The following is a 72,089-nucleotide window of genomic DNA, read 5'->3' on the forward strand; positions in this document are numbered from 1 at the left end:
CTACTGTTCAGAACGCTCCGCCAAACACCCAGAACGCTATGCCAAATCTCCAAAACTTACAAGAGGACACGAATCTTCCAACAGGGCCAGCTCCGCCCCTGCTTCCACCATAACTGTCCAAGGTCCATGCACCCAATCACCCGGACCCTCCCTTCGAGTTCGAGGTTGATCATACAGCTCTGAAATTGAGCAAACTTGAGAAGCTCTTCAAGAAATCCCAAGGGGTCAAGGCTATGCCGGATATCGAAGATGGATATACCGAGGAGGCCGTGACACTCCCCGATAGGTTCAAAATGCCACAAATCGACCGCTTTGACGGGTCCGGCGACCCCATGGTCTATCTCCGACTGTTCGCAGACATCTTGCGGCCAATGGGCCTAACACGACCACAGAAGCTTTCACTATTCGGCCGAACCCTGTCGGGTGTGGCCGCCCACTGGTACGCAAAGTTACAAGATGAAGTGAAAAAGAATTGGGATGAAATGGCTGAGGCCTTTGTCGCGCAATATTCGTACAACACTCAGATCGAGATCACAACCCGTGATCTCGAAACGACAAGGCAAGAGCCCAAGGAAACTTTCTCGGACTTTGTAATCCGATGGAGGGCAAAGGCGTCAATGATGACTTTAAGGCCCACTGACAAAGATCAAATCCGGATGATTGTGCGCAATCTCCACCCAAAGTTGATGCAGAGAATGATTGTAGTCCCCTTTCCTACTTTCGCAGATTTACACGAGATGGGGGTGCAAATCGAAGATGCAATGAAACAAGGTCTGTTTGACCACGATAGGGAGCAACCGAGGAGGACTTTCAACCGTAACAACAATGCGGGCCCGAGTGGCACTGCAAATACAAGAGCCTCGGAAGTCAGTATGGTCACCACCACTCCCCCTCCCCCTCCAGGCCCATGGCTGCCACACCCTTCTCCGGCGCGTCCGAAAGCAACACACAAACCACCAGATTTCAACCTCGAGGCCAAAGAACCTTCACCCCATTATACATGCCCCTATCCAAAGCTCTAGGGGTATTGATCAGGAAAAAGCATTTGAAACCCCTGGAGCCGAAGCCACTACCGAATCCACTCCCTCCCTCTCATGACCCAGTAAAGTACTGCGCGTATCACCAACAACACGGTCATGACACCGACCGTTGTTTCAGATTGCGTCATGAGATCCAAGACCTTATCGACAAACAGGTGATCGCGCCTCCCGATAAACCCAATGTCACAACCAACCCTCTCCCACCACATAACCAAGCTCCCTCTCCCAACAGAATCAATTTTATCCAAACTGGGGTCGCATCTTACGATCCCAGTATCTATATCACCCCATCCCACTAACCCAAGCCAGAGGTGTTCCTCCCTGATTGCACTGACTTCTTGTGCATGGTGGACATCTCCAAAACCCAACTGGAGCCGATGGTGGTGACCGTCGAAGATGGGGCAGGGCAGATTTCGGGAGAGAATGAGATTGTTGAATCTGGGACTGGACAGAGTTTTGCTGGGGTAGCCTATGATCCAAGCGAGTACATCCTATCAACGAGCCGAATTGGGCTAGGTATAGAATTGCCAGAGACAGGAGAGCTGTGCATGATCCGGGGGGATGGATCTGGGCTAGGGGCAGATGATCTGACAGCCGTAGAGGAGGACTTTGCCAACTTGCAATTTTTCGATGACCAGGAACCGGGGGATGCGTCAATCAACTGGTTCGATTATGAGGAATCGGCGGAGGCCACTGGATGGCTCGAGGATCAACCAGATGAAATGGGGGAAGCCCAACCAGAACAGAGCTCGGCAAGGGCAGGGGTATCAGCTGTGGCCGGAATGGCCGAAAGTCAAGTTGTATCGCCGGAGAGCGTCGGTGCTAAGAATTCTGCTCGAGACTTGGGCATTATGGATACGGGAATTGTTGAACAACCAGCTGTATTGATGCAACTGGAACGAGAAAAGTTTGAGGATACCGAGAGAATTAGGAAAGCTAAGGGCCCTGAGGAGACTGAAGGTGCCGTGTGCACGAAGATAGAGAATGCTGCGAGCATGTGGACAGGAAGTACTGCGAGTGCAACTAAACCAGAGCCAGACAGGTGTCTGTTGGCTGCCGACGGAATGTGGTGGGAAGACGATGACTTATGTCTTGCCCACACGGATAAAGACTGGGGAAATAATCAACTGGATGACACTTGGTACCTCGATGAGGTTGACTATATGACGAGAAGTGGGCGGTACTTCAAACCCCCACACCTGGACCAACCCGAGGCATCCGGGAAGGATAGAGAAGCGGAGAAACAGAAGGAGAAGCAGATTGAAGAGGAAGCTGTGTTGAAACAGTTAAAAAAGATACAAGCAGACATCTCCATTTGGGGGACTGCTAATGGCATCACGAGTACATAGGGAAGTTGTCCTGTCTGCTATGGACAAGTCCAAACTCTCCATAGACACCATGCCTGAACAGCTGGTTTGGCTGGTTTTTCCGGGAGGAGGTTCCCCGGCATTAACCTTTTCGGACAAGGAACTACCGCCTGAGGGCACAAGTCATAACAAACCTCTCTATATTTCTGTGGAGTGTAGAGATAAGTGGATACAGGTGGTACTTGTTGATACTGGGTCTGCGATTAATGTCTGCCCGACCAGAACGGCATATGCAATTGGGTTAAAGCCCGTGGACTTCGTCATAACTACCCAAGTGATCAGAGCATATGACAATACCAGCAGAGAAGTGATGGGGACTGTTAAAATTCAAACCAAGGTTGGTCCAGGACAACACAGCATCGAATTTCATATCTTGGACGTTCCCGCAACCTTTAACCTACTTTTGGGGCGACCGTGGTTGCACCAGGTCAAAGCAGTCTCTTTCACTCTACATCAGATGCTAAAGTACCCTCACGGGAAAGGGGTAGCGATCGTTTTTGGGAATTCATCAATCCATCTGACGCCGGAAGTGTCCACACCTGTTTTGGAGATCGAACACGGCACAGAGGATGTGTTTTTATCGGGGTTCACTTTGGCCGAGGCTCAAGTGGTGCAGAATGTCATGGCTGTGAATGAGGGTATGTACGTCAGTGCTCAATCTGTCTACCTCATGAACAAGCTATAACATATCCCCGGAATGGGATTAGGAAGAAGCGGCCGGAAGGGCATCGCGGTATCGGCCGAAGTGCCACACAACCCTCACACCTTTGGACTGGGCTATCTGCCCACCAAAGAGCATTGGGTGAGGAAAGGGAAAGAAATGGCCGGAAGGGCCAGAGCAAAGAAGGCTGGGAAGCCATTTGAGTTAATGCATAGGCCCATCTGGGGCACCCTAAACGGACGCTTCGTCCGGGAGGGGGAAGACTTTCCATTCTGCGGCTTCCCAGAACCATGGCTGAACGCGGAGAAGAAGCGCGTGGCTGGTTTTGAAATCTTCTTCGATTTACAATTATCTGGGGATGACGCTGCCGAAGCACAGACAGACCCACCGACTGAGGTTGAGCAGTGTAAAGCAGTAGATTCTGGGAGCATCGAGCTTGAAATGGGGGTAGCACTGGCTTGTCTACTTTCAGATCCTCCGATCGACCAAGAGTGCTTGGGGGATAACTCTTCGGTTTCCATGATTGGAGATGAAATAGCTGCGGGCTTTCCAGCGCCGATCTTGGATGCATCTATCGCACCTTCTCTCATCTGGCAATATGAAGAAGGCTTTTTATCTAGCAGCTCCGGGTCAGGTAGTGAGCCGGAATCTGATTCCACCGAATCTTGTGCGTCGGAATCAGATTCCAGCTCGACTGAGTCTGAGTCCGGTATTCCTGGGGGTGATAACCCGGATGCCACAGTCCTGTCTAGGTTGTCATTTTCATTTTCTTTTGAGTCTGTTGTAACAGAGGAATCTGACGGCTTGGAAATATTTAATGAGAATGATGTGGATGTGGTTTCTGAGTATTTTTCTGTGCCTTTGATTTATTGCTTAAATCAGGATTTTCAAAACTTTGATGAAAACAACGAGGGAGAATTCCTCCAGTTTTGCAACGGTTAATTGATCAAGAGCAGGAAAGATTCGTTAAACCCTTAATGGATGAAATCACTACTGTGAATGTTGGTACTGAGAAGGACCCGCGGCTGGTCCAGATCGGGTCCACGTTGTCTTCGAAGGAGCGCGAGCGCTTAGTCACTTTATTAAAAGATTTAAAAAATGTTTTCGCGTGGTCCTACGAAGACATACCTGGAATCGATCCTGAGATTGTACAGCACCAGATCCCTCTTGATCCCGAGGCCCGCCCTGTCAAACAGAAACTCAAAAGGATCCGCCCGAACTGGGCCCTCAAGATTAAGGAAGAGGTCACCAAGCAAATTGACGCAGGGTTCCTGCTGGTGTCCGAATACCCAACTTGGTTGGCCAACATTGTTCCGGTGCCAAAGTAGGATGGCAGAATTCGGGTCTGTGTAGACTTCAGAGATTTGAACAGGGCCAGTCCGAAGGACAGCTTTCCCTTGCCACACATTGATGAATTGGTGGATTTCACGGCAGGACACGCCTTGCTTTCGTTTTTGGATGGCTTCTCAGGCTATAATCAGATAGTAATGGCACCCGAAGACCGGGAGAAGACTGCATTCACTACCCCATGGGGTACATATTGTTATAGAGTGATGCCATTCGGGTTGAAGAATGCTGGAGCTACTTATCAACGGGCAGCAACTACAATATTGCATGATATGATCCATAAAGAGGTCGAGGTGTATGTGGACGACATGATTGTCAAGTCCAAAGAAAGAGAAGGCCACTACACCGCCTTACAAAAATTCTTTCAAAGGATCAGAGAGTTTCGGCTGCGATTGAATCCCCAGAAGTGCACGTTTGGTGTTACAGCAGGGAAGATGCTAGGGTTTCTGATTACACAAAGGGGCATCGAGGTCGACCCTTCCATATTCAAGGCCATCTTAGAAATGCCACCAACAAGGACTGAAAAGGAGGTGCGAGGCTTTCTGGGTAAAGTGCAATTCATAGGACGGTTTATCTCTAAATTAACCTTGACTTGTGAACCACTTTTTGGTCTCCTGAAGAAAGGAAAGAAATTCCAATGGGACGGTCGATGTCAAGCAGCTTTTGAACAGATCAAAGAATATCTACAGAACCCGCCCGTGTTGTCACCACCAGAGCCGGGGAGACCGTTGATATTGTACCTTTCAGTAACTGAGACTACCATGGGCTGCATGCTCGCGCAGGAATCAGAAGACAAAGTGGAAAGGGCCATCTACTATCTGAGCAAAAAGATGCTGGATTACGAGACCCGCTATACACCGCTGGAGAAGGCTTGTTTGGCCTTGGTATGGGCTACCAGGAAGCTGCGGCACTACCTGTTAGCTCACTCTGTAATGTTGGTTTCACGATTGGATCCCATCATATATCTTTTCGAGAAACCAGCACTTACGGGTAGGCTAGCTCGTTGGCTGCTATTGCTCTCCGAATTAGATTTGAAGTATGTAACGCGCAAGTCAGTAAAAGGAAGAGTGGTAGCAGAGTTCCTTGCCGACCACCCGGTTGAGGGGGATGAAGCGGTTGAGTACCTATTCCCAGATGAAGCCATTCTGCACATCGAAGATGAAACTTGGACGATGTACTTTGACGGAGCGTCAAACCAGTATGGGTATGGGATAGGGGTGTTGCTGATAGCGCCTGACGATTCTCGTATCCCTTTAGCATTCAAGCTCCAGTTCAAAGTCTCGAACAATGAGGCAGAGTATGAGGCATGTATTGCTGGCCTGGAAGCAGCCCTAGAACTAGGGGCAAGACGGTTGGACGTCATTGGGGACTCGAACCTTGTTGTGTCTCAAGCAAAAGGAGACTGGAAAGTCAAGGAGGAAAGAATGATAATTTACCACCAAACCTTGGATCTGTTAATTCCTCGGTTTGAGAAGCTAAATTTCACCCACCTCGTAAGGGAGAACAACAGGTTCGCAGATTCACTAGCAACTCTATCTTCCATGATAGACATCCCGTCCGGAGTCCGGATGCGTCCAGTCATTATTGATCAAAAGTTTGCGCCAGCATACGAGTTGATTTCCGCCATAGATGAGGTTCAAGACGGCAACCCCTGGTATTACGACATCTGGAACTTCTTGGAAAAGGAGACATATCCACTAGGGGCAAATGCCAAGGATAAGAGGGCCATCAGAAGAATGGCTGCTCAGTTCATTATCTGCGGGGGTAAGCTGTACAAAAGGGGTCATCTGGGAATGCATAAGCTCTGTGTAGAAGCTGAAGAGTCGAAGCGCCTGATGGAGGCCATCCATGGGGGGGAGTGCGGTGCACACATGAATGGAGTAATGCTGGCCAGAAAGATCCTCAGACAGGACTACTACTGGTCAACCATGGAGGAGGATTGTATTAGTTTTGTTCGGCGATGCCACAAGTGTCAAATTCATGCAAACCGCATGAACATCCCGCCGTCAAAGCTGTACAACATGACTTCGCCATGGCCCTTTTCAATTTGGGGAATTGATGTGATCGGAGCTGTTACCCCGAAGGGGTCAAACGGGCATGAGTTTATCCTGGTAGCGATAGATTATTTCACAAAGTGGGTCGAGGCCCAATCATACGCGGTGTTGAAGGCGTCGCACGTCGCAAAGTTCATCAGAAACAACATCATCTATCGCTACGGGGTGCCAAACGAGATAATTTCAGATAATGGTTCCCACTTCAAGAAGGAAGTGATAGACTTGTTGGAAAAATACAATGTGGCTTTCCATAAGTCATCTACATACCGGCCGCAGACCAACGGAGCGGTTGAGGCCGCCAACAAGAATATCAAGCACATACTGCAGAAGATGGTGGGAACCTACCGGGATTGGCCAGACAAGCTGCCATTTGCTCTGTGGGGCTACAGGACTTCAATCAGAACTTCTACTGGAGCAACTCCATATTTATTGGTCTATGGAATGGAGGCTGTTCTACCCATCGGGGTTGAGCTTCCGTCATTACGAGTATTGGCTGAATGCCAAATAGCCGAAGCAGATTGGCAGCAAGGCAGATTCGAAGAACTCATGCTCTTTGATAAAAGAAGACTGAAAGCGCTGTACCACATCCAAGGCTATCAACGCAGAATTGCCCGGGCTTTCAACAAGAAGGTTAAGTCCAGGAATCTGAAAGAAGGAGATTTGGTGCTCAAAGACAACCGAGCTCCCATCCACGACCCAAGGGGCAAGTTCAAACCCAATTGGACTGGTCCTTACATCATCAAAGCTATCTGGTCAGGTGGAGCTGTGGTTCTGATGGATCTAGATGGCTTGGAGTTCTCACAACCGATCAATATGGACAAGTTGAAGAAATATTACCCTTGAGAGGCTCGCTAGGCCGAAAACCCGAAAGGGCGACCTAGGCAAAAGTCAGAGCACAAAAAATTAGAAAATATAAAAACTGAGCTCGCAAGGTTGAAAACCCGCAAAGGGCGGCCTTGGCAAAAGTTAGAGCGCAAAAGGAGAGTGAAAATACTCGAGTGAACCTCGGCTTGAACTACGTGAGGCTTGATTCCCATCTTTGGGATACGTAGGCAACTTCACCTTGAAGTTCAGCCATAAACTTTTCCCCGATCAACTCTGTCCATTTTGATCATCTCAGTCATCTTTATCCATCAGCATTCATCGCGATCTCCGGTACAGTGCTGTTCAGACTAGGGGCAACTTTCCGTTGCCGCGACGGTGCAAAGTTACTCAGACTAGGGGCAACTTTCCGTTGCCATGCAGTGCCGCATTGTTCTTCAAACTAGGGGCAACTTTCCAGTTGCGGGGATCTGGGGTTGTGCATCTCAGTGACAGATCTTCGGCATGTCCAGTTCTGATCTACATCGAAAATAGTTTTGAAAAGTTTTAATAAAAGTCGACTTTGTTCAAATTAATCTTTTTACGACTAAGACCATTTTTGGACCAAAGCGGAAAATTTTCAGTACCACAACCTTCAATTTCATTGATTTCAAAACAGAGTTCTCCTGCTTTTGCATTACAATCGAGGTTGCTTTTTATTACATTCATAAAGAAAACTTGAAAATGCTAAATAAGCAATAAATTTGGGGCATAGTTGAATCAAGTATCTCTGCGTCCCCTCCCGGAGCTGGACGAAGCATCTGATGCCAAACTAGGCCCAACCTGTGCCTCCTCATTGAGCCAATCCAAGCACTCATCGGACAAAGTGCAACTGAAAGTAGAAGCACGGGCCAGGAGCTCTCTAGTCCTCCATGCTGTGGCATATCAGGCAAGCTGTGCACCCCGGATCGGGAAAGCGGCTGGGTACTCAATCCCCTCCGGTGGGCAGGTCTGATCATGACCGAACTGACGCAGGAACCGGAACGGAAAATAGAATACGCAGTGGGTTAGACCAATCAATTGGATCCCAATCAGCCGGGACATACTATAGCTCATTGCCGGGAGGTTGAGCCAAGGACAACGCCAAGCAATGCCGTCTGCGGACAAATTGCACATCCAATCGAACCACCACCTTTCGTCAAGAGCATTGACTAGGCGCTGCCGAAAGAAGTAGCCTCGAGCTGAATAGGCCGGGCAAGAGTCCACAACTTGCAACTTGTCCATTAACCATACCTGGGGGAGGGATGGAAAATGAGAGAATAAAGAACAGAGAGATGTACGATGAGAGAAAAGTAAGACAAGGGTTTTGTGAGAAAGAAAAAAACGAGCCTGAGGGTCGAGTGATGTGAGCATATATATATGTAAGGTTGGGTGGGAAACATTACCTGCAGCAGCAGTGGACTCCCAGCAAACCTAGTCGCCTCCCGACGATAGACAGAATCTAAACCCATCAGCGTCTCGGCCAAGGTCATAGCGATGCAGCTCTTTCCCTCTCTCAAGCCTTGGGCAACTTCAATCAGGCGAATGCTAGCTCTGCCAAAGCCCGAGGAAAGCAGAAAGTGAGACAACAAACACAAGCAGAGGGCGTGCTGCCGGAAACCCTGCCAATAATGGTTGCTGCGGTCACCGGCGTTGGAAAAATGATGGATCAAGCTGAGGATGTCCAGTTCCCCACTGCAGATCAGAGATCGAGCATCATGCGCCGTGAGCCCACACATCCGCCCTAAAGCCTGAGCATGGCCAAAACGGAGCTGGGGCAAGATCACTTCAGAGCATTCAGACTCCATCAAAACCTGAAAATGTTCGAAAGTGGGACATATCTCTTGGCCGCCGAAGCTAAAAACGTGCGTCACTGGGTTCCAGAACCTTGCCGCGGCATGGAGAAAAGGGAGCTGTAGCGGAGTACGGCTCAGCGTGAATAGTGCATTCAAGCCGAAACCCCGGAAGTTCAGCTTTTCCGAGCCATCTAGAGAAGAGATCCAAGATGTGAAATTTTCCGCGAGAAACGCCTCCATCTTTGTGTAAAACTAAGATGAAATGAATGTTCCCGAAGTTGAGGCTTTTATAGAGGGAAAAACACTATTCACGGGGACACGTGTCAAAAACCAGGTGGCTGCAGGAATAAGTGGCCGGCCGGCCACCTTTTCTGGCTGGCCGGCCATTCTCTTTTTCAAAAACTGGCCGGCCGGCTCCCACTCTCCATAAAATTGGCCGGACGGCTCCCAAAGGTGGCCGGCAATGCTCCAGTGTACCTCCTTGGCCCTGTTTTACCCTTCGAGGGAAAGTTTCAAGCATTCCCGTGCAACGGGAGAGTCAAAGGCCTTCATTTCCCTCTGTTTCGGATGCGTTCCGGTGCCCAGAACGTCCGAAGTACACTATGTTGTTCTTGTTTTGATTATTGAGTTGTTGTTTTGATTATTGAGTTGTTGTTTTGCTTATCGAGTTGTTTGTCGAGCGGACGTGTTTCGTGTTTTTGAGTCATTGCTCTCTGATTAAACAATCCTTGTTTAAGTCTTGTTTATTTACGTTGTCAACACTGTTGTATTTTGCTTATTGAGTTGTAAACTTCCTAAGGTTCTGTTGTATCTTAGTAAGTTGAGTTGCTTAGTTTGTTACGTCGGTTCACTACCTGACTTGGTGATTACACAATGCGCATTCCCATTCAATTTCATTTTTTATGCGAAATAAAATGATGCGATACGATGCTAAAAGTTTAAAATACAAACACCTTGTCAAAAGCTGTTTCATTCCATCATACTTTACAATGAACAAAGGTACAAGTTTTACAAAAAATAAAACTACCTAACAATGTGCAAAGTGCTACAAACTACTAGCAAAAAGAAAAATAAAGCAGGAAACAGCAGCATCAATGTCCTCGGGAGCGGGAATGAGAAGCACTCCTCATCCACTTCTGCGGGACAACCTCTGCACCATCATCATCATCCGGGTCGGAGCTGTCATCCTCAGAATCCCCCTCAGCCTCGCCTCTGTTCCCTGAACCAAGACCGGAGCCCCCCTCCTTAGCAGATGTCTTTGACTGGCGGTCGGTAACCTCCTCCTCCTCCTCCTCGGGCTCCACCTCTACAACGTGTGCCCTACGTCTGTGGGAGGACCCTCCTCGAGCTCCTCGAAAAGGCTTGGATGGCCCAGCTCCTCGAAAAGGCCTGGATGGCCCAGCTCCCTGAGAAGGCCCAGATGGCCCAGCTCCATGAAAAGGCACAGATGGCCCAGCTCCCCAAGGAGGCCCAGGTGGCCCGGCCCGCGGCGGAGCATATACAGGAGGCATCTGAAAATGAAAAGTTCAATACATCAGTTCAAATATGAAAATCAGATACGAGTACAGTATGTGAGTGGGGTGTGTGTCGGATGTGCTCTACAATACAGAAGATTGCTCAAAACCAGTGTGTCATCAGGAGTGTGATAAATGCAAGAAAAATGAAAGGTACCTGCACACCCATAACGGATAAGTGCGTCTCTCTCCGGAGGACCATGCCCTCAAGTGTGGCCATCACCCCGAGAATCTCGTCCACATACTCAGCCGGAGGCTGCAGATACAAAGGCAAAACTATCAGTAAAGGAATGAATGTCTAAGTACTCGACTAATAAATCAAAGCTATAAATCATACCGGTGGTGAATCAGGATCCCTGACATATCTATGGTCAGGAAGTGGAGGCTCTAGCGGAATCTGGTAAGGAGTCCCAAAACGCCATCCCGTCAACTCGGACGGCATGTCCGGCCATCCAGGATGAGGATAAGTCGGAGGAGTCGGAGGAACTGATCTACCCCTACCTCTAGATATACCAGCCCCGCTGGTGGAAGGGGCGTCTGCAGCCCGAGCCCGGGCCTGGCCCGAGGATGACATACCAGCAGACCTCATCATCGGGGTGCGAGCTCCCGTCAATGGAGGCATCAAATATGTGTGACGGTAAGTGGCGTAGTCCCCCTCCTCAAGATATAGTAAAGCATCACTACCCAGCATGGCGCCGACTACCTCCGAGAAAGAGAGTCTGTCAGCAGTCCGCATACTGACTGGGGGTACTGCGGGAGGATCCTGAGAAAGATACCCCCATACCTGACGCAGAAAGCGTTCGCCCAGAAACCATGCCCTGCCAACCGGCCCTTCGAGCAGGACCCTATACTGGGAGATGCCCGATCCTCCGGTATACTGAAATCGGAGACCATCACCCAGGGGCGCCTAGGGCTACCATGTGATCTGCGGATAACAAGTGAATAAACGAATCAGAAATCAGGAACGTGCAGGGCAAATCAGAGATAAAAATGGGAAGAACTGAGGGTTCTGAAGTACCTCCGATGGGCGCACAGTGTCAAAATACTGTCGCAGATAAATGAGAGTCTCTCGGGGTCTCGGTCGGTGCGGGCCCTCGAATACCAGTGAATATGGGGTCATGGGAGGCCCTGCCACCTCCAACAGTGGGCCTAATGTCGGGAAGTATACATAGACCCATAGCTGAGAAAAGCAGTGCAGAATGCAAGTACAAAGTGCTGAGGGCAAAATACAGACTGTAAAGTGCGCTGTGTGTGCAATGTACAAGTAATGAAGAGCAGAAATGTAGATCAAGGGGACAGAAAAGTACCTCCCAGGCTCTCCAATAACCGCCAAGTAAATCTCCCCGCCCGCGGGAGGTCGCGCTCATATAGTAGTAAAGGGTAGCCAGGCCGGCGCCACCCCAGTCATATCGACTAACCTGTGATAGGTCAACCAGAGCGCTCAGTAAGTATAGCCCGACTGTGTTCCCTCTATCGGCGAACAGGGTAGTCCCGAAGAGGAACATAAGGAAACCACTGGCGTACTGCTCCATCTCCTCAGGAGTCTCGGGCACCATCTCCGCTCGCCGTAAGTGGGAAGAGAACCAAGTATATCGGACTCTCCCAGAAACCCTGTCGACAGGCGGGCGAGCCCCCAGCAGATATGTCCAAGCGGCCTCCCACTCGCCCATGTCCTCGTCATAGGGGATGGACCAACCTCCTATGTCTAGGCCGGTCAACACAGCGAAGTCTAGAGGGGTCATAGTCATGTCCCCGGTGGTAGAGAAATGAAAGGAGTTGGTGGTGTCCCACCATCTCTCTACCAATGCCGCCATCAGTGTCCTCCTGGCAGGACAACGTGACAACCCAATGCAGAAGGCCCCGAACCCGGCCAAGTCTACTAAATCTCGGACACCCTCCGGGAGCTCAGCGTACCAGTCCCGCGCGACGGTGGAACCATACCCCCGTAGACTGCGAGAACCAACCTGCATTCAAAATGAATACATGTGTCCGTAATGAAATGAAATGGGCTGCGTGCTAATGAAATGAAATGGGCTGTGTGCCGATGAAGTGAAATAAGCTGCATGCAAATAAAATGAATGAGCCGTGTGCTCAGAAGTGAAGTGTACGAACTGTGTGTTCAGTATAAGCAACTCTCAATTAGTGTGGGCTGTGTGTTCAACTTTCAATCAGAGTGGGCTGCGTGTTCACTATTAATCTGGGCTGCGTGTTCAGAAAATTTGAAGTTTGGGCTGCATGTTCACTATTAATCTGGGCTGCGTGTTAAGAAAATTTGAAGTCTGGGCTGCGTGTTCAGGAAATTGAAGTTTGGGCTGCGTGTTCAACTTTCAATCAGAGTGGGCTGCGTGTTCACTATTAATCTGGGCTGCGTGTTCAGAAAATTTGAAGTTTGGGCTGCGTGTTCACTATTAATCTGGGCTGCGTGTTCAGAAAATTTGAAGTTTGGGCTGCGTGTTCACTATTAATCTGGGCTGCGTGTTCAGAAAATTTGAAGTTTGGGCTGTGTGTTCACTATTAATCTGGGCTGCGTGTTCAGAAAATTTGAAGTTTGGGCTGCGTGTTCAACTTTCAATCAGTGTGGGCTGCGTGTTCACTATTTTAATCTGGGCTGCGTGTTCAGAAAATCGGAGTTTGGGGCTGTGTGTTCTACTCCTAACCAGTGTGGGCTGTGTGTTCACTTTCAAATTCGGGCTGCGTGTTCAACTTTCAATCAGTGTGGGCTGAGTGTTCACTATTTTAATCTGGGCTGCGTGTTCAGAAAATCGGAGTTTGGGGCTGTGTGTTCTACTCCTAACCAGTGTCGGCTGTGTGTTCACTTTCAAATTCGGGCTGTGTGTTCGACGAATCAGTGTTTGAGCCGTGTGTTCATTTCTTAACTAATGTGTGCCGTGCGTTCGCAATCAATTAATGAGCCGAGTGTTCAGAAATTCAAGTGTTTAAGCTACATGTTCAGGATGCAAACAAGGTACTGTTTCATAAGCTAAACTGTGTGTTCAAGCATGGCAAAGGCACGAAATATACGAAAAATGCAGAAAATGAAGCAAATACCTCTCGAGCCTCATGAGAGAGGTGATGCTCTGGCTCTCGGAGAAGCAGATCCCCAGGTGCTCGCTCATCAAAATCAGTGAAATGACGGAAGACGGCACGAGGAAGGACATGTGCTAGCGGAGCGTACCTCCCGGGAATAAAAGGTCGGACCCTCGGGGGCAAAGTCATGGGATCAAAATCGTCCCCGGCAACCGGAAATCCCCCACCATGCGGAGAATTACCCGTCATTTTCAGAAAATCTGCAAAAGGAGCAAAAATGAGCAAAAATGAGCCAAAATTGGAAAAAGTCAACAAAAGTCAACTCTCGGGAAATGAAAAAGACAACAAAAGTCAACTCCTGAGAAAATCTTCCAAATATTGAGACAAACTCACCTCAAGTGGCGGAAATGAGAAAAGAAGCTCCAAAACCAAAATTTAATCAGTTCAAAGTGCTTGAAACTGAATATTTTTGCGAAAACAACTTGCGTGGGGCGTTGGAAAACGCGTGTGGAACTCAGATCTGGAGAAGAAAGTGGTGTAGAAGGCAAGGGAAGAGAAGATCTCGGCTGCATTTATAGGCTCCAAGTCTTGGGATGAAGGAGCATGAAGAAAGGAGGTGAAAGGAGCAAAATGCCCTCGGATTTGGTCATATAGCCGGCCGGCCACCTTTTCCAGCCGGCCGGCCATTTCCTTTTTGGAAAACCGGCCGGCCAGCCATTCTCTTTTTGTAAAACCAGCCGGCCACCTCCCCCTTCCCATAAAATTGGCCGGCCATGTCCCCCACATGCCCACCTAGCTCCCTGCAAATTTTGAGGAAGATTGGAGTTCCCGGGACCTGAAAAAGTTCAAGAAAAGTACACTTCCGGTCACGAAATTGCTCCGCCGGAACTTCAGCTTCAAGATCTGACATGTGTCTCATCATCATTCATTAAAATCAAAGTGTATCCTTTTTGAATGAGTTGTAGCCTTTCCAGGAATTGGATCGGAGGCCGTGATCGAGTCGCCTTCGCCGAAACACGTATTTCCGTACTCGTTATTTCATGACAAACAGGCATCCTGATTTATGCTCGTTTTGCACTATCATGCACATAACTCGCATTCTCATGAGCATACTTACATTTTTATGCACATTTCTTAATATTGGCATACCTCTATGCTTGAGTATGCGTTGTCACGCATGTTCCACTCTTGCATTGCGATGCATTCACTCACCGGCACTGCGTGTGTCAAACTTCCAGAATCACATTGAATATATGTTGGTAGCATATTGTACTTGTTACAATTTCTCTCTTTTGCAGGCACGATATTGTATGTACGGTTCAATTAGGGCTGGTGCGACCAGACGAATCGCACAGGTATCGTATCTTCTCCGTGTGAGACGTGGCGGGGATTGAATAATCCTCCGCATTCTTAACTGCATGAAATGTAGTTGTTGCTTTGCATTCTTGCTTAAAACTGTTGCATCTATTTGCGAATACTTGCTTCATTACAGCTTGCTGCATTTGCATGATCATTGAGTTATGTTCGGCTTCTTGCATATCGCTTTGCATTTTGCCCCCCTGCCTGCGGGCACATCTCTGTTTACTTTGTACGTTTGTCTAAGTCTTCGGCCTTGTCAAAAATGGGTCGTCTCTGGGCTTTGACATTCACTCCCGTCACTTGTGACTTTCGAGTTCTGTCAAAGAGGGGCAACTGTAGACACCCCATTTTTGACTGACCTTAAGACTCAGACGTCACTGATTGAGTGCTTGGTGATGTTGCATAATGTGCTCGTTCAGAAGTTTCAGAGTCGCGGCCGTGAGCCCTGCCTCCGGACTTCCGAACCGTCTTTTGTGCTTTGCCTCGGTTTGCGAACCAGGCTCGGTTTTCGCTGTTTCTTTTCTTGAGGGGAGGGAGAGGTCCCGTAGACCATCTCTCAGTGACCGTGGGCTACAGTTTGTGGGCGCAGGCCATTTTGCCCATTTCGGGGCCCGGTTCCCGATTTTCGGAGCCGTCAGGCCGTGTGCCTCGATTCGGGACTGCCTAACCATCTCCGTTTGTTCTAATTTTTGGCATACTTCCTTTCTACTCCCTTTTGAGGGACACTGGGGTCTGAGAAACCCACTTCGTGGCCGAATGCCACTTTCGGTGCTTAACAGCCCATTTTCGGGCCCCCGAACTGCGCGTTTTGGCCCCCGAACATTCGTTTTGCAACGGTTTTCGTTCATTTTTGGCAGGTACCTCTGTTTTATCACTGGAAAGGCCGTAGAAGGGTGGGAGGCCAGTAATTGTTGCAGCAACCAGTTATATATCCCCCGACGCCCTCCGATGCCCGTTTTTCACACTTCCGAGCTAATGTTGAACACCTTGGGCCCACTTTCTTGAACTTTGAACCACATACTTGTGATGTACACACATGGGAGGACCCTAAAAGTTGGTGGCCGGCCACTAATGTTACTTGACCCTTTTGAACCCGTCCTTCTGAGCTAATGTTGAACAACTTGGGGCCACTTTCTTGAACTTTGAACCACATATTTGTGATGTACACACATGAGAGGACCCTAAAAGTTGGTGGCCGGCCACTAATGTTACTTGACCCTTTTCAACCCCTCCTTCCGAGCCAATGTTGAACACCCTTGAGCCACTTTCTTAGACTTTTAACCACAGGGTTGTGTTGAGGGCACATGGGAGGACACCATTATGTGGTGGCCGGCCACTAAACCAACTTGACCCTTTTGACCCCTAGCCGGCCGGCTAGGGGGTGTTGGCCGGCCGGCCACCTGAAACAAAAATACCTGGCCGGCCATGATCCTCACACTGTTCACTTTACAGCTGTATAGCTTTATCCCCCAGAAAATATCCCAATCCGGGGGATATTTTATGGGGAAAAACTTGCCTATTTTCCCCCACCTTTTGCCCCTCCTTTACTCCCCTTTTTTTGTCCATATAATCAGCTGGCAACATTGCATACAAGGGTTAGAAAATTTACTCTTCAAGCTTGAATACAAAACGCCCTCTCCATCTCCCTCATTTCCTTGAAAACCTTCAAGTTCTACACTACCATTTCTTTTACACCACCAAGCTCTACCACCACCACTCCAATCCAGCAGCAAGGGGAGGAATTCCAGCAGCTAAGAGGCAACAAATTTGGCCCAAGAAGCAACAAAAGAATTGGTCTTCAAGGGTGAGTTGCAATTTCCCCTTTTTGGCCCATTTCTTGTATCTTTTGCAAGCCATACATGCTTATTGTTTTGAGCTCCGACCAAAACTGAAAAGGTCATTTTTTTGAGCTCATTTTCATGTCTCATTAAGGGCTCAACCCTGTTTGAGCCCTCCATCTTGCACTTGCTTCAATACCCTCTTTGTATGTCAATATTTTGCATGCTTTTTCTAGCCTACGTGTGATCTATTTTGGAGTTTCTCATGAACTGATATTAGGCTTATTTTGAGCCCCTCTTCAACATTGAAGAAGGGCTCATCTTTGTTTGGGACCTCCATGTACCACTTGTCTTTATATCCATCTTTGGTCCCCTATTCTTGTATGACTTGGCAGCCTATCTTGGTTCAATTTTTGGTCATTTTACAGAGCTAGAAAAGTTCTTATTTTGGCCCATTATTCATGTTTCATTAAGGGCCTTTCATGGTTTGAGGCATATTTTATACACTTCATGCTATATCTCTCTTTTAATCCCCATTTTTGCATGATTTGTTAGCCTATCTTGCTTCGGTTTTTGGTCTTTTTACAGGCCTATAAATAGTCTTATTTTGGCCCATTCTTCATGTTTAATCAAGGGTCTCTGACTTTTTAATGAATATTTTGCATACTTTGTGTTATAGCCACTTTTGAGCCTCATCTTGCATTGCATTTCTAGCATGTTTGTATACTGTTTTGGAGTTTTTACAGTTCTGTAAATAGTCATATTTTTGGTCCCTCTTCAATGTTGTAGAAGGGAATTTTTCAGTTTGGGCTTTGCATATACCACTTGCCTCTTTGACCACCTTTTGGCCCTTTTTCTTGCATGGGAGTGCAGCCATACCTGTGTTTGTTTTTGGGGTTTTTACAGTTCTGGAAAACATCATATTTTGGGCCCCTCTTCAACTTTGTTGAAGGGCCCTAACCTGTTTGAGGACAGCAGCTGTGAATTGCTTCTTAATCTCATGTTTAGGGCCATTTCTTGCATGCTAGTTTTGCCCTGTTTTTGTTTGCTGTTTGGCCATGTTTTGAACTGGAAAAATGCTTATCTTGGGATTGCCTCGCTTCTGTATTTTCATTGCATGTCCATATTGTGCATGTTTGGTATAGCTATAGGCCATTTCGGGTGCCAAAATTCATATTTCGGGACTATTCCATGCATCGGGTGTGTTTTCGCCTCGTTTCGGGGCTGTTTTTCCCCCACATTTCATTGCTGAAAATCCATTAGCATGCTTGCATATCATTTTCCATGCATTTGCATTGCGTATGTCATCGTCTCGGTTTGCGTGCCCGTGTGCACGCATTTCGAGGCACTTCATTAACACCCATCGGCATCCTATGTGAGTGTGGCTGAGGCTCTCTCATGTTGGTATAAGTCCATATCATGTTTTCATGCATTTGCATTGCGTATGTCATCGTCTCGGTTTGCGTACCCGTGTGCACGCATTTCGAGGCACTTCATTTTCATCCATCGGCCTCTTGTGTGAGTGTGGCTGAGGCTCTCTCATGTTAGTATAAGTCCATGTTGCATTCTATATGCCATTTCAGTCATTTGTATTGCATATGTCATTGCCTCGGTTTGCGTACTCGTGTGCACGCATTTCGAGGCACTTCATTTTCATCCATCGGCCTCTTATGTGAGTGTGGCTGAGGCTCTCTCATGTTAGCATAAGTCCATGTTGCATTCTATATGCCATTTCCATGCCATTGCATTATGTATGTCATTTTCTCGGTTTGCGTGCCCGTGTGCACGCATTTCGAGGCATCTCATTTTCATAGCATTGTGCATACTAGGTTGTATCTTAGATCGCATTCTGTCATTTTCTCGGTTTGTGCGTGCCCGTGTGCACGCATTTCGAGGCATGTCATTCCATAGCATTGTGTATGTTAGGATTGTATCTTAGTTGCATTTCATGCATGTCATGCATATTGCATCGTGTTCGAAATAGAAGTTAGCCCGGGCACGGGAAACGAGGTATGTTCCGTACTCCGAGTGACGGAACGTATCTTAATTCCCCAGTCACCGACACTCCGGATCATCCATGATGGAGTTAGGTCTTGTTGTGTTTTCATGTGCATTCATCCCATATTAAATTGTGCATTTCGACTCCTCTGCCATCATGCATCGATATGCGTGATTGGTGGCACGAGGATCGAGGCATGCATACATTTGTAGAAATACATTGCTATGCCCCTTTCCTGCTCTCTGTTGCAGCAAATCAAGAATCAGCGGTCTTCCGAAGCTTGGCACGCATTTCAAGAACAGGTGCAAACAGGGGCTAATTGGGGCATCGTCATGGATTTCCGCGCAAAGGCAACCCGGGCATGCATCATTCATCAGAAGCAAGGCGGTCCCTGGCTTGCACGCCAGTTTTACAGCTTTCTTAGTTAATTTGATTAATTAATTAGGAATTTGTATATTATTTGGACTGTATTATTTGGACTGTAATATTCTTTTATTCGGGACTGTATTATTTATTCGGACCCTCTGCGCGAGGGCACAACTGTAAAAAGTGTGCGTGTGTGTGATGTATGTCTTCCAACCCCACGTCTTTCTCCTTTTTATTTATCCGCTTATGATAGTTAGATTAGGGCATATTTCAATTAGCATACCGTATGACAGCATGTTTGCATCATTCATCCGTTTTGCATGCACCGGGCTCGGCGCATCATACTAGCTGCATTGTATTTTCAATTCCAAATTGAATACATGTTAGCTGTAGCATTCCATATGCTATGTTTAGAATAGCCGAGCCTACTATAGGTTGCATTTTTGCATGTGTTGCATTAGGCATTTCTGTATACTTAGGGTCATGCATGATTTCTAATGTGATTTCCATTTTGGCTTGGAGTACTCGGTAAGTTTTATGCTTTAGCATCCTTGCATGCGTGTGAGTGACTGCCATGATAGCATGCTTACCATGAGGCTATGTGCTTACATGATATATCTGCCTAAATGCCTGTGGGTGAAGGTTGGGTTATCTGGATTGGAACAAATCATTGACTGTGAGTTTTAAGCCCACTAGATAGTGGCAAAACCATCTCTTCTTAAGCCCACCTGCGGGTGGCAAAATCTGCATTTTAAGCCTACTTGCGAGTAGCAAACCATCTTTCAAAAACAAGCATGAAATGTTTTGTTCCAATTCGGGCGACCCAGTCTATACTTATATGCTGTGTGCATCACATAGTAACCTAGGCTAATAACCGGAATAAGAACACACAAAGTTTTCAAAAATGGATATCACGGTTAGTAGAGGCCGATCTTTGATCGGGCGAGCGGGGGTGCTCACAAAGTGACCTTCCCAAATCGTACCCAAGTTCCCGAGCCGAGGCAACTTGGTGATGACGGATACGTGGCCTTTGGCTCCGAGTCAGGGTTTCCTAAATTTCCCATTAAAAAACATTTAGGTGGCGACTCTGTATCTGGCAAAGCAGTCCATGTTTGGCACTTCTTTCAAAAATCTATTTTCTCAAAACGATTTGCCGGATTTGGACTCTTTGGTTCAGACTTAGAACCGTGACTACAAATCGAGTCCGAGCTGTAGCGAGGTCCCCCGCGGGCTTGTTACAGAATGCTTATAGTCCGAGTGACTACATTTCACCAATAGGCCAGAATAGACTAGATGTGGAATTTCCAGCAGGAGTAGAGCTGTGTGCGATCCAAGGGGACAGTCCAGGACAGGGAACGGATGATTTAACGGCTGTGGAAGAGGACCTTGCCAAGTTCCAGTTTTACAGTAACCAAGATCTAGGAGACTCAGCCGTCAACTGGTTCAATTTTGAGGAATCAGCAAAGGCTACGGGGTGGTTGGACGATCAACCAGACGTGGTGGGAGAGTTTCAGCCAGAACAAGGCCCGGCAGGGGCAAGAATGTCAGTAACAGCCGGGAGGGTCGAAGAACAGAGTACATCGCCGGAGAGCACCGGTGTCAAGAGTTTCGCTCGGGATTGGAGCATTTTGAGTACAGGGATTATTGAACAATCGACTCCATTGACACAATCGGAACAGGAAAGATTCGAAGGTTCCGAGAGAATCAGGAAGTCAAAAGCCCACGTGGGGGTTGAGACCGCAGCAAGTACAGAAATGGAGAATGCCGCGAGCATAGGAATAGAAGGTACTGCAAGTATCGGAACAGTCATGCCAGAATCGGACAGGTGCCTGTCAGTTGTGGATGGAATGTGGTGGAAGACGATGATCTATGTCTTGCCCACACAGACGAGGATTGGGGGGGTAGCCAACCAAATGATACCTGGTATATCGGTGAAGTCGATCACATGACTAGGAGTGGACGGTACTTCAAGCCTCCACACCTAGATCAACCAGAGGCGTCTGGAAAAGATAAGGAGGCAGAGAAGCAAAAAGAAAAGCAACTCGAGGATGAGGCCGTATTGAGACAATTGAAGAAGATACAAGCAGACATCTCCATCTGGGGGCTGCTTATGGCTTCTCGAGTACATAGACAGGTTGTCCTTTCAGCCATGGACAAAGCCAAGCATTCTATAGACACCATGCCCGAACAGCTGGTGGGCCTAGTTTTTCCGGGAGGAGGTCCCCCGGCATTAACCTTTTCAGACAAAGAACTACCGCCTGAGGGCACAAATCACAACAAACCCCTCTACGTTTCCGTGGAATGTAGAGGCAAATGGATACCGGTGGTACTTGTTGATACCAGGTCCGCCATCAATGTCTGCCCAGCCAGAACAGCGTATGCAATCAGGATGAAACCCGCGGACTTCGTGCCGACTGCTCAGGTGATCAGAGCATATGATAATACTAGCAGGGAAGTGATGGGGACTGTCAAAATTCAGACCCATGTTGGTCCCGGACAACACAACATTGAATTCCATGTCTTGGACGTTCCCGCAACCTTCAATCTGCTCTTGGGGCGGCCGTGGTTGCACCAAGTAAAGGCAGTCTCTTCCACTTTATATCAGATGCTGAAGTACCATTATGGAAAGGGGGTGGCTATTGTCTTCAGAAATTCATCAATCCATCCGCCGCCGGAAGTGTCCACACCAGTCTTGGAAATCGAGCATGGCACTGAGGATGTGTTCTTATCAGGGTTCACTTTGGCTGAGGCTCGAGTGGTGCAGAATATTATGGCTGTGAATGAGGGGGTGTACGTCAGTGCTCAATCCATCTACCTCATGAACAAGCTTTAACACATCCCCGAGATGGGATTGGGAAAGAGTGGCCGGAAAGGCGTCGCAGCATTGGCCGAAGTGCCACAAAACCCTCATACCTTTGGTTTGGGTTATATGCCCACCAAAGAGGACTGGGTAAGGAAGGGTAAAGAGATGGCAGGGAGAGCCAGAGCAAAGAAGGCTGGGAAGCCTTTTGAGTTGATGCATAGGCCCATTTAGGGTACCCTAAACGGACGCTTCGTCCGGGAGGGGGAGGACTTTCCGTTTTGTGGCTTCCCAGAACCATGGCTGAACGCGGAGAAGAAGCGCGTGCCAGGTTTTGAGATTTTCTTTGACTTGCAGCTACCTGAGAATGACATCGCCAAAGGGCAGGCAGATCTGTCGGCTGAGACTGAACAGAGTAAGGAAGTGCAGTCTGAGGATGCTGAAAACGAAATGGGGGTAGCGCTGGCATGTCTACTTTCAGATCCTCCGATCGAACAGAAGTGCTTGGGGGATAACTCCTTGGTATGCATGATCGGGAATGAAACGGCTGCGGGCCTATCAGCAACTATTTTGGATGCATCCGTCGCACCCTCTCTCGTCTGGCAATATGAAGAGGGATTTTTATCAAGCAGCACCGGGTCAGGTAGTGAGCAGGAATCTGATTCCACCGAGTCTTGTGAGTCGGAATCAGGTTCCAGCTCAACTGAGTCTGAGTCCGGTATTCCTGGGGGTGATAACCCGGAAGCCACAATCCTGTCTAGGTCGTCATTTTCTTTCTCCTTTCAGTCTGTTGTAACAGAAGAATCGGACGGCTTGGAAGTATTTAATGAGAATGATGTGGATGTGGTTTCTGAGTATTTTTCTGTGCCTTTGACTTATTGCTTAAATTAGGATTTTCAAAATTTTGATGAAAACGACGAGGAAGAAATTCCTCCGGTTTTGCAACGGTTAGTTGTTTAAGAGCAGGAAAGATTTGTTAAACCCTTAATGGATGAAATCACTACTGTGAACGTTGGTACTGAGAAAGACCTGCAGCTGGTCCAGATCGGGTCCACGTTGTCTTCGGAGGAACGCGAGCGCTTAGTCGCTTTATTAAAAGATTTCAAAGATGTTTTCGCGTGGTCCTACGAAGACATGCCTGGAATCGATCCTGAGATTGTACAGCACTGGATCCCTCTTGATCCCGAGACCCGACCTGTCAAATAGAAACTCAGAAGGATCCGCCCTGATTGGGCCATTAAGATCAAGGAAGAGGTCACTAAGCAAATCGATGCAGGCTTCCTGCTGGTATCCGAATACCCGACTTGGTTAGCCAACATTGTTCCGGTGCCGAAGAAGGATGGTAGAATTCGGGTATGTGTAGACTTCAGAGATTTGAACAAGGCCAGCCCAAAGGACGACTTTCCCCTGCCACACATTGATGAATTGGTAGATTTCACGGCGGGGCATGCTTTGCTCTCGTTCATGGATGGCTTCTCAGGCTATAATCAGATAGTAATGGCACCCGAAGACTGGGAGAAGATTGCATTCACTACCCCGTGGGGTACATATTGCTACAGAGTGATGCCATTTGGGTTGAAGAATGCTGGAGCTACTTACCAACGGGCAGCGACCACAATACTGCATGATATGATCCATAAAGAGGTTGAGGTGTACGTGGACGACATGATTGTCAAGTCCAAAGAAAGAGAGGGCCACTACACCGCCTTACAAAAGTTCTTTCAAAGGATCAGAGAGTTTCGGCTGCGGTTGAATCCTCAGAAGTGTACATTCAGTGTTACAGCGGGAAAAATGCTAGGGTTTCTGATTACACAAAGGGGCATCGAAGTCGACCCTTCCAAAATCAAAGCCATCTTAGAAATGCCACCACCAATGATTGAAAAGGAGGTGCGAGGCTTTCTAGGTAAAGTGCAATTCATAAGACGGTTTATTTCAAAACTAACCTTGACTTGTGAACCATTTTTTGGTCTCCTGAAGAAAGGAAAGAAATTTCAATGGGACGGCCGATGTCAAACAACTTTTGAATAGATCAAAGAATATTTACAGAACCCGCCCGTGTTGTCACCACCAGAGCCGGGGAAATCATTGATATTGTACCTTTCAGTAACTGAGACTACCATGGGCTGCATGCTCGCACAAGATTCAGAGGACAAAGTGGAAAGGGCCATCTACTAACTGAGAAAGAAGATGCTGGATTACGAGACCCGCTACACTCCGCTGGAGAAGGCTTGTTTGGCCTTGGTATGGGCTACCAGGAAGCTGCGACACTATCTGTTAGCTCACTCTGTAATGTTGGTTTCACGCTTGGATCCCATCAAATATCTTTTCGAGAAACCGGCACTTACGGGTAGGCTAGCTCGTTGGCTGCTGTTGCTTTTTGAATTTGATCTGAAGTATGTAACACGCAAGTCAGCAAAAGGAAGAGCGGTAGCGGAGTTTCTTGCCGACCACCCGGTTGAAGGGGATGAACCGTATGAGTACCTATTCCCAGATGAATCCATTCTGCACATCGAAGATGAAACTTGGACGATGTACTTTGATGGAGCGTCGAACCAATACGGGCATGGGATAGGAGTATTGCTGATAGCGCCGGACGATTCCCGTATCCCTTTAGCATTCAAGCTCCGGTTCAAAGTCTCAAACAATGAAGCAGAATATGAGGCATGTATTGCGGGCCTGGAAGCAGCCCTAGAACTAGGGGCAAGACAGTTGGACGTCATTGGGGACTCGAACCTTGTTGTATCTCAAGCAAAAGGAGACTGGAAAGTCAAAGAGAAAAAGATGATAATTTACCACCAAATCTTGGATTTGTTAATTCCTCGATTTGAGAAGCTAAATTTCACCCACCTAGTAAGAGAGAACAATAGGTTCGCAGATTCACTAGCAACTCTATCTTCCATGATAGACATCCCGTCCGGGGTCCGGATGCGTCCAGTCATTATTGACCAGAAGTTTGTGCCAGCGTATGAGTCGATTTCCGCCATAGATGAGGCTCAGGACGACAACCCCTGGTATTACGACATTTGGAACTTCTTGGAAAAGGAGGCGTATCCACCAGGGGCAAATGCCAAGGATAAAAGGGCAATCAGAAGAATGGCTATTCAGTTCATCATCTGCAGGGGTAAGCTGTATTGGAGAGGTCATCTGGGAATGCATAAGCTCTGTGTAGAAGCTGAAGAGTCGAAGCGCCTGATGGAGGCCATCCACGGAGGAGAATGTGGGGCACATATGAATGGAGTGATGCTGGCCAGAAAGATCCTCAGACAGGGCTACTACTGGTCTACCATGGAAGAAGATTGTATCGGCTTTGTTCGGCGATGCCCCAAATGCCAGAGCCATGCAAACCGCATGAACATCCCGCCGTCAAAGCTGTACAACATGATGTCCCCATGGCCGTTTTCAGTTTGGGGAATCGATGTGATCGGAGCTGTTACCCTGAAGGGATCGAATGGGCATGAGTTTATCCTGGTAGCGATAAATTATTTTACGAAGTGGGTCGAGGCCCAATCTTATGCGATGTTAAAGGCTTCACACGTCGCGAAGTTTATCAGAAACAACATCATCTGTCGCTACGGGGTCCCAAACGAGATAATTTCAGATAACGGTTCCCACTTCAAGAAGGAAGTGATAGACTTGTTGGAAAAATACAGTGTGGCTTTTCATAAGTTATCCACATACCGGCCGTAGACCAATGGAGCGGTTGAGGCCGCCAACAAGAACATCAAGCATATACTGCAAAAGATGGTGGAAACCTACCGGGATTGGCCAGATAAGCTGCCGTTTGCTCTGTGGGGCTACAGGACTTCAATTAGAACTTCTACCGGAGTGACTCCGTATTCATTAGTTTATGGGATGGAGGCCGTTCTACCTATCGAAATTGAGGTTCCGTCCTTACGAGTATTGGCTGAGTGTCAAATAGCCAAAGCAGATTGGCAGCAGAGCAGGATTGAGGAACTCATGCTCTTTGATGAGAGAAGACTGAAAGCACTGTACCATGTTCAAAGTTATCAGCGTAGAATTGCCCGGGCTTTCAACAAGAAGGTTAAGTCCAGGAACCTAAAGGAAGGGGATTTGGTGCTCAAGGACAACTGAGCTCCCATCCACGACCCAAGGGGCAAGTTCAGACCCAATTGGACGGGTCCCTACATCATCAAAGCTATCTGGTCAGGTGGAGCTGTGGTTCTGATGGACCTAGATGGCCTGGAATTCTCCCAACCGATCAACATGGACAAGTTGAAGAAATATTATCCTTGAGAGGCTCGCTAGGCCGAAAACCCGAAAGGGCGACCTAGGCAAAAGTTAGAGCACAAAAAATTAGAAAATATAAAAACTGAGCTCGCAAGGCTGAAAACCCGCAAAGGGTGCCTTTGGCAAAAGTTAGAGCGCAAAAGGAGAGTGAAAATACCCGAGTGAACCTAAGCCTGAACTACGTAAGGCTTGATTCCCATCTTTGGGATACGTAGGCAGCTTCATCTTGAAGTTCAGCCATAACCCTTTTCCCCGATCAACTTTGTCCATTTGATCATCTCGGTCATCTTTGTCTATTCAGCTTTCAAGGGTTCGGTTATGATCTCCAGCGTAGTGCTACTCAGACTAGGGGCAACTTTCCGTTGCCATGCAGTTCTACGGTACTCTTCAGACTAGGGGCAACTTTCCAGTTGCAGGGATCTGGGGTTGTGTATCTCAGTGACAGATCTCAAGCATGTCCAGTTTTGATCCATATCGAAAATGTTTTTGAAAAGTTTTAATAAAAGCCGACTTTGTTCAAATTAATCTTTTTACAGCTAAGACCATTTTTGGACCAAAACGGAAAATTTTCAGTACCACAACCTTCAATTTCATTGATTTCAAAACAAAGTTCTCCTGCTCTCGCATATAATCGAAGTTGCTTTTTATTACATTCATAAAGAAAACTTGAAAGTACTAATAAAGCAATAAATCCGGGGCGTAGTCAAGTCAGGTGCTCCTGCGCCCCCTCCCAGAGCTGGTCGAAGCTTCTGACGCCAAGGTGGGCCCGACCTGTGCCTCCTCATTAAGCCAATCCAAGCACTCATCAGACAAAGTGCAACTGAAAGTAGGAGCGGGGGCCAGGAGTTCTCTCGTCCTCCACGCGACGGCCTGCCAAGCGAGCTGTGCGCCTCGGGCTGGGAATGCAGTGGGATACTCTGTCCCCTCTGGCGGGCAAGTCTGATCATGGCTGAATTGGCGTCGAATCCGAAATGGGAAGTAGAATACACAGTGAGTGAGACCAACCAATTGAATCCCGGTCTGCCGGGGCATATTGTAGCTCATTGTCGGAAGGCTCAGCCAAGGGCACCGCCAAGCAATACGGTCTGCGGACAAGCGGCACATCCAAGCGAACCACCATCCCTTATCTAGGGCATTGACTAGACGGTGCCGGAAGAAGTAGCCGCGAGCTGAATATGCTGGGCAAGAGTCCACAACCTGCAGTTTGTCCATCAACCATACCTGGGGAGGGATGACAAATGAGAGAATAAAGAATAGAGAGATGTACGAGGAGAGAAAAGCGAGAATACGGTTTTGTGAGAAAAGACCGAGCTTGAGGGCCGAGTGATGTGAGCAATGCATATGGGAAATTGGGTAGGAAACGTTACCTGTAGTAGTAGTGGACTCCCCGCTAATCTGGTCATCTCATGACGATAAAAGGCATCTAAGCCCATCAACGTCTCAGCCAGAATCATGGCAATACAGCTCTTGCCCTCCTTCAAGCCCTGGGCAACCTCGGTCAGCCGGACACTAGACCCTCCGGAGCCTGAGACAAATAGGAAATGGGATAGCAGGCACAAACAGAGGGCGTGTCACCGGAAGCCTTGCCAGTGATGGTTGTTGCGATCGCTGGCATCAGAAAACCGATAGATCAAACTCGGAATATCCAGCATCCCGTCACAAATCAGAGACCGAGCGTCACGCATACTGAGTCCACACATTTTCCCTAAGGATTGGGCATGGCCAAAATTAAGTTGGGGCAGGAGCTCCTCGTCGCGCTCGGACTCCATTAAGGCTCGGGAATCTTCAAAGGTAGGACATATCTCTTGCCCAGTGAAGCTAAAGACATGCGTCACCGGATTCCAAAACCTTGCCGCGGCATGGAGAAATGGGAGGTGCAATGGGGTACGACCCAGAGTGAATAGTGCATTTATGCCGAAACCCCGGAAATTCAACTTTTCCGAGCCATCCAAGCTAGCAATCCAAGCTGTGAGATTTTGAGCAAGAAACTCTTCCATTAGAGCAAATTAGTGTGGAGTTGAGAAAAACTACGAAGCTGGGGTCTTTTGTAGGAGATAAGGTTGGGTGGAGGACAGGTGTCAACATTCTGGTGATTCCCTCATTCATAGCCGGCCGGCCAAATATTCTGCCGACCGGCCATTACCATTTGCCGACTGAACAAATTTCTGGCCGATGGCCATTCCTTGTGGCCGATGGCCTCTACCCCTGGCTGATGGGCTTCCTCCTGGTTCCCTAAGCTGTTTATGCTAGGGGTTGGGGAACTCTACCACCTCCAATCTCCCCTCGGTGATTGATTTTTGCGAAGTCACACCTGTTTGCTTATCAGGTTATTGTACATTTGCTTATCGAGTTGTATTTCAGTCTCTTTGAGTTTTTGATTTGTTTATCGAGTTGTACTCACACTTGTTTGGTTATATCATGCCTTTGTTTTGCTTATCGAGTTGTAAGTCGGTTCACTACCTGATTATTACGATGCAAATACTCAGTGTTCAAAATAAGTTCAATTTCGTTCACATTGTGGTGTGATACCTTGTGATGCGATGCATAGAAAGTTTACGAATGCAACATCTTTTGAACAAAATGGTTGTTTCATTCCCGTCATGTGCTTTTCAAAATGTGTAATTTTGAGAAAGAATAAAACCTGCCCGAGGTAGTGCAATGTGCTTAAACCACCAATAAAAAGGAAAGTAAAACATAGAATGACAGGGTAGCAAAGTGTCGGAATTGATACCAGTAAAACTCCCCTTGCGGTCAACGCACCTTCCGCGCCTTTGTTCAGGTCAACTACATGGTTTGGCACCTTCATTACTTGAGACCATGCGGGGAAGCACACTTTTGAAACATGGACCTTCGAGTTGACCTCAGGCCACAACTTCTGCGAACGATGCTCGATACTTACGAAGAACGTCCCTTCCCGTATCCTTTTCATGTCTTGAGGATTCCCACAAATCGTTTCAATTATGCTGTGTTACAGTATTTTACATCCCTGCATTATGAATGATATGTTTTCACTCACATGTGTTCAAGTTTATCTTTATACACTTACTTGCGTAGACCGCATATTTTATTTGCGTAGACCGCATGTTTTGCTTGCGTAGACCGCATGTTTGTTCAAATTCATTACTTGCGTAGACCGCATGTTTTGTTTGCGTAGACCGTATGTTTGTTTAAATTCATTACTTGCGTAGACCGCATGTTTTGCTTGCGTAGACCGCATGTTTTCCTTGCGTGGACCGCATATTTTACTTGCGTAGACCGCATGTTTGCTTGCGTAGACTGCATGTTTAATCAAATTCATAACTTGCGTGGACCGCATGTTTTGTTTGCGCAGACCGCATGTTTGTTCAAAATTCATTACTTGCGTAGACCGCATGTTTGTTCAAATTCATTACTTGCGTAGACTGCATGTTTTGTTTGCGTAGACCGCATGTTTGTTCAAATTCATTACTTGCGTAGACCGCATGTTTTGCTTGCATAGACCGCATATTTTACTTGCGTAGACCGCATGTTTGCTTGCGTAGACCACATGTTTAATCAAATTCATAACTTGCGTGGACTGCATGTTTTGTTTGCGTAGACCGCATGTTTGTTCAAAGTTCATTACTTGCGTAGACCGCATGTTTTGCTTGCGTAGGCCGCATGTTTGTTCAAATTCATTACTTGCGTAGACCGCATGTTTTACTTGCGTAGACCGCATGTTTTCCTTGCGTGGACCGCATATTTTACTTGTGTAGACCGCATGTTTGCTTGCGTGGACCGCATATTTTACTTGCGTAGACCACATGTTTGCTTGCGTAGACCGCATGTTTAATCAAATTCATAACTTGCGTGGACCGCATGTTTTGTTTGCGTAGACCGCATGTTTGTTCAAAATTCATTACTTGCGTAGACCGCATGTTTTGCTTCCGTAGACCGCATGTTTGTTCAAATTCATTACTTGCGTAGACCGCATGTTTGTTCAATTTTATTACTTGTGTAGACCGCATGTTTTATTTGCGTACACCGCATTCTTATGTTCAATTTCATTACCTGCGTAGACCGCATGTTTGTAATCAATTTCGTTGCCTGCGTAGACCGCGTGCTCCACTTACATATCCGTGCCTTCACAGCATTGTTGTGCTTCCCACTTGCTTTGTGTTGTCACGCATTGCGAATACACTATTATGCATGTTGCTAACGATATTGTACCTGTTAAGTTTGTTTTCTTTGCAGGCACGTTATTGTATGTACGGTTCATTTGAGGTTGGTGCAACCAGACGAGCCGCGCAGGTATTTGTATCCTCCGAGTGAGACGTATCGAGAATTGCATAATTCTCTTACATCCTTTCTGCATTATAGTGTAGTTTGGGGTATGCCAGCTTAAAATTGTCGCATATATGCTTCATTACAACTTTTCTGTGCATGATCATAAGTTATGTTCGGCTTTGTGCATTGTCTCGCGTCTTGCCCCCGCCTTCGAGCGCATATCTAGCATGTATGCTTTGTCCAAGTCTTCAGCCTTGTCAAAAATGGGTCGTCTCTGGGCTTTGACATTCACTCCCGTCATTGTTATGACTTTTGAGTTCTGTCAAAGAGGGGCAACTGTAGACACCCCATTTTTGACCGTCCTCGAGACTTGGACGTCACCGTTTGAACACCCGGTGATTATCCATGTTTGTGTTCATTTGGAGTTCTCGAGGTCTCGGCTATGCGCCTTGCCTCAGGATCTCCGAACTCGGCTATTCCGTGTTTGGTTTTGGCACCAAACACTTGTGTTTTTTGCCTTGAAGGGCGGGGAATGGCTTGTTGGCCATCCCCACATTCCACCGGCCTTCCCCTAGCATCACCGGCTGTTTAGGGGTGCCACCGGCCATGATTTCTTAAAATCAATGTCCGGTCGACACTGTATTTGGCCGGCCGGCACTTTAGTTTGCCGGCGACCCCTTTTGCTGGCCGGTGTGACTCCTTTGCACCCTTGAGGAATGGTGCATGTAATGTTTCCCACCCCATCTCACATATATTTCTCACATCACTCGGCCCTCAGGCTCGGTTTTACTCTCAAAACCCTTTTCTCACTTTTCTCTCAACGTACACCTCTCTATTCTTTAATCTCTCTTTTTTTATCCCTCCCCAGATATGGTTGATGGATAAATTGAAGGTTGTGGACTCATGCCCAGCATATTCATCTAGCGGCTATTTCTTCCGGCGACGTCTAGTTGATGCCCTTGATGAAGGATGGTGGTGCGAATGGATGTGCAATCTATCCGCAGTTAGCATTGCTTGGCGCTGCCCTTGGCTCAATTTGCCGGCGATGAGTTACAGCATGTCTTGCCAGCCCGGGATTCAGTTGATCGACCTGACTCACTGTGTCTTTTACTTCCCATTCCGATTCTGGCATCAGTTTGGACATGATTAGATTTTCCTGGAAGAGGGGATAGAGTACCCTGCTGCATTTTTGGTCCGAGGCGCGTAACTAGGTCAGTATGGCACAACATGGAGGATGAGAAAGCTTCTGGCCCCCGCTTCCACTTTCAGTTGCATCCTCTCTGGTGAGTGTATAGCTTGGCTTGATGAAGAGGTGCAGGTTGGGCCTACTTTGGTATCAGAGGCATCCACAAGCTCTGGGAGGGGACGCAGGAACACCAGACTATACCCCGAATTTATTTTCTTTAATTAGTACTTTTAAGTTTTCTTTATGAATGTAATAAAAAAGCAACTTCAATTTGTATTCAAGAGTAGGAGAACTCTGTACTGAAATCAATGTAATTGAAGGTCGTTGGTACTGAAAATTTTTCGTTTGGTTAAAAAATGATCCAAGTCGTAAAAAGATTAATTTGAGAAAAATCAACTTTTATTAAAAATTTTCAAAACCAGTTTCGATATGGATCACAACTGGACAAGCCCGAGATCTATCACTGAGATGTACAACTCCGGATCCCAGCAACTGGAAAGTTGCCCCTAGTCTGAATAACACTGCATCTGGAGATCACAACTGAGCTCTTGAATGCAGAGTAGACAAAGATGACCAACAAGATCACACGAACAAAGTTGATGTGGAAGTGTTTATGGCTGGACTTCAAAATGAAGTTGCCTACGTATCCCAAAGATGGGAATCAAGCCTTACGTAATTTGGCTCAGGTTCACTCGTGTATTAACACTCTCCTTTTGCGCTCAAACTTTTGCCAAGGTCGCCCTTTCTGCGTTTTCGACCTTACGAGCACAGTTTTTATTATTTCAAATTTTCTGTGCTCTAACTTTTGCCTAGGTCGCCTGTAGACGTCCCCGAACGTCCTGAGAGGGTGAGTCCCGTTCTGTTCGTTTGGGCTCGCTACAGCTCAGACTCTAATTGTCACGGTTCTTAATCTGAACCAAAGAGTCCAAATCCGGCAAATCGTTTTGAGAAAAACAGATTTTTAGAAAAGAAGTGCCAAACATGGACTGCTTTGCCAGATACAGAGTCGCCGCCTAAATATTTTTATGGGGAAATTTAAGAAACCCTGACTCGTTTGCCTAAGGCCATGTGTCCGTCATCACCAAAGTTGCCTCGGCTCGGGAACTTGGGTACGATTGGGGAAGGTCAGCTATGAGCACCCCCGCTCGCCCGATCAAAGATCGGCCTCTACTAACCATGATATCTAGTTTTGAAAACATTATGCGTTCTTATTCCGGTTATTAGCCTAGAATTACTATGTTATGTGCACAGCAAACAAGTATAGACCAAATCGCCTAGATTGGAACAAAACATTGCATGTTTGTTTTGAAAATGGTTTGCTACTTGCAAGTAGGCTAAAATGCAGGTTTTTCCACTCTCAAGTGGGATTTAGAAAAGATGGTTTTGCTACTATCTAGTGGGCTTAAAACTCACAGTTTTAATGCATTATTCCAATTTAGGTAATTCAACCTCCACCCACAGGCATCCAAGCAGTTATATCACATAAGCAAGTCGCCTCATGGTAAGCATGCTGTCAAGGCAACACTCACACGCATGGAAGGATGCTAAAACATAAATACTTACCGAGTACTCCAAGCCAAAACAGAAACTAGTTAGTAATCATACGCATGTTCCTAGTTCATGTTAAGATGGCTAATGCAACACATGCAAGATGCAGGTACAATAGGCTCAGCTAATCTATGGATGGCATATGATGATGCTACAACTAACACGTATTCAACTTGGAATTGAAATACAATGAAGTTAGTATGATGCGCCGAGCCCGGTGCATGCAAGACAAATGTATGGATGCACGCATGCATAGCATAAGGTATGCTAATTTAAATATGACCTAATACTAACCATCAAAAGCAAGTAAGTAAAAGGGAGAAAGAAGTGGGGGTTGGAAGACATGCACACACGCACCCACACTTATTACAAATTCGCCCTCACTCGGAGGGACCAAAAGAATAATACAAACCAAATAAGTAATTAACTACTCTAGCTAATTAAATATTACAAACCCTTAATTAATTAAACAAATTAACTAAGCTACTAAAGCAATAAAACAGCCTCGGGAGGAGGGATGAATGCATGCTTGGATTGGCTTCGCTCGGAAATCCATTGCCATTACACATGTTGCCTCTGTTTTCACTATTTGGCACCTCTGAAAACTACACAAGTCCCAAGGTATGCTCTCTGCACACTGTGGAGTGCCACCGGCCAAGGTAAATGATCACTGGCTAAGGGGATGTGGTCATTGGCCACTGGTGTGACTCTCGGCCAGAAATACATGGTCGGTCGGCACTGTATGTAGTCGACCGGCCAATTCTTCCTGCAGAACCTGTTTTGACAGTAGCAGAGGGCAAAATAAGGCATGGCAATGCATTTTAAGCAAATGTGTGCACCAACACACCCCTTATCATGTTTATGACTCAAAGGGGTATGGTACTCGATTCTCGGACCACCAATCGCGTATTTCAATGCGTGATGGCCCAAGAAACCAAGTTGTGCATTTTAATGTCAAATATAATGCACACAAACATACAATGAACTCAACCTCTATCATACTCAATTCAAGAGGCAAAGCATGCATGCCAATGTAATGCAACCTAGGCATGTTAGCTAAGTGTGCAACATGATCATGCAAACAACAAAACCATGTGCAATAGGCACATGAACTAAACAAGTAAGCATGCAAGGCATATAACATCAATGTTAATGACACACATGCAACAACACGAAAGGCATAACACATGTAAATATGCAAAGGACTCAACACAAAAATCATGCCAAATGCAATGACACTTAAACATGCAAGATGTTAATCGGCTAAGTACCTAAAAATACAAACATGTATAGCATGCAACAACATGTCAAAGGGATGGTCTCAAACTAATTTGGACAGCCCTCTACTAGGTCCAAAACAGTAGCCAACATGCTCAAGAATGGAAACCAAAACACATACAAATAGGCATGCATGCAAGGTCCAACACTTAGGCACATAGAGACAACTTTTAAGCACACTTAAAAGAGGAACAATATGGGCATATGGCATGCAATGTAAGCTCTGAAAATCATGTTAATGATGGTGCCAAAACAAGCAAACAAGACAAGCATAGCATACAACAAATGATCTAAAGCCTAAGGCTCACCAAAGAAGCATTGAACTACACTTAGTGCAACCACACATGGCATGAATTAAGAGACTGAAAATAGAGATGTGACATGCTAAAATGAGCCTCAAAACCCACCTAAATGACATCTAAATGGCTTAAGTATGAAAGCATGCACATGGGCCTAAACAAGGAGCATAAGACAACAACCTTTTAACACATTAAAGGGATATCAAGTGCAATCATATAGGCATGCCACAAGGGCTGAAATAACATGACAAATGGTTCCAAACCACTGAAATGATGCAAGGACGGCATGCTAGAGGGGTCAATGCTCAAGGCATAAAAGAGAGTTTGCATGGTATCTATACAAAGCAAAGCATGGATGACTCAAATGGCCAAAAATAGTCCATTAGCATACTAAAACAAGCATAAAAGCTTCACAAAACTAGGCTAAAACACATGAGCATGGTAGTCTAAATGCTAGGCACATGTTAAGGCAAATCATGGCATTACAAGACATGTATACAAGCTAAGGATGGTGTGTCTAAACCAAGTGAAAACAGTGCTATATCATAGCAAAATAAGTACAAATAGCACTTAAGACATGGCCAACATGAACTTAAAAATGGTGCTCACACATGAGGCTAAAATGACACTCTTTGTAGACAACAAGGAGAGGGGTGGCCCTCTCCTTGTTAGGACCTTAAGACACTATCCTCACCACTGAAATCCCTCAAGATTTCAGTGGTGAGGAGGCCCAAACAAGGTGGTCCCGAAGCTCACCAAAAATAGCACAAAATGACGCCAAACAAGGCCTAAGAGGGGGTAAACGACCCCAAACACAAAAGTGATCTTAAAAAAACTTCAAAAGGAGCTCAAAATAAGACTTTTTTCAGTTTATGAAAAAGCTCAAAAATGCTTGCAAATAAGGCTAAAAGTGTGTGCAAAAACGGGGAATAAAGAGGGTAAGAAGTGTTACCCTTGAAGACCAGCAAGAACCAGCAGCCTTTAGACCCAAAAATGCAACCCTCAACCTCTAAAAAAAGGCTCCAAGAACCTCCAAGTGATGATGGAAGTGTTGTGCTAGGAGGTGTAGTTCAAATGGCCAAGAACTAGACCCTTTTGCACCCTCTAAACCACACAAATGTAGAGAGAGAGACGGAGATATAGAGAGAGAGTGATATATATATGATATATATCAGATTTTTCTAACCCTTGAAATGGGAGGAGACGTCCTCTATTTATAGAGCAAGGCAAAAGGCCTAATCTTCTTGGAGAAGCTAAGGCAAAAGGGTCAAAGGGGGCAAGCTTCTAAGGGAAGCTAAGGTAAAGGAGCCAAGCTTCTTCAAGAAGCTTAGAACAAAAAGGGTTAAGCTTCTTGGAGAAGCTAGACAAGGGTTTAAGCTTCTTGGAGAAGCTAAAACAAAGGTGCAAAAGGTGCAAGCTTCTCTTGGAAGCCTAGAAGGGTTCAAGCTTCTTGGAGAAGCTTGAGGAAAAGATGCAAAAGGTGCAAGCTTCTCTTGGAAGCTTAGAAGGGTTCAAGCTTCTTGGAGAAGCATGGAGCAAAGGGTTCAAGCTTCTTGGAGAAGCTAGAACAAGGGTTCAAAAGGTTCAAGCTTTCTCAAGAAGCTAAAACCAAGGGTTCAAAAGGTTCAAACCCCCCTCAAGAAAAGGTCTCAGCTAGAAAAAGTGGCCGATTGACCAAAATCAGTGGCCGGCCGACCAAACACAATGCCGACCGACCATCAATAGTGCCGACCGGCCATCACCAATGGCCGGTGAGGTGTGGGGATGGCCTACATGCTATTTTCCACCCTCAGAAGCAAAACAACAAGTGTTTGATGTAAAACCAAACACAAAACAAACAAGTCGAGAGGTCTTGAGGTAAGGCGTGTAACCGAAACCTCCGAGAACTCGAGACGAACACAAACAAGGGTAATCATCGAGTGCTCAAATGATGACGTCCAAGTCTAAAGGACAATAAAAAATGGGGTGTCTACAGTTGCCCCTCTTTGATAGAACTCGAAAGTCATAAAAATGACGGGAGTGAGTGTCAAAACCCAGAGACGACCCATTTTTGACAAGGCTGAAGACTTAGACAAAACATACAAGCAGCAGACAAAGATATGCGCCCGAGGGTAAGGGCAAAATGCAAGACAATGCACAAAGCCGAGCATAACTTATGATCATGCAAGAAACATAGGGACATATCCCGGTGTTTCGGAAAGGTATAAGCGTTGGAACGTATTCCAAATGCTCTTAACCAAAGAGGGAGAAACATAGGGACATATCCCGGTGTTTCGAAACGAAGGAGAAACATAGGGACGTATCCCAATGTTTTGAAATGAAGGAGAAACATAAGGACGTATCCCAGTGTTTCAGGGTGGTTCAAGCACCGGAACGTATTCCAAATGCGCTTACCAAAAAGGGAGAAACATAGGGACATATCCCGGTGTTTCGGAAAGAGAGAGAAACATAGGGACGTATCCCGGTGTTTCAGAAAGGTAGGAGGAACATAGGGACGTATCTCGGTGGCTAGGGACGTATCCTAGTGTTTCAGGGTGGTTCAAGCACCGGAACCTATTCCAAATGCGCTTAACCAAAAAGGGAGAAACATAGGGACATATCCCGGTGTTTCGGAAAGAGAGAGAAACATAGGGACGTATCCCGGTGTTTCAGAAAGGTAGGAGGAACATAGGGACGTATCTCGGTGGTTAGGGACGTATCCCGGTGTTTCAGAATGAAAAAGAAACATAGGGACGTTGTAACAAGCCCGCGGGGGGACCTTCGCTGCTACGGTTCGGACTCGATTTGTATCACGGTTCTTAATCTGAACCAAAGAGTCCAAATCCGGCAAATCGTTTTGAGAAACAAATTTTTTGAAAAGAAGTGCCAAACATGGACTGCTTTGCCAGATACAGAGTCGCCACCTAAATATTTTTAAAATGGGAGAATTTAGGAAACCCTGACTCGGTGCTGAAGGCCACGTGTCCGTCATCACCGGAGTTGTCTCGGCTCGGGGGCTTGGGTACGATCGGGGAAGGTCAGCTATGAGCACCCCCTTTCGCCTGGTCCGAAGACCGGCCTCTACTAACCGTGATATCTGATTTTGAAAACTTTATGTGTTCTTATTCCGGTTATTAGCCTAGAATTACTATGTTATGCGCACAGCAAACAAGTATAGACCAAATCGCCTAATTTGGAAATAAACATTGCATATCCGTTCGGTTTGAAAATGCTTTGGAATTTGCTACTCGCAAGTAGGCTAAAACACGGATTTCAACGAGTTTTTCCAACTCAAACAATCCAACCTTCACCCACAGGCATTCAGGCAGTTTATAACACATAAGCATCTAGCCACATGTTAAGCATGCTGACATGGCAACGTTCACACTCATGCGATATGCTAAAGCGGCAATACTTACATCGTACTCCGTGCCAAAACAAGGAACTTGTTAGCAAACATGCATGATCCAAGTCCATGTTAAGTGCCTAATGCATCGCATACAAAGTGTTGCTAAGATAGGCTCGGCTAACCTAGACATGTCATGTGAAAATGCACAATTATCACGTATTCAGTTTGGGAATTGAAGTATTGATGCAATTAGCGTGATGTACCGAGCCTAATGCATGTAATACGAATGCATGGATGCACGCATGCATAGCATAAGGTATGCTAAATTAAACGTGCCCTAATCTACCATCATAAGCAGGTAAATAAAAGGGAAGAAAGACGTGAGGTTGGAAGACATACACACACTCACGTACACTTATTACAGATTTGCCCTCGCTCGGAGGGACCAAATAAATAATACAAATTAATTAACTACGCAAGCTAATTAATATTACAAATTACCTAATTAGCTAACAAACTAATTAAGCTAATAAAAACAGTAAATCGCCTCGGGAGGAGGGCCCAATGCAATGCGTGCTCGGGTCTTGCTCAGAAGTGCACCGTCATGCATAGGCTGCCTCTATTTTCCTTTCTTTACTCCTCTAGAGGCTGCCAAAACCTCAGCATTGCTTCTCTGGATACTGAAGAATGCCATCGGCTGGGTAGAATGCTCACCGGCAGTGACATGTGATCACCGGCCATTGGTGAAGATATCGGCAGAGGGGAGATTGCCGGTCGGCACTTATCACTGCCGGTCGGCAGAAAGTTCCTGCAGAATCTGCAATTGACAGCAACAGAGGGCAAGGCAGAGCATGGCAATACAATTCAAGGCATATATGCACCGATCATGTCCCTTATCATGTTAATGACTCAAAGGGACATGCTCCTTGGTTCTCGGACCATCAACACGCATTTCCATGCATGATGGCCCAAGGAGTCAAGTGTGCAACTTTCATGTCAAATGAAATGCAAACCAAACAAACAAACCAAGGCCCAATTCCTATCACCAAGTCAAGGAACAAGGCATGCATGCGAGATGTTATGCAACCTAGGCATACAAGCTAAGGATGCAACATGGCATGGCAAGCCACATATGCAAGCATACAAGCAAACATGAGGCAATGCAAATGGATGAAAAGATGGACTTATACATGATTTGGGCAGCTCTAAAAGGGGCCAAAACAGTGGCCAAAGTGACCAAAACAAGGGACCAAAATACACATACACGCATGCGCATGTTAAGGCCCAAATGCTTAAGCATCAAAGGGCTATTTCTAAGCACGTTTGAATGAGGCAATCATGGACAAATAGCATGCAAGGTAAGCATTGTAAATCATGTTAAAACATGGAGCCAAATCAAGCAACAAATCAAGCCAAACATGCAACAAATGGCCTAAGTGCTTGAAGCAAGTCAAAGGGGCTTGAACTATAGCTAAGCCAACCAAGCCTCACAAGGCTAAGAGGGCTTAAAATAGGTTCAAGACAGCCCTAGAACATGCAAAATGGACTCTTAGATGGCATCTAAGTGGCTCAAATTCAAAGGCATGTATAATCACCAAAACATGGAACATGTTACACAAACCTTCAAAGCATCAAAGAGGTAACTAAAGCAAGCATACAAGCATACTATAAGGTCTGAAATGACATGGTGGATGATTCCAAATCACCAAATCAATGCAAAAATGTCATGCTATACACTCATACACTTAAGGCCAACAAGCCGGAATGCAAAGGAGCTATACTAAACATGCCAAATTCGACCCAAACAACCTAGGACAGACCTTAAACATGGCAAAATGAGCACAAAACCTTCACAAGGCTAAGCCTAAAACATACTAGAACAAAGGCTAACAACCTAAGGCATATTAAGGCAATAACATGGCATTACATGGTAGGTATGCTAAGCATGCATGGTGTACCAAAACCAAGTAAAAAAAGATGCATATTATGACATAATAAGCACAAAAAACAACTAAGGCATGGTCAACATGAAGCTTAGCTAGGTGCTCCCTCAAGAGGCCAAAAATGGTCATTTTCAAGGACAACAAGGAGGGGGGGTGGCCCTCTCCTTTTGGAGACTTCAAGGCACCATCTCCACCACTGAAATCCCTCAAGATTTCAGTGGTGAAGAGGCCCAAACACCAAAGTCTCGAAACTTGCTCAAAATGGCTCAAAATGGGGCCTTTCAAGGCCTAAGAGGCGTCAAACACCTCCAAATCAAAAAGCACTCTTAATAAACAATCAAGAGGGCCTAAAACTAGAACGTTTTTGTATTATACACTAAGCACAAAAACAGTTCAAAGATAGGCAAAAATAAGATGCAAAAATGGGGAATAAAAGGGAAGTTTCTCACCCTTGTAGACCACCTTCACAAATGATGCTCCAATGGCCCTCCTTGGCTTGAATCCAACACCAAAACACCAAAATCAGCCCCTTAGAACCTCAGGAGCCAAAGGAAGGTGAAACACTAGGTGTTTGTGTGCAATAGTATGAACTAAAACACCTAGAGTACAAAGAGAGAAAAAGAGAGATAGGAGATATGTATGAACCCTAACCCTAAAACCAGAGCTTCTCTCTGTCTTTTCTATCTCTAAAATATCTCAAGTGTCTCCCCCTTGCAACAAGAGAGAAGACCTCTCTTTATAGAGGCTTTTGTCTTGTAAAGCTTACAAGACAAGCTTCTAAAGAGGGAGATCCCTCCATACACGTGTATGGAGGGGAGCCAAAAGCAAGACAACTGTCTTAAAATATCTGCAAAAGCAGATGCACAGTAGTCGGCCGGCCAAAGATGCCATTTTGACAAAATTGAGTGCCGACCGGCAACAAATAGTGCCGACCGGCAATATACATTGCCGATGGCAGCAAAAACCGGCCGGTGGCCTCTAGCCACTGCCGGTGGTGTGTGGGGATGCCTCACAAGGCATTCCCTGCCCCTCCAAGGCAAAACACAAGTGTTTGGTGCAAAACCAGACACTAAACAGTCGAGTTCAGAGATCCTGAGGCAAGGCGCGCGAGCCGAGACCTCCGGGAACTCCAAACGAACACGAACATGGATAATCACCGAGTGTTCCAAGCGGTGACGTCCAAGTCTTGAGGATGGTCAAAAATGGGGTGTTTACAGTTGCCCCTCTTTGACAGAACCCGAAAGTCATAACAATGACGGGAGTGAATGTCAAAGCCCAGAGACGACCCATTTTTGACAAGGCCGAAGACTCAGACAAACATGCAAGACAAATAAGATATGCGCCCGAAGGCAGGGGCAAAATGTAAGACAATGCGCAGAGCCGGACATAACTTATGATCATGCAAAGAAAGCTGTAACGAAGCATAACATGTGACAGTTTTAAGCTAGCATACACCAAACTACACTACAATGTAGAAAGGAGGTAAGAGAATTATGCAATTCTCAATACGTCTCACTCGGAGGATACAATACCTGTGCGGCTCGTCTGGTTGCACCAGCCTCAAATGAACTGTACATACAATATCATGCCTGAAAAGAAAACAAACTTAACAGGTACAATATCATTAGCAACATGCATGACAATGCAAGAATGGATGCAAAATGGTATGCAATATATACAAAACAATGTATAAATAATGCAAATGAAGATGCAATGCAATTGAAACAATGCAAACTACATGCAAAGCAATTGAATCACGATCCAATCACGAGTGGTTTGAAACCACACCTATGTCAAATAGATTGATGGAGGTAACAAGTCTGTCTACCATAGAACGGTCAACTGAACTATGAGCATTGTAGACAGACACAAGAACAAGTATTGCGGGGGAATTGACACAAGTGGGGGAACGACCCGTTGGAGAAAGGACAATGATCCTAATGCCGGATGCAAAAATTACAGTACAATGTAATATATATATATATATATGGATAATGTTGGGGAGGTGGTAATGGATATGGCACGCGGGCCAAACCCAATCTTGCCTAGGTAGGGCATGTACGCATACAAGCCACGTCTAACATAGAACGGTCCACTGAACTATGCTTCGACACGAGAAGTATGGGCACATACTAGACCAAGCTCAACACGGAAAGGCGCAAGCCATAGATGGATGGTGTGATGCAATGAATGCACGCGATCTAAAATGCAATGGATATGGCACGCGGGCCAAACCAAATCTTGCCTAGGTAAGGCATGTACGCATACGAGCCATGTCTAACACAGAAAAGGTGCCGCAACCCTCAAACCAACATACCAGCATGGAATAGGCGCGTACACATGCAGAACTGTGTTTTAACGTGAAAAGTAAGGGCACATACCAGACCAAGCTCAACATGGAAAGGCGCAAGCCATAGATGGAAGGTGATGCAATGAATGCATGCAATCTACAATGCAACATCTACAAATATGCAATGGAATGGATATTTACAAAATGCATGACAATGCAGTATGATGCGATCTACTGGGGAAAATGCAATAGATGCATGCAAGCTATAATGGAAATGCATGACAATGCACTATGATGCAACAACTATGATTGCGACTTTCCCTATCTTACCAACAGGGCGATATACTAGGTTGGTTCAGTATCCAGAACTGAGGCGTAGACATGTTGCTTCAATCTATGGGGCTTCCATACAGATTTCAAGCCGAGGATACACCCCTGGGTATTTAAACCAGACTTTAGTCTCGGAACTCCCGAACCTTTGCGTTCTAGGCATAAGCCGATCGAACTCTAGTTTCCACCGTCCCAGTTGGTCTTCTAGGAACTCACCGCAAACATAGGCATGTGGCTTTACCAGACCACCAAATGTCGTTCGGGCACGACAAACACCAAAGGAATTGCACCTTCAGAGGATTTAAGGTCTTCTAGATCGGGATGCAAAATGTATGCATGATAATGCAACCGAACTGTACACATCAATGTGCCGAAGGTTTTGCACCTCCCAAGGATTTAAGGTCTCCTGGACCGTGCGTGTTTAAGGTCTCGCCAGACCACGTAGCAACATGCATGACAATGCAAGAATGAGGTACGTATGCCACATGGAATGTAAACTGATACAATTGGACTTATATGCCACGAAAAATTGTGCACATCAATGCACCGGAGGTTTCGTACCTCCCAAGGATTTAAGGTCTCCTAGACCGTGTGTGTTTAAGGTCTCGCCAGACCGTGCGTGTTTAAGGTCTCGCCAGACCGTATAGCAACATGCATGTCAATGCAAGAATGAGGCACGCATGCTAATGCTAATGACGACACACATACCAGCGAAAATGTGACACGCATGCCGATGCAAATGAAGCATGATGCAAGATGATACAAACGAGACACGCGTGCCTCATAAGATGCAAAATGATACAAGTGTGACACACATGCCACACGGAATGCAAAATGAAACAAATGAGACACGCATGCCTCATAAGATGTAAAAATGATACAAGTGTGACATGCATGCCACACGGAATGTGAAATTTTGAAAATTGGACTTCTACGCTACGCGAAGCCGGTTTGTATTCAAAACAATGCAAAGTACTAACAAGTACAAGTGAGGTGCGCAAGATAGCGCGAGAGGATGCATGCAAAATGCAAGTATGGTGCACAAAACAGTGCGATGCGATGCGCAAAATAGTGCGAGTGATTTTGAAATGCACAAAACAGTGCGATTGATTTGCAATGCACAAAACAATGCGATGCGCTAAACAACGCGATTGATTTTGAAATGCACAAAACAGTGCGATGCGCTAAACAGCGCGATTGAAATATAATGCACAAAACAGTGCGATGCACTAAACAGCGCGAGTGAAATGCAATGTACAAAACAGTGCGATGCGTTAAACAGCGCGATTGAAATACAATGCACAAAACTGTGCGATGCGCTAAACAGCACGATTGAAATACAATGCACAAAACAGTGCAATGAGGTGCGCAAAATAGCGCGAATGTAAACTGCACAAAACAGTGCGATTGAGGTGCACAAAATAGCGCAAATGATAAACTGCACAAAACAATGCGATTGAGGTGCGCAAAATAGCGCAAATGTAAACTGCACAAAACAGTGCAATTGAGGTGCGCAAAATAGCGCGAATGTAAACTGCACAAAACAGTGCGATGCGCAAAATAGCGCGAATGATAAACTGCACAAAACAGTGCGATTGATTTTGAAATGCACAAAACAGTGCGATGCGCTAAACAGCGCGATTGATTTTGAAATGCACAAAACAGTGCGATGCGCTAAACAGCGCGATTGAAATACAATGCACAAAACAGTGCGATGCGCTAAACAACGCGAGTGAAATGCAATGCACAAAACAGTGCGATGCGCTAAACAGCTCGAGTGAAATGCAATGCACAAAACAGTGCGATGCGCTAAACAGCGCGATTGATTTTGAAATGCACAAAACAGTGCGATACGCTAAACAGCGCGATTGATATGCAATGCAAAAAATAGTGCGAGTGAGATACAACGTGTAAGTGCACAAGATAGTGCGAGGGAATGCATGTTCTATGCAAATGAGGTGCATTTTCTATGCAAGTATGGAAGAGTGCATTTTCTATGCAAAAGATACGAGCATTTTCTATGCAAGAAACAGGAGCATATTCTATGCAATATTGAAAGCAAATTCTATGCAGAATCGAAAGCAAGCATATTCTATGCATGAATCATAACGATGCGCGACACGCATGTCACAGAAGTGTATATGAAAGTGCACATTCTATGCAATGGAATGGCATCAAACATGTACTCTGGTGCCTCCGATTTACCTTTCGGAGGATTCGGCAATACGCTCAGCTCAAAAGGGGACACCCTGTTTATATTGACGAGAGATAACATCTGCTGCTGCTTTAATTGCCATTCTGACTTGAAGCAGGCTTAAGCTTGGAGTAGAGGCACACTCATTCTTCGGAGCACTGACAAGGCCTGAAGAGGTACATCTGGAGCACAATCACGGAGTTTGCTGAAGGTGAAACACACTCAGATGCTTAGGTTTTCCCTCTTTTCTTTTGCTTTGTAGTCTGGAACCCATGTAGCTTCAAATAGGTCCTTGCTTTATTGTTCTGACATGACTTGGGTTGAACCCTGCGGCTTTATGAAAGAACAAATTCTTGTTTTGCACAAATGTGGAGAATGGCACAGCACTCTGAGCACAGAACAAATCATTTTTTGAAATTGAGAAAATGAGTTCTTAACCGGGTATTGAGCCTACGACTGAACACAGCGCACTACGGCTCAACAACGGAAAACAAAAGGTAAACAACCTAAACACATCGAGATACGCTCAGAACGACTCAATAACGGAAAACAAAAGGTAAACAACCTAAACACATCGAGACACGCTCGGAACGACTCAAAGCAAGAATCGAGACAAACAAAACAAAAGACACGACACACAGACGTGCACAGGGAGCCTGTTTCACCAGGTATTGTTTCCCACCCTTTCTCATTTGTGATCCTTACATCACTCGGCCCTCAAGCTCTATTTTTCTGAAAAAGCCCTCTTCTCACTTTTTCTCTCATCGTACATCTCTCTATTCTTCATTCTCTCATTTTTCGTCCCTCCCCAAGGTGGTTAATGGATGAATAGGAAGTTGAGGGTTCATGCTCAACACCATTAGCTCACGGCTATTTCTTCTGGTGGGTAGAGTGCCCTTCTGGCGAGTACGTTGATGACGGGGAAAAGACAGGATGCTTGACTCAACTGTGCCCGTGGTTCATCATTTTGACCATTTTTTTTTGTTTTCAACTAAAACAGTTTTTGATCAAAATGAGAGTCGGATTAACATACTCGTTCGATTTTTGATTTGAAAAGCATACAAGTCAGGCTGTAAGCACTGAAAATTTTCCTTTTTGGGTCCAAGACAATGGTCCAGTTTTGGAAAATGAAATAGTTTTCGAGGAAATAGTCAACCTCAGTAAAAATTTTCAAAAACTATTTTTGCAAACGGTTGATGCTCAATAAGCATGGAACTTACTCTTTGAGATGCGTAACCTCAGATCGGAGGCAATGGAAAATTGCCCCTAGTTTGAAGAACGCCGCACGGCAACGGAAAGTTGCCCCTGGTTTGAATGGCGGCTCGCGGCGGCTGGTGGCAACAGAAAGTTGCCCCTTGTTTGGATGGTGCGGTAGCAGTCCGCAAACAGTCTTCATTGGCGGTGGTCGAGCTCTTGGACACAGAGATAACGAAGACGGTCACAACAAATATATGGACACAGTCACCTTGGAGGCGTTGGCGACTAGACTTTGGGATGAAGTTGAAACCATTGCATGGACTGAGACGCTATGAAAGCGTTGGGGGCTGGACTTCATGATGAAGTTGCCTACGTATCCCAAACATGGGAATCAAGCCTTACGTAGTTCCGGTTAAGGTACACTCGGGTATTTTAACCTTCACTTTTTAGGCTCTAACTTTTGCCAAGGCGCCCGATGCGGGTTTTCGACCTTGCGAGCTTCTTTTCATTTTCCTTTTTCTCTTTTGTTCTTTTGTTCATCTTTTTCTTTTCCGCATTTTTCTTTTCTGCTTCTTTTCTTTTTTTTGCTTCTTTTTTGTATCATTATTTTTTTCTTGCTCTAACTTTTGCTTGGGTCGCCCTTCCGGGTTTTCGGCCCAGCGAGCCTCTCAAAGGGTAAAAGTGTAACAAGTCCATGCCAAATGGTTTTGGGAGTTGAAGCCTCTCTGTGTCTGGGAGAACGGCTGTTGCACTGATTCGCGGAAGAATCCGTCATGGTTGCTCCATGAGCTTCTTTCTGGTGAGATCTGATCTTTTGATTCGGCCTTGGTGCCTCTTGTTCTAGGGCTGCTTTTGATCTGGCCATACAGACCTTACATGACGTTTGACCGATGAGCTTTCTGAACGGGTTCGGGGTTTGAAAGTGAGGGGGGTTGAATCTTGAGGCTGAGAGCGATCCTAGGCTGCACAATCTCAAGAGCGGTTCCACACAGGTCCTCACAGGGCCGTGTACAACATTTGTTTTTGAAAGTTTTTAAGAAAGCGACAAATCACTCACGCCGAAGATAGTGTGGAACCAATCTGGATCAAGCCAGGGTCCTTCCCAGTACTTGCGCTGACAAGCATGATTTCGTTCATAAAAAGGCTTAGCACGCCTCTCTTTTTCTCAATTTGATCAAAATTTTGCAAAACCCGAGAAATTCCTTCCTCTTCGTTTTTATCACCGCAGTGTTAAAAGGGGTTTTTGAAAAACTTAGGCTAATGCAATGAGTTTGGCGCGCAGGAGAGCAGGCGAGGTGTACTATTAGCTTAATCAAATTCTCTGGCATTTATACTGAAAGCAAGCATGAAAATGAGATAACCACAGCTGTTTCATTCAGATTTGTTGGTGTAACTGGCCCCTCGGTGGAAACAGACTCAAAAAAAAAAAATAGGTAATTACAAGACAAAACGATGTTCGAGGCAACAACCCCAGAATCACCTGGGATTCTATACAAAGAGGACTGACTCGTTACAACAAGACAGACCCTTAAGCAGAAAAAGGACTAACTCAAGACAAAGAGACAGACTCAAAACAAAAGACTGACTCGATACCCAAGCCAGGATTTACAAAGCTAGCGTTCATAGCCACTCAAAAATGCGTGCCAGACGCCACATTCAAAATACATCCAGATGCCGCCCGCAGGTGGTTCACTTTCTGATTACATACTTGCAGTATCTGTGTCCTCAAAATCCAATAACTGGGTGGTAACGGACTTGGCTGCGGTGGGTGGGAGGATGACCTCATTGTCAATCAAATCTTGCACCTCATGACGGAGGCGGAAACAATTGTCGGTGGCATGGCCTGTCTGCTGGTGGTACGCGCAGTACTGAGCAGCATCATGCGTAGCGGGGAGATTCTTCGGGAGAGGCCGAGGCTCCAAAGGTTTAAGGTGTCCCCTCTCGGCAAGGATCTGAAGTGCCTTGGACAGAGGCATGTAGAGAGCATGAAAGGTCCTGCACCCCCGGGGCAGGTACTTCAGAGTTTGAGCGCTCTTACTAGCCGCACAAGCAAAAGGGTCGGCAGGCGCCACCTTGGCTTTCTGATCTTTCCCGGGTGTAGGGGCGGGAATAGGAGGAACTGTCTTGGCATGACGGGGCCTATCCTGATTTTCTGACTGACTTGAACTACCCTCAGGTGGAGTGGGGAAAGCATCCTCCACAGTTTTTGCCACAACTGCGGATATCTGTTGCTTGTTCATCCCCCCGGCTTTTAAAGCCTCGACTGCCCACAACAGTTGTTCAATGGGATCGACATCTGCCTTCATTTTATCTTTTCTTCTGGCCTCAGCCTGATCGAGGGTTTGAGTTGATGTTGATATGTCATTGCCATAGCTGGAGGCCATCTCCGGTTGGCTAAGTTCAATCACAATTCGCCCCAATAGTGGGGGCTCCTGGGGTGCAAAACTCCCGGCATACGGTGCGGCTAGTGGTGAAGTTGACATTCCATAGGCGAGATCCGCCACAGACCTCTGGAGATCACCTATCATCCCCATTAGCTCAAATGTAGTAGGCTCGCGAGCTTGATACAACTGGGGGGTCCAGACCGGGTGCACAACAGGCGACCTGGGTGGATGTGACATATCAATGTTGGTCTCACTTTGCTGAGTGATCCCTTGATCTAATGCAGTCGTCATAACCATGAACTCTTTTGAATTCTGCGTTGCCATAAGTCCTGCCTCAGCAAGGGGGAACACTGGCTAATCTGTATCAACTTTCCGACCCTCTGAACTGAAAGGAAAAACAAACAGCATTTCAGCCCCAAACAGATCAAACACTAGTGTAGCTGAACAACTGTACTCTACTGCTGATCACTGTTCCTAGAAATCACTGTCCCTAAAACTTAACCCGATACCTGCAGATAACTGATTCTCATGAACTGATACTGAGGCCCTCAGGCCTAATACTCAATCTTGCAAACTGATATATACTTTCCCTGTAGAAATACATTCTAAAAGCACATAGCAAGTAAAGAGAACCAAAATACCCCTATGTTGGGGTAGGGTTTCCCTGTCCTATTTTGTCAGGAGCTAGGGTTTCACTATGCACGCAACAGTTTTCAAACAACCTATCATCGGGTAAGCAACCTGTCCAAATTTGGAATGGTCACTATGGATCCGAATATGCACTAGGTCGAATGGTCGAGGGGTCAATGCTCAAGGCATAAAAGAGAGTTTGCATGGTAGCTATACAAAGCAAAGCATGGATGACTCAAATGACCAAAAACAGTCCCTTAGCATACTAAAACAAGCATAAAAGCTTCGTAAAACTAGGCCAAAACACTAGGGGTGGGCGCGGGTCGGTTGCAGCTACGGAACATCCAATCCACCATTCGTCCGCCAGATTGGCGGATTGAAGAAAATAAATCCGCATCTGTCCGCCAATCCGGCGAATGTGGATTGAGCGGATTGGCGGTTGGCGGATGGATGCAAATCGGTTTGGCGGTTTAAAATTTTATAAATTTTCAACATAGTTCAACTTGTGCACTTCCTCAAAAAAAAAAAAAAAGTATCACAGTCAATGACTTAAAAAAGTATTACAATTACTGCATGCCTCATCCAAAGAAAGAAAATTTGAAACTTTAGAATATCACAATCACTGCATGCCTCATTCACATATTACAATCACAACATGCATTATCCACATAAAGTATTATAATATGTAGTTCTTAAAATATAAAAAATAATTCAAACCACCAAAACCATGAACAGAGCAGTAATAGAGATTGTATGTCTCTGTATTGTTACATTTGCATATGTTTTTGAAAACAAAAACCAACCAGCATATTCCATATTTTCTATTTATTACTTTTAGAATTAGATTTAAAAACCAAAAAATATAAATAAATAATACGTTTATTTTTTTCAATTCAAAAAATATATTCAAGTCGAAAACTTTTTTTCAACAGAATATTTAAACTCTTTCAATTGAAAACATAAACAAAATATTTAAACAAATTGAAAACACAAAATCTTATAAATTATTTGCTCGCGGTTTGGCAGTTCGGTTGCGGCCAAAGGAACCTCAAATCCGTCATCCGTTCGCCAATTTGGTGAATTGGAGAAAATCAATCCGCAATCGTCCGCTCGTCATCACGCATCCATCCAAAATGCGGCGGATTGGTCCAGTTCAGTCGGTTTTGGCGGATCGGTATACCCGCTGCTCACCCCTACAAAACACATGAGCATGGTAGTCTAAATGCTAGGCACATGTTAAGGCAAATCATGGCATTACAAGACATGTATACAAGCTAAGGATGGTGTGTCTAAACCAAGTAAAAACAGTGCTATATCATGGCAAAATAAGCACAAATAGCACTTAAGACAAGGCCAACAAGAACTTAAAAATGGTGCTCACACATGAGGCTAAAATGACACTTTTTGAAGACAACAAGGAGAGGGGGTGGCCCTCTCCTTCTTAGGACCTTAAGACACCATCCTCACCACTGAAATCCCTCAAGATTTCAGTGGTGAGGAGGCCCAAAGAAGGTGGTCCCGAAGCTCACCAAAAATAGCACAACATGGCGCCAAACAAGGCCTAAGAGGGGGTAAACGACCCCAAACACAAAAGTGATCTTAAAAAAACTTCAAAAGGAGCTCGAAAATGCTTGCAAATAAGGCTAAAAGTGTGTGCAAAAACGGGAAATAAAGAGGGTAAGAAGTGTTACCCTTGAAGACCAGCAAGAACCAGCAGCCTTTAGACCCAAAAATGCAATCCTCAACCTCTGAAAATAAGCTCCAAGAACCTCCAAGTGATGATGGAAGTGTTCTACTGGGAGGTGTAGTTCAAATGGCGAAGAACTAGACCTTTTTGCACCCTCTAACCCACACAAATGTAGAGAGAGAGGGAGATATAGAGCGAGAGTGATATGTATATGATATATATCAGATTTTTCTAACCCTTGAAATGGGAGGAGAGGTCCTCTATTTATAGAGCCAGGCAAAAGGCCTAATCTTCTTGGAGAAGCTAAGGAAAAAGGGTCAAAGGGGGCAAGCTTCTAAGGGAAGCTAAGTGTAGCACGCGCCCGCGAGGGACCCCGCTACTACAGTTCAGACTCGATTTTGTGTCACGGTTCTTAATCTTGAACCAAAGAGTCCAAATCCGGCAAATCGTTTTGAGAAATAGATTTTTTGAAAAGAAGTGCCAAACATGGACTGCTTTGCCAAATACAGAGTCGCCACCTAAATATTTTTTAATGGGGAAATTTAGGAAACCCTGACTCGGTGCCAAAGGCCACATGTCCGTCATCACCGGAGTTGTCTCGGCTCGGGAGCTTGGGTACGATCGGGGAAGGTCAGCTATGAGCACCCCCTTTCCCCCGGTCCGAAGACCGGCCTCTACTAACCATGATATCCGATTTTGAAAACGTTATGTGTTCTTATTCCATTTATTAGCCTAGAATTACTATGTTATACGCACAGCAAACAAGTATAGATTAGATTGCCTAATTTGGAAACAAGCATTGCATATCCGTTTGTTTTGAAAAGCGCTTTGGAATTTGCTACTCGCGAGTAGGCTAAAACACGGATTTCAACGAGTTTTTCCAACTCAAGCAATCCAACCTTCACCCGCAGGCATCCAAACAGTTTATCTCATATAAGCATCTAGCCACATGGTAAGCATACTGTCATGATAGTATTCACACGCATGCGAGATGCTAAAACATAAATACTTACATTGTACTCTGTGCCAAAACAATAAACTAGTTAGCAAACATGCGTGTCCTAGTTCATGTTGAATTGACTAATGCAGCACACACGGGATGCAATTAGATAGGCTCGGCTAACCTAAACATGGCATGTGAAAATGCACAACCAACATGTATTCATCAGTTTGGAATTTGAAATACAGATGTGGTTAGAATGATGCGCCGAGCCCGGTGCATGTAGAACAAATGGATGAATGCACACATGCATTACATGAGGTATGCTAATTTGAACGTGCCCTAATCTACCATCATAAGCAGGTAAATAAAAGGGAAGAAAGACGTGAGGTTGGAAGACATACACACACTCACGTACACTTATTACAGATTTGCCCTCGCTCGGAGGGACCAAATAAATAATACAAATTAATTAACTACGCAAGCTAATTAATATTACAAATTACCTAATTAGCTAACAAACTAATTAAGCTAATAAAAACAGTAAATCGCCTCGGGAGGAGGGCCCAATGCAATGCGTGCTCGGGTCTTGCTCAGAAGTGCACCGTCATGCATAGGCTGCCTCTGTTTTCCTTTCTTTACTCCTCTGGAGGCTGCCAAAACCTCAGGATTGCTTCTCTGGATACTGAAGAATGCCATCGGCTGGGTAGAATGCTCACCGACAGTGACATGTGATCACCGGCCATTGGTGAAGATATCGGCAGAGGGGAGATTGCCGGTCGGCACTTATCACTGCCGGTCGGCAGAAAGTTCCTGCAGAATCTGCAATTGACAGCAACAGAGGGCAAGGCAGAGCATGGCAATACAATTCAAGGCATATATGCACCAATCATGTCCCTTATCATGTTAATGACTCAAAGGGACATGCTCCTTGGTTCTCGGACCATCAATCACGCATTTCCATGCATGATGGCCCAAGGAGTCAAGTGTGCAACTTTCATGTCAAATGAAATGCAAACCAAACAAACAAACCAAGGCCCAATTCCTATCACCAAGTCAAGGAACAAGGCATGCATGCGAGATGTTATGCAACCTAGGCATACAAGCTAAGGATGCAACATGGCATGGCAAGCCACATATGCAAGCATACAAGCAAACATGAGGCAATGCAAATGGATGAAAAGATGGACTTATACATGATTTGGGCAGCTCTAAAAGGGGCCAAAACAGTGGCCAAAGTGACCAAAACAAGGGACCAAAATACACATACACGCATGCGCATGTTAAGGCCCAAATGCTTAAGCATCAAAGGGCTATTTCTAAGCACGTTTGAATGAGGCAATCATGGACAAATAGCATGCAAGGTAAGCATTGTAAATCATGTTAAAACATGGAGCCAAATCAAGCAACAAATCAAGCCAAACATGCAACAAATGGCCTAAGTGCTTGAAGCAAGTCAAAGGGGCTTGAACCATAGCTAAGCCAACCAAGCCTCACAAGGCTAAGAGGGCTTAAAATAGGTTCAAGACAGACCTAGACCATGCAAAATGGACTCTTAGATGGCATCTAACTGGCTCAAATTCAAAGGCATGTATAATCACCAAAACATGGAACATGTTACACAAACCTTCAAAGCATCAAAGAGGTAACTAAAGCAAGCATACAAGCATACTATAAGGTCTGAAATGACATGGTGGATGATTCCAAATCACCAAATCAATGCAAAAATGTCATGCTATACACTCATGCACTTAAGGCCAACAAGCCGGAATGCAAAGGAGCTATACTAAGCATGCCAAATTCGACCCAAACAACCGAGGACAGACCTTAAACATGGCAAAATGAGCACAAAACCTTCACAAGGCTAAGCCTAAAACATGCTAGAACAAAGGCTAACAACCTAAGGCATATTAAGGCAATAACATGGCATTACATGGTAGGTATGCTAAGCATGCATGGTGTACCAAAACCAAGTAAAAAAAGATGCATATTATGACATAATAAGCACAAAAAACAACTAAGGCATGGTCAACATGAAGCTTAGCTAGGTGCTCCCTCAAGAGGCCAAAAATGGTCCTTTTCAAGGACAACAAGGAGAGGGGGTGGCCCTCTCCTTTTGGAGACTTCAAGGCACCATCTCCACCACTGAAATCCCTCAAGATTTCAGTGGTGAAGAGGCCCAAACACCAAAGTCTCGAAGCTTGCTCAAAATGGCTCAAAATGGGGCCTTTCAAGGCCTAAGAGGGGTCAAACACCTCCAAATCAAAAAACACTCTTAATAAACAATCAAGAGGGCCTAAAAACAGAACTTTTTTGTATTATACACTAAGCACAAAAATAGTTCAAAGATAGGCAAAAACAAGATGTAAAAATGCGGAATAAAAGGGAAGTTTCTCACCCTTGTAGACCACCTTCACAAATGATGCTCCAATGGCCCTCCTTGGCTTGAATCCAACACCAAAACACCAAAATCAGCCCCTTAGAACCTCAGGAGCCAAAGGAAGGTGAAACACTAGGTGTTTGTGTGCAATAGTATGAACTAAAACACCTAGAGCACAAAGAGAGAAAAAGAGAGATAGGAGATATGTATGAACCCTAACCCTAAAACCAGAGCTTCTCTCTGTCTTTTCTATCTCTAAAATGTCTCAAGTGTCTCCCCCTTGCAACAAGAGAGAAGACCTCTCTTTATAGAGGCTTTTGTCTTGTAAGGCTTACAAGACAAGCTTCTAAAGAGGGAGATCCCTCCATACACGTGTATGGAGGGGAGCCAAAAGCAAGACAACTTTCTTAAAATATCTGCAAAAGCAGACGCACAGTAGTCGGCCGGCCAAAGATGCCATTTTGACAAAATTGAGTGCCGACCGGCAACAAATAGTGCCGACCGGCAATATACATTGCCGATGGCAGCAAAAATCGGCCGGTGGCCTCTAGCCACTGCTGGTGGTGTGTGGGGATGCCTCACAAGGCATTCCCTGCCCCTCCAAGGCGAAACACAAGTGTTTGGTGCAAAACCAGACACTAAACAGTCGAGTTCAGAGATCCTGAGGCAAGGCGCGCGAGCCGAGACATCCGGAAACTCCAAACGAACACAAACATGGATAATCACTGAGTGTTCCAAGCGGTGACGTCCAAGTCTTGAGGACGGTCAAAATTGGGGTGTCCACACTAAGGTAAAGGGGCCAAGCTTCTTCAAGAAGCTTAGAACAAAAAGGGTTAAGCTTCTTGGAGAAGGTAAAACAAAGGTGCAAAAGGTGCAAGCTTCTCTTGGAAGCCTAGAAGGGTTCAAGCTTCTTGGAGAAGCTTGGGGAAAAGGTGCAAAAGGTGCAAGCTTCTCTTGGAAGCTTAGAAGGGTTCAAGCTTCATGGAGAAGCTTGGAGCAAAGGGTTCGAGCTTCGTGGAGAAGCTTGGAGCAAAGGGTTCAAGCTTCTTAGAGAAGTTAGAACAAAGGTTCAAAAGGTTCAAGCTTTCCCAAGAAGCTAAAACCGAGGGTTCGAAAGGTTCAAGCTTCCTCAAGAAACTAAATTTAAGGGTTCGAAAGGTTCAAGATTCCTCAAGAAGCTAAAACCAAGAGTTCAAAAGGTTCAAACCCCCCTCAAGAAAAGGTCTTGGCTAGAAAAAGTGGCCGATTGACCAAAATAAGTTGCCGGCCGACCAAACACAATGCCGACTGACCATCAATAGTGTCGACCGGCCATCACCAATGGCCGGTGGCAAAGAAACAAGGCCGGTGGCCTCAAGCCATGGCCGGTGAGGTGTGGGGATGGCCTACAAGCTATTTCCCACCCTTAGAAGCAAAACAGCAAGTGTTTGATGCAAAACTAAACACAAAACAAACAAGTCAAGAGGTTTGAGGTAAGGCGCGTAGCCGAAACCTCCGAGAACTTGAGGCGAGCACAAACAAGGGTAATCATCGAGTGTTCAAATGATGACATCCAAGTCTTAAGGACGGTCAAAAATGGGGTGTCTACAGTTTCCCCTCTTTGATAGAACTCGAAAGTCATAAAATTGATGGGAGTGAGTGTCAAAACCCAGAGACGACCCATTTTTGACAAGGCCGAAGACTTAGACAAAACATACAAGCAGCAGACAAAGATATGCGCCCGAGGGTAGGGGCAAAATGCAAGACAATGCACAAAGCCGAGCATAACTTATGATCATGCAAGAAACATAGGGACATATCCCGGTGGTTCGGAAAGGTATAAGTATTGGAACGTATTCCAAATGCTCTTAACCAAAGGGGGAGAAACATAGGGATATATCCCGGTGTTTCGAAATGAAGGAGAAACATAGGGACGTATCCTAGTGTTTCGAGACGAAGGAGAAACATAGGGCCGTATCACAGTGGTTCAGGGTGGTTCAAGCACCGGAACGTATTCCAAATGCTCTTAACCAAAGAGGGGGAAACATAGGGATGTATCCCGGTGTTTCGGAAAGAGAGAGAAACATAGGGACGTATCCCGGTGTTTCAGAAAGGTAGGAGGAACATAGGGACGTATCCCGGTGGTTAGGGACGTATCCCGGTGTTTCGGAATGAAAGAGAAACATAGGGACGTATCCCAGTGTTTCAGAAAAAGAAGGAGAAACATAGGGACATATCCCGGGTGTTTCGAAAAGGAGAAGAAACATAGGGACGTATCCCTGTGTTTCGGAAAAAAGGAGAAACATAGGGACGTATCCCGGTGTTTCGGGAAGAAGGGAAAACATAGGGACGTATCTCGGTGTTTCGGAAAGAAGGAGAAACATATGGACGTATCCCGGTGTTTCGAAAAGAAGAGAGAAACGTAGGGACGTATCCCGGTGTTTCGGAAAGGAGGAGAAACATAGGGACGTATCCCGGTGTTTCGGAAAGAAGGGAGAAGAAACATAGGGACATATCTCGGTATTTTGAAAAAGAAGAAGAAACATAGGGACATATCCCGGTGTTTCGAAAAAGGAGAAGAAACATAGGGACGTATCCCAGTGTTTCGGTACAAGGAGAAAAAACATAGGGACGTATCCCGGTGTTTCAGAAATGGAGAAGAAACATAGGGACGTATCCCGGTGTTTCCGAATAAGAGAGCGTGCATAACAATGCAAGTGGAAAGTGCGTGACAACGCAAATGAAAAGGTGCACGACAATGCAAATATAATGTGCATAACAATGCAGGTGTAACAGTGCATAACAATGCTAGATAGATGTGCATAACAACGCAACGAATGGTGTGCGTAACAATGCGAGAAATGGTGTGGATAACGATGCGACGAATGTGCAACTTCAAAAGCGCGTTTGAAACAAAATGCCGAATAAGGAAATACCAGCCTTAATGAGACCAAATCCAAACGTGACCTCCGATTTACCTCTCGGAGGGTTTTGTAACACACTCCGCTTGAAAAGGGTACACCCTGTTTATATTGGCGAGAGATAACATCTGCTACTGCTTTAATTGCCATTCTGACTTGAAGTAGGCTTAAGCTTGGAGTAGAGGCACACTCATTATTCGGAGCACTGACAAGGCCTGAAGAGGTACATCCGGAGTACAATCACGGAATTTGCTGAAAGTGAAACACATTCAGATGCTTTGGTTTTCCCTTTTTTCTTTTGCTTTGTAGTCTGGAACCCATATAGCTTCAAATAGGTCCTTGCTTTACAGTTCTTGCCTGACCTGGGTTGAACCCTACGGTTTTAAGAAAGAACAAATTCTTGTTTTGCACAAATGTGGAGAATGGCACAGCACTCTGAGCACAAGATGATTTGATTGAAATTGAGAAATGAGTTCTTAACCGGGTATTGAGCCGACGACTGAACACAACACACCACGACTCAACAACAAAGAGAAAGACATGGTAAGACGACCTAAACATAAACACAGACACTTGAAAATGACTCAAGATAAGAATCGAGATAAAACAAAAAGACACAACACTCAGACGTGCACAGGGAGCCTGTTTCTCTAGGTATTGTTTCCCACCCTCTCTCATTTGTGATTCTCACATCACTCGGCCCTCAGGCTCGGCTTTTCTCACAAAACCCTTTTCCTCACTTTTTCTTTCAGCGCACATCTCTCTATTCTTCAATCTCTCATTTTTTATCCCTCCCCTGGGTGGTTGATGGATAAACAAGAAGTTGCGGGCTCTTGCCCTAGCATTCTGCTATATTCTCTTTCTAGTTCACAACAGTGAGTTTCTCCCAAAGAGGGGTTGCAATGCGACTAGACGCGCAGCAGATCTGCAATTGACATCGGTTGACGATGCTCCGCTGGGGAGTTTGGACGTGATCAGATCTGTCCAGATAAGGGAGTGAAATGTCTTGTCCCATTCCGGTTCGTGCTTCGCACTTGGCTTGATACCTCGTTGCTTGGAGGATGTGAGAGCTTTCTGCCCTTTTGCGGTCTGCTTCAGTGGTGCCCTTTTCTGGTAGGTAGAGTGCCCTATCTGGAAGATGCATTGACAACGGGGGAAAGACAGGAATTTTGACTCAACTGTGCCCCTAGTTCATTATTTTGACCATTTTTTTTTTGTTTTCTACTAAAACAATTTTGACCAATATGAGAGTTTGATTAACATACTTGTTCGATTTTTGATTTGAAAATCATGCAAGTTAGGTTATGAGCACTGAAAATTTTCCCTTTTTGGGTCCAAGAAATGGTCCAATTTTGGAAAAGATGGAATAATTTTCGAGGGATCAGTCAACCTCAGTAAAAATTCTCCAAAATTGTTTTTGCAAATGGCCACTGTTCAACGAGCATAGAACCTACTCTTGGGATGCACGACCTCAGATCGGAGGCAATGGAAAATTGCCCCTTGTCTAAAGGACACTGCATGGCAACGGAAAGTTACCCCTTGTTCGAATAGCACCGCAGTGCATTGAATGGCAACGGAAAGTTACCCCTTGTTTGAATGGCACCGCAACACATTGCAGTCAGTCTTCAGAGTGACAAACACAACCAAATTCTTGGATACAGAAATGGCAAAGATGACCAGAACCATCACACACAGTCGAAATTGAAGTGTTTCACGACTGGACTTCAGAATGAAGTTGCCTACGTATCCCAAACATGGGAATCAAGCCTTACGTAGTTCGGGTTAAGGTACACTCGGGTATTTAACCTCTCATTTTGCGCTCTAACTTTTGCTAAGGCCGCCCTTCCGGGTTTTCGACCTTGCGAGCTATGTTTTTCTTCTTTTGTTTTCAAATCTTTTCATCTTCTTTTTTCTTCATTTCTTTTCATAATTTTTTCAATTCTTTTTTTTTTCATTCTTTGCATTATTTTTTGTTCTTTTTCTTGCCCTAACTTTTGCCTGGGTCTCCCTTCCAGGTTTTCAGCCCAGCGAGCCTCTCAATGGTAAAAGTGTAGCTTTGTCCATGTCAAATGGTTTTGAGATCCCGAAGTCATCTGAATCTAGGAGAATGGCTGCTATTTGCTGACGATGCAGGAGTCCGTCCAATAGGGGCTGAATTTGCCCCTAGTGTTGTGGATCGGAACTCAGTTTTTCTTCAGCAATACTTTCTTCTTCCTCTCTCTGGGATTTGGCATTCTTGCCGACCTTCTTGGATTTGTGAAATGATCCATCTTCGGCCCTTCGAGCACATTTGAAATTCTTTGCCCCTAGTTCCAAGGGTGCTTCTGATCTAGCTTTGCAAGCTTCTTTTGATGACATCTGGTCTTCTTGATCTGACTTTCTTGCCTCTTGTTCGAGTGGTGCTTTGAATCTAGCGACACAGGCCTCACGTTGTAGTTGACCATTGAACATTTTGAATTTAAGTCCAAGGTTTGACAATGAGGGGTCGAGTCTTGAGGCTGAGCGCGATCCTAGGCTGCACAATCTCAAGAGTGATTCCACACAGGTCTTCTCAAGATCGCACAAAACTGTTTGTGAAATCTTTCAAGAAAGCGACAAATCGCTCGCGCTGAAGATAATGTAGAACCAATCTGGATCAAGTCAGGATCCTTCTCAGTACTCACATTAACAAGCATGATCTCGATCATAAAGCGCTTAGCGTGCCTCTCTTTCTCTCAATTGATCAAATTTCGCAAAACCCAAGGAATTCCTTCCTCTTCGTTTTTTATCACAATGTTTCGAAAAAAGTTTTGGAAAACTTAGGTCAATGTAATGAATTCAAGGCACAGAAAAGACGCAACTTCTAGTCAAATACTGCCATCTCATTTAGAATTTCTGGCACAACTGGCACACGGCAGAAGCAAACACAAGAGCACGAAAAATCACTGCTGTTCATTCAAATCTGTTGGCATTACTGGCTCCAAGGCAGAAACAGACTCAAAAGAAAACGAAAAGACAAACACAAAACAAGCAAGTGATGTTTGAGGTAACATCCCCGAAATCTCCCGACCCTTAACAAAACAGGACCGACTCGATACAACAAGACAGACCCGACTGACTCAATACAACGAGACAGACTCAACAGGACTGACTCGACATGAAAAGACTGACTCAAAACAAAGAGACAGACTCAAAACAATAGAACTGACTCAATACCCAAGCCAGAACGTACAAAACCCAGCATTCACAAATGCTCAAAATAGTGTGTGCCATACGCCACATCCGGAGTAAACTGAGCGCCGTTCGCAAGTGGTTCATCCCTCGATCACATCACATTATCCCCCACAAGTTCACTGATCAAGTGTCGATTGACTTTGCAGGACCTGGTGCGGGGATGACCCTGTTGTCAATCAAATTTGTATCTCGTGGCAGAGACGGACGCAACTGTCGGTGTCATGACCGGTCTGTTGATGAAAAGCACAGTACTTAGTCAGGTCATGCTTTGGAGGGAGAGGATCGGGTAGAGGCCGTTGTTCAAACGGTTTTAGATGTTGTTTCCTGAGTAGGACCACTAGAGCTTTAGACAAAGGCATATAAAGCGGGGTGAAAATCCTCTTATCCCAGGGTAGATAGTCTGAGGTTCGGGGGTTTGGATTGGATGTACCAACAAAGGGGGTGGCTACTCTTGGTGTGGTGGTGGTGACCATGCCCACTTCAGAAGATTTTGCAGTTGCATCACCGCTGGTGGTCGCACTTGAATTGCTGGAAAATGCCTTCTTAGACTGCTCCTTCTCCTGGTCAACGAGGCCCTGCTTCATAGCGTCCTCGATCTGTACTCCCATCTCATGCAAATCTGAAAAGGTAGGGAAGGGGAGCACGATCATTTTCTGCATTAGTTTGGGCTGGAGGTTGCGCACAACCATCTGTATTTGATCCTTATCCGTTGGCCTAATGGTCATCATTGAGGCATTGGCCCTCCAGCGGGCCACGAATTCTGAGAAGCTCTCCTTTGGCTCTTGGCGGGTGACTTCAAGATCACGAGTTGTGACCTCAATCTATGCGTTGTAGGAATATTGATCACTGAAGGCCTCAACCATCTCTTCCCAATTCTATTTCACAGAGTTCTCCAATTTTGCACACCAGAATGCGGCTATCCCTGACAGGGTCCGGCCAAACAATGATAGCTTCTGTAATTTGGTGAGGCCCATCGGCCTTAGAATGTCTGAAAAAAGCCGCAAGTGCACCATGGGATCCCCGGACCCATCGAAACGGTCAATATGTGGCATCTTGAATCTGTCTGGCAACGTCACAGCTGCATCGGTATACCCATCCTCAATGTCCGGGATGGACTTGACGCCTTGAGATTTCTTGAACAGCTTTTCAAGCTTGCTCACCTTTAATGTTGTGGGGTCCATCTCGGACTCAAAGGGAGAATCCGACAGGTTGGTGGGTGTTTTGGATAATTGGGGTAGGATTGGGGGCGGAGCCGGTCCTGTCGGAATGTCCGTATCTCCCTGGACATTTGGTGCCTCATCGAGTGCTGGAACTCCTGGTGGGGGAGGGGCTTGGTGCGAAGCAGATGCTCCGGTTTGCTGTTGCAGCCTGGGAATTAGCTCAGCTTGCTGGGCCATGATCTCAGCCTGCTGTTTGGCAAATTCCGCTTGACGGGCAGCGTCCTGCTGCATGAGTTTCATACTTTCCTGGAGTTGACACATCATTTCCTCCATCCCTGCCATGTTCTGCTGTTCCAACTGACTGATCGGTATTTCGATCTCTATGGTAAAAAATTGAGGCCTCAGCCTGACCATTCACTGGTGGGGTGGATAAGGACCACTGATCTGGTAACTGTTGAACTAGTGATCTATGCCTGACTGGCCCTTTTACCCTGCCCTTGGCAAAGGAACACTGATTGCCCTTGAACTAAATCTCTGACCTGACAAAGCCTATCAGCACAAGTCCGATGAACCTCGGGGGATATCGGAGCCTTCTGAAGCTATGGTTCCAGGACTACGTAGCAAAAGAGAAAACAGACAACACCTCAGCCTAATTTCACCAAAACAGATATGAGCATACCAGGATGACTGTGCCCTCTACTGAATTCTGCCCCAAAATTCTAACTGTAAACTGATACCCTCAGGTAAAACTGATTCCCCAAATACTGATCCTGATGCCCATAGGCCTGATACTCAAACTTGCAAACTGATACATGCATTCCCTGTAGAGACGCACTCTAAAAGAACATAACAAGCAAGTGAGAGCCAAAACACCCCTATGTTGGGGTAGGGTTTCCCTGTCCTATTTTGTTAGTAGCTAGGGTTTCACTACGCACGCAGCGGTTTCAAACAACCTATCGGGTAAGCAACCTGTCCTAGTTTGGAATGGTCACTATGGATTCCGAACAAGCACTAGGTCGAATGGTCAAAAAGGGTGCCCCGGTAAAACCGGGGTTTGTGCTCCCATACTGGCAGAGCCCATAACCGGTCAGCCTTATGCGTGCTTTGACAAAGCAAGCCTCCAGCAAACCGTTCAGGAATAGCAGATGGCAAACACGGTGTCCTAGGCGCACCAATGCACATGTAATGCAAAGAAACACATAGTGTAGTCAAAACAAGATATCATGAGTTCGAGTCAAGTTCTCTAAAATCCCCAGCAGAGTCGCCAGAAATTGTAGACGTCCCCGAACATCCCGGGAGGGTGAGTCCCGTTCTGTTCGTTTGGGCTCGCTACAGTTCGGACTCTAATTGTCACGGTTCTTAATCTGAACCAAAGAGTCCAAATCCGGCAAATCGTTTTGAGAAAAACAAATTTTTAGAAAAGAAGTGCCAAACATGGACTGCTTTGCCAGATACAGAGTCGCCACCTAAATATTTTTATAGGGGAATTTAGGAAACCTTGACTCGTTTGCCTAAGGCCACGTGTCCGTCATCACCAAAGTTGCCTCGGCTGGGGAACTTGGGTACGATTGGGGAAGGTCAGCTATGAGCACCCCCGCTCGCCCGATCAAAGATCGGCCTCTACTAACCATGATATCTAGTTTTGAAAACATTATGCGTTCTTATTCCGGTTATTAGCCTAGAATTACTATGTTATGCGCACAGCAAACAAGTATAGACCAAATCGCCTAGATTGGAACAAAACATTGCATGTTTGTTTTGAAAATGGTTTGCTACTCGCAAGTAGGCTAAAATGCAAGTTTTGCCACCCTCAAGTGGGCTTTAGAAAAGATGGTTTTACCACTATCTAGTGGGCTTAAAACTCACAGTTTTAATGCAATATTCCAATTTAGGTAATTCAACCTCCACCCACAGGCATCCCAGCAGTTATATCACATAAACAAGTAGCCTCATGGTAAGCATGCGGTCATGGAAACACTCACACGCATGCAAGGATGCTAAAACATAAATGCTTACCGAGTACTCCAAGCCAAAACAGAAACTAGTTAGTAATCATATGCATGATCCTAGTTCATGTTAAGATGGCTAATGCAACACATGCAAGATGCAGCTACAATAGGCTCAGCTAATCTATGGATGGCATATGATGATGCTACAACTAACACGTATTCAACTTGGAATTGAAATACAATGAAGTTAGTATGATGCGCCGAGCCCGGTGCATGCAAGACAAATGTATGGATGCATGCATGCATAGCATAAGGTATGCTAATTTAAATATGACCAAATACTAACCGTCAAAAGCAGGTAAGTAAAAGGGAGAAAGAAGTGTGGGTTGGAAGACATGCACACACACACCCACACTTATTACAAATTCGCCCTTGCTCGGAGGGACCAAAAGAATAATACAAACCGAATAAGTACTTAACTACTCTAGCTAATTAAATATTACAAACCCTTAATTAATTAAACAAATTAACTAAGCTACTAAAGCAGTAAAACAGCCTCGGGAAGAGGGATGAATGCATGCTTGGATTGGCTTCGCTCGGAAATCCATTGCCATGACACATGTTGCCTCTGTTTCACTGTTTGGCACCTCTGAAGACTACACAAGTCCCAAGGTATGCTCTCTGCGCACTGTGGAGTGCCACCGGCCAAGGTAAATGATCACTGGCTAAGGGGATGTGGTCATCGGCCACTGGTGTGACTATCGGCCAGAAATACATGGTCGGTCGGCACTGTATGTAGTCGGCCGGCCAATTCTTCCTGCAGAACCTGTTTTGACAGCAGCAGAGGGCAAAACAAGGCATGGCAATGCATTTCAAGCAAATGTGTGCACCAACACGCCCCTTATCATGTTTATGACTCAAAGGGGTATGGTACTCGATTCTCGGACCACCAATCGCGCATTTCAATGCGTTATGGTCCAAGAAACCAAGTTGTGTATTTTAATGTCAAATATAATGCACACAAACACACAATGAACTCAACCTCTATCATACTCAATTCAAGAGGCAAAGCATGCATGCCAATGTAATGCAACCTAGGCATGTGAGCTAAGTGTGCAACACGATCATGCAAACAACAAAACCATGTGCAATAGGCACATGAACTAAACATGTAAGCATGCAAGGCATATAACATCAATGATAATGACACACATGCAACAACATGAAAGGCATAACACATGTAAATATGCAAAGCGACTTAACACAAGAAGCATGCCAAATGCAATGACACTTAAACATGCAACATGTTAATAGGCTAAGTACCTAAAAATACAAACACGTATAGCATGCAACAACATGTCAAAGAGATGGTCTTAAACTAAATTGGACAGCCCTCTAATAGGTCCAAAACAGTGGCCAACATGCTCAAGAATGGAAACCAAAACACATACAAATAGGCAAGCATGCGAGGTCCAACACTTAGGCACATAGAGACAACTTTTAAGCACACTTAAAAGAGGAACAACATGGGCATATGGCATGCAATGTAAGCTCTGAAATCATGTTAATGATGGTGCCAAAACAAGCAAACAAGACAAGCATAGCATACAACAAATGATCTAAAGCCTAAGGCTCACCAAAGAAGCATTGAACTACACTTAGTGCAACCACACATGGCATGAATTAAGTGACTGAAAACAGAGATGTGACATGCTAAAATGAGCCTCAAAACCCACCTAAATGACATCTAAATGGCTTAAGTATGGAAGCATGCACAAGGGCCTAAACAAGGAGCATAAGACAACAACCTTTTAACACATTAAAGGGATATCAAATGCAAGCATATAGGCATGCCACAAGGGCTGAAATAACATGACAAATGGTTCCAAACCACTGAAATGATGCAAGGACGGCATGCTAGAGGGGTCAATGCTCAAGGCATAAAAGAGAGTTTGCATTGTAGCTATACAAAGCAAAGCATGGATGACTCAAATGACCAAAAACAGTCCCTTAGCATACTAAAACAAGCATAAAAGCTTCATAAAACTAGGCCAAAACACATGAGCATGGTAGTCTAAATGCTATGCACATGTTAAGGCAAATCATGGCATTACAGGACATGTATACAAGCTAAGGATGGTGTGTCTAAACCAAGTAAAAACAGTGCTATATCATGGAAAAATAAGCACAAATAGCACTTAAGACATGGCCAACATGAACTTAAAAATGGTGCTCACACATGAGGCTAAAATGGCACTTTTTGAAGACAACAATGAGAGGGGGTGGCCCTCTCCTTCTTAGGACCTTAAGACACCATCCTCACCACTGAAATCCCTCAAGATTTTAGTGGTGAGGAGGCCCAAAGAAGGTGGTCCCGAAGCTCACAAAAAATACCACAAAATGGCGCCAAACAAGGCCTAAGAGGGGGTGAACGACCCCAAACACAAAAGTGATCTTAAGAAAACTTCAAAAGGAGCTCAAAATAAGACTTTTTTCAGTTTATGAAACAGCTCGAAAATGCTTGCAAATAAGGCTAAAAGTGTGTGCAAAAACGGGAAATAAAGAGGGTAAGAAGTGTTACCCTTGAAGACCAGCAAGAACCAGCAGCCTTTAGACCCAAAAATGCAACCCTTAACCTCTGAAAATAAGCTCCAAGAACCTCCAAGTGATGATGGAAGTGTTCTACTGGGATGTGTAGTTCAAATGGCCAAGAACTAGACCCTTTTGCACCCTCTAACCCACACAAATGTAGAGAGAGAGGGAGATATAGAGAGAGAGTGATATGTATATGATATATATCAAATTTTTCTAACCCTTGAAATGGGAGGAGAGGTCCTCTATTTATAGAGCAAGGCAAAAGGCCTAATCTTCTTGGAGAAGCTAAGGCAAAAGGGTCAAAGGGGGCAAGCTTCTAAGGGAAGCTAAGGTAAAGGGGCCAAGCTTCTTCAAGAAGCTTAGAACAAAAAGGGTTAAGCTTCTTGGAGAAGCTAAAACAAAGGTGAAAAAGGTGCAAGCTTCTCTTGGAAGCCTAGAAGGGTTCAAGCTTCTTGGAGAAGTTTGGGGAAAAGGTGCAAAAGGTGCAAGCTTCTCTTGGAAGCTTAGAAGGGTTCAAGCTTCATGTAGAAGCTTGGAGCAAAGGGTTCAAGCTTCTTGGAGAAGTTAGAACAAAGGTTCAAAAGGTTCAAGCTTTCCCAAGAAGCTAAAACCAAGGGTTCGAAAGGTTCAAGCTTCATCAAGAAGCAAAATTTAAGGGTTCGAAAGGTTCAAGATTCCTCAAGAAGCTAAAACCAAGAGTTCAAAAGGTTCAAACCCCCCTAAAGAAATGGTCTTGGCTAGAAAAAGTGGCCGATTGACCAAAATCAGTTACCGGCCGACCAAACACAATGCCGACTGACCATCAATAGTGCCGACCAGCCATCACCAATGGCCGATGGCAAGGAAACAAGGCCGGTGGCCTCAAGCCATGGCCGGTGAGGTGTGGGGATGGCCTACAAGCTATTTCCCACCCTCAGAAGCAAAACAACAAGTGTTTGATGCAAAACCAAACACAAAACAAACAAGTTGAGAGGTTTGAGGTAAGGCGTGTAGCCGAAACCTCTGAGAACTCGAGACGAACACAAACAAGGGTAATCATCGAGTGTTCAAATGATGACGTCCAAGTCTTAAGGACGGTCAAAAATGGGGTGTCTACAGTTGCCCCTCTTTGATAGAACTCGAAAGTCATAAAATTGACGGGAGTGAGTGTCAAAACCCAGAGATGACCCATTTTTGACAAGGCCGAAGACTTAGACAAAACATACAAGCAACAGACAAAGATATGCGCCCGAGGGTAGGGGCAAAATGCAAGACAATGCACAAAGCCGAGCATAACTTATGATCATGCAAGAAACATAGGGACATATCCCGGTGGTTCGGAAAGGTATAAGTATTGGAACGTATTCCAAATGCTCTTAACCAAAGAGGGAGAAACATAGGGATATATCCCGGTGTTTCGAAATGAAGGAGAAACATAGGGACGTATCCCAGTGTTTCGAAACGAAGGAGAAACATAGGGACGTATCCCAGTGGTTCAGGGTGGTTCAAGCACCGGAACGTATTCCAAATGCTCTTAACCAAAGAGGGGGAAACATAGGGATGTATCCCGGTGTTTCGGAAAGAGAGAGAAACATAGGGACGTATCCCGGTGTTTCAGAAAGGTAGGAGGAACATAGGGACGTATCCCGGTGGTTAGGGACGTATCCTGGTGTTTCGGAATGAAAGAGAAACATAGGGACGTATCCCAGTGTTTTAGAAAAAGAAGGAGAAACATAGGGACGTATCCCGGGTGTTTCGAAAAGGAGAAGAAACATAGGGACGTATCCCGGTGTTTCAGAAAAAAGGAGAAACATAGGGACGTATCCCGGTGTTTCGGGAAGAAGGGAAAACATAGGGACGTATCTCGGTGTTTTGGAAAGAAAGAGAAACATATGGACGTATCCCGGTGTTTCGAAAAGAAGAGAGAAACGTAGGGACGTATCCCGGTGTTTCGGAAAGGAGGAGAAACATAGGGACGTATCCCGGTGTTTCGGAAAGAAGGGAGAAGAAACATAGGGACATATCTCAGTATTTCGAAAAAGAAGAAGAAACATAGGGACGTATCCCGGTGTTTCGAAAAAGGAGAAGAAACATAGGGACGTATCCCAGCGTTTCGATACAAGGAGAAAAAACATAGGGACGTATCCCGGTGTTTCAGAAATGGAGAAGAAACATAGGGACGTATCCCGGTGTTTCCGAATAAGAGAGCGTGCATAACAATGCAAGTGGAAAGTGCGTGACAACGCAAGTGAAAAGGTGCATGACAATGCAAATATAATGTGCATAACAATGCAGGTGTAACGGTGCATAACAATGCTAGACAGATGTGCATAACAACGCAACGAATGGTGTGCATAACAATGCGAGAAATGGTGTGCATAACGATGCGACGAATGTGCAACTTCAAAAGCGCGTTTGAAACAAAATGCCGAATAAGGAAATACCAGCCTTAATGAGACCAAATCCAAACGCGACCTCCGATTTACCTCTCGGAGGGTTTTGTAACACACTCCGCTTGGAAAGGGTACACCCTATTTATATTGGCGAGAGATAACATCTGCTACTGCTTTAATTGCCATTCTGACTTGAAGCAGGCTTAAGCCTTGAGTAGAGGCACACTCATTATTCGGAGCACTGACAAGGCCTGAAGAGGTACATCGGGAGTATAATCACGGAATTTGCTGAAGGTGAAACACATTCAGATGCTTCGGTTTTCCCTTTTTTCTTTTGCTTTGTAATCTGGAACGCATATAGCTTCAAATAGGTCCTTGCTTTACAGTTCTTGCATGACCTGGGTTGAACCCTGCGGTTTTAAGAGAGAACAAATTCTTGTTTTGGACGAATGTGGAGAATGGCACAGCACTCTGAGCACAAGATGATTTGATTGAAATTGAGAAATGAGTTCTTAACCGGGTTTTGAGCCGACGACTGAACACAACACACCACGACTCAACAACAAAGAGAAAGACATGGTAAGACGACCTAAACATAAACACAGACACTTGAAAACGACTCAAGATAAGAATCGAGATAAAACAAAAAGACACAACACTCAGACGTGCACAGGGAGCCTGTTTCTCTAGGTATTGTTTCCCACCCTCTCTCATTTGTGATTCTCACATCACTCGGCCCTCAGGCTCGGCTTTTCTCACAAAACCCTTTTCCTCACTTTTTCTTTCAGCGCACATCTCTCTATTCTTCAATCTCTCATTTTTTATCCGTCCCCTGGGTGGTTGATGGATAGACAAGAAGTTGCGGGCTCTTGCCCCTAGCATTCTGCTAGATTCTCTTTCTTGTTCACAACAGTGAGTTTCTCCCAAAGAGGGGTTGTAATGCGACCCGACGCGCAGCAGAACTGCAATTGACATCGGTTGACGATGCTCCGCTGGGGAGTTTGGACGTGATCAGATCTGTCCAGTTAAGGGAGTGGAATATCTTGTCCCATTTCGGTTCGTACTTCGCACTTGGCTTGATACCTCGTTGCTTGGAGGATGTGAGAGCTTTCTGCCCTTTTGCGGTCTGCTTCAGTGGTGCCCTTTTTTGGTAGGTAGAGTGCCCTTTCTGGCAGATTCATTGACAACGGGGGAAAGACAGGAAGCCTGACTCAACTGTACCCCTAGTTCATTATTTTGACCATTTTTTGTTTTTGTTTTCTATTAAAACAATTTTGACCAATATGAGAGTTTGATTAACATACTTGTTCGATTTTTGATTTGAAAATCATGCAAGTTAGGTTATGAGCACTGAAAATTTTCCCTTTTTCGGTCCAAGAAATGGTACAATTTTGGAAAATATGGAATAATTTTCGAGGGATCAGTCAACCTCAGTAAAAATTCTCAAAAATTATTTTTGCAAACGGCCATTGTTCAACGAGCACAGAACCTACTCTTGGGATGCACGACCTCAGATCTGAGGCAATGGAAAATTGCCCCTTGTCTGAAGGACACTGCATGGCAACGAAAAGTTGCCCCTTGTTTGAATAGCACCGCAGTGTATTGAATGGCAACGGAAAGTTACCCATTGTTTGAATGGCACCGCAGCACATTGCAGTCAGTCCTCAGAGTGACGAACACAACCAAATTCTTGGATACAGAAAAGACAAAGATGACCAGAACCATCACATTGACACAGTCGAAATTGAAGTGTTTCATGACTGGACTTCAGAATGAAGTTGCCGATGTATCCCAAACATGGGAATCAAGCCTTACGTAGTTCGGATTAAGGTACACTCGGGTATTTAACCTCTCCTTTTGCGCTCTAACTTTTGCCAAGGCCGCCCTTCCGGGTTTTCGACCTTGCGAGCTATGTTTTTCTTCTTTTGTTTTCAAATCTTTTCATCTTCTTTTTTCTTCATTTCTTTTCATAATTTTTTCAATTCTTTTTTTTTTCATTCTTTGCATTTTTTTTTTCTTTTTCTTCTTTTTCTTGCCCTAACTTTTGCCTGGGTCGCCCTTCCAAGTTTTCGGCCCAGCGAGCCTCTCAAGGGTAAAAGTGTAGCTTTGTCCATGTCAAATGGTTTTGAGATCCCGAAGTCATTTGAATCTAGGAGAATGGATGCTATTTGCTGACGATGCAGGAGTCCATCCAATGGGGGCTGAATTTGCCCCTAGTGTTGTGGATCGGAACTCAGTTTTTCTTCAGCAATACTTTCTTCTTCCTCTCTCTGGGATTTGGCATTCTTGCCGACCTTCTTGGATTTGTGAAATGATCCATCTTCGGCTCTTCCAGCACATTTGAAATTCTTTGCCCCTAGTTCCAAGGGTGCTTCTGATCTAGCTTTGCAAGCTTCTTTTGATGACATCTGGTCTTCTTGATCTGACTTTCTTGGCTCTTGTTCGAGGGCTGCTTTGAATCTGGCCACACAGGCCTCACGTTGTAGTTGACCATTGAACATTTTGAATTTAAGTCCAAGGTTTGACAATGAGGGGTCGAGTCTTGAGGCTGAGAGTGATCCTAGGCTGCACAATCTCAAGAGTGATTCCACACAGGTCTTCACAAGATCGCGCAAAACAGTTTTTGAAATCTTTCAAGAAAGCGACAAATCGCTCGCGCTGAAGACAATGTAGAACCAATCTGGATCAAGTCAGGATCCTTCTCAGTACTCACATTAACAAGCATGATCTCGATCATAAAGGGCTTAGTGTGCCTCTCTTTCTCTCAATTGATCAAATTTTGCAAAACCTGAGGAATTCCTTCCTCTTCGTTTTTTATCCCAATGTTTCGAAAAAAGTTTTGGAAAACTTAGGTCGACGCAATGAATTCAAGGCACAGAAAACACGCAGCTTCTAGTCAAATACTGTCATCTCATTTAGAATTTCAGGCACAACTGGCATACGGCAGAAGCAAACACAAGAGCATGAAAAACCACTACTGTTCATTCAAATCTGTTGGCATTACTGGCTCCAAGGCAGAAACAGACTCAAAAGAAAACGAAAATTCAAACACAAAACAAGCAAGTAATGTTTGAGGTAACATCCCCGAAATCACCCAACTCTTAACAAAACAGGACTGACTCAATACAACAAGACAGACCCGACTGACACAATACAACGAGACAAACTCAACAGGATTGAATCGATATGAAAGGACTGACTCAAAACAAAGAGACATACTCAAAACAACAGAACTGACTCAATACCCAAGCCAGAACGTACAAAACCCAGCATTCACAAATGCTCAAAATAGTGCGTGCCATACGCCACATCTGGAGTAAACTGAGCGCCGCCCACAGGTGGTTCATCCATCGATCACATCACATTATCCCCCACAAGTTCACTGATCAAGTGTCGATAGACTTTGTTGGACCTGGTGCGGGGATGACCTTGTTGTCAACCAAATTTTGTATCTCGTGGCGGAGGCGGACGCAACTGTCGGTGTCATGACCGGTCTGTTGATGAAAAGCACAGTACTTAGTCAGGTCATGCTTTGGAGGGAGAGGATCAGGTAGAGGCCGTTGTTCTAACAGTTTCAGATGTCCTTTCCTGAGTAGGACCCCCAGACCTTTAGACAAAGGCATATAAAGCGGGGTGAAATTCCTCTTGCCCCGGGGTAGATAGTCTGAGGTTCGGGGGTTTGGATTGGATGTACCAACAAAGGGGGTGGCTACTCTTGGTGTGGTGGTGGTGACCATGCCCACTTCAGAAGATTTTGCAGCTGCATCACCGCTGGTGGTCGCACTTGAATTGCGGGAAAACGCCTTCTTAGACTGCTCCTTCTCCTGGTCAACGAGGTCCTGCTT

This window comes from Camellia sinensis, chromosome 3 (genome assembly GCF_055761805.1).
Source record: "Camellia sinensis isolate YWXY chromosome 3, ASM5576180v1, whole genome shotgun sequence".
NCBI classification, from domain to species: domain Eukaryota; kingdom Viridiplantae; phylum Streptophyta; class Magnoliopsida; order Ericales; family Theaceae; genus Camellia; species Camellia sinensis.